Source organism: Sciurus carolinensis, chromosome 7 (genome assembly GCF_902686445.1).
Source record: "Sciurus carolinensis chromosome 7, mSciCar1.2, whole genome shotgun sequence".
In the NCBI taxonomy this organism is placed as follows: domain Eukaryota; kingdom Metazoa; phylum Chordata; class Mammalia; order Rodentia; family Sciuridae; genus Sciurus; species Sciurus carolinensis.
The window spans coordinates 59939676-60011764 of record NC_062219.1 but is presented as its reverse complement, the minus strand read 5'-3'; positions in this window follow the sequence as shown (position 1 = coordinate 60011764).

Genomic DNA, 72089 nt, shown 5'->3' with positions numbered 1-72089 from the left:
GAGCATGCTTGTGTTGATGCTTCCAATGTTTCATCATTAAAATATATTTGCTGCCAATTTTTGATAACTTATTTTTTTAGATAGAGGAAATTCCACTCTCATTTTGTTAAGAATATTCATCATTAAAGAGTACTGAGATTTACTTATTATTAGAATTTTATGGTTACACATGGTATTTCAGTTCATCCTGATAAAATCATACATGTATAGAATTTGATTTCATTCCATTTTCCCTTCCACCTTTCCCTCCTGTCCTCCCCAACCTCCTCCATTCTCTTTTCTCTACTCAGTTAGACTTACTTTCACTCATCTATTTATATGTATTTGATTGATTGTTCTCACACACAAAGGTGCAATTTCCCTGTAGTATATTTATTTATGCACACAAAATGATTTTTAAGAATACTTTCTACATTACCTGACCTTTTCTATCCCTCCTCTCTGCCTCTCAGTCTCCTCCTTCTACACTACCAATCTTCCCTGTATCTTTACAATATTCTTCCCTATCCTCCTTTCCTTTATTATATTCTAGCATCTACATATGAGAGAAACCATATCATCTTTAGTTGTTGAGTCTGACTTCTTTCACTTAGTATGATGGTTCCTGATTCCATCCATTTAACAGCAATACTGTAATTTCTTTCTTCTTTATCTGTGCAGAACTGCTTTGCTTATATATGCCACAATTTATTAATCCATTCATCTATTGAGGGGAAGTTGGGTTGATTCCATAATTTAACTATTGTGAATTGACATTGAGGTGGCTATATTGCTGTAGTATACAGGTTTTAGTGTTTTGGGAAAATAAAAGGACTGGGAAAGTTGGGTCATATGGTGGTTCCATCCCTAGATTTTGGAGAATCCCCATACTACTTTCCAGAGTGGTTGTACAAATGTACCTTCTTTCCCCTTTCTTCACCAGTATTAACTTGATCATGGCCTATTCTGATTGGAATGAGGTGTAACTCAGTGTAGTTTTGATTTGCATTTCAAACAATATTAAACATTTTTGTCATATATTTGCTTGCCATTTGTTTTTATTGTTTTGAGAAGTTTCTATTTAGTTTTTTTTTTGCCCATTTGCTGGTTGAGTTATTTGTTTTTTTGGTTTTTTTTGAGTTCTTTATATATTCCAGATATATAAAGAGGAGTACCGGACCAAGATTTTTTCTCATTCTGTAGGCTTTCTTTAAATTCACTCTTATAATTCCCTTTTCTGTGCAGAAGTATTTTAGTTTGATGGTATTCTCTGTATTGTTTATTGGTTTTATTTCTTGAGCTTTAGAGGTTTTGTTAAGGAAGTCAGTGTCAACACCAATATGATGGGGTGTTGACCCTTGTTTTCGTCTAGAACTCATAGAGTTTTGGGTCTAATTCCTAAGTTTTGAATCATTTCTAGTTGACTTGTGTGCAGAGCAAAAAGTAGAGACCTAGTTTCATTATTCTATGTACAGATATCCAGTTTTTCCAGCACCATTTTTTAAAAACAAAACCAAATAAACACAGTCTGTCTTTTCTCCAAAATATATCTTGCACCTTTATCAAGGATCAGATGACTGTAAGTATGTGCATTCATATTTGTGTCTTCAAATCTGTTTCTTTGGCCTTTATGTCCATTTTGATACCAGTACCATGCTGTTTTTGTTAGTATATCTCCGTACTATAATTATTTCAGATCAGATATTGTGATGCCTTTTGTTCTGCATTTCTTGCTCAGTTTTGCTTTGACTGTTCTGGATTTCTTATTCTTCCAAATTGTTTAAGAAAATTTTTCTAATTCTTTGAAGAATATCATTGATATTTTGGTGGGGATTGCATTAAATCTGTATATTACTTTTGGTAGTATGACCATTTTGACTGTATTGATTTTGCCTATCCAAAAATATTGGGTGTCTTTATATCTTCTAAATATTCTTCAATTTCATTCTTCAGTGTTCTACAGTTTTCAAAGTAGAGATGTTTTACCTTCTTGGTTAGATTAATTTCCAAGTTGTTTTTTTATTGTTGTTTTGTTTTGTTTTGACACTGTTGTAAATGGGATGATTTTCCTTCATTGGGGAGCTGATTCCATTTATAATAGCATGGATATATCCATGTGCTATTCAGTCATTTTGACTTTTTGTGATATTTAATACTGGGTTGATTCTTATTTAGTAAATTACCCTTCTATTGATCTTCCTCTATTTGGGAGATTTGGAATTTTTTTTTTTGGATTCTGCTGTGTGTGGATTATCTTTGAGTGCTGGTTTGGTGGTTATTCGTTTGACACTAAATGTGATCTGATGTTTCTTTCTTGAAACTTTTAATATTCTTTTCTTATTTTCTATGACAGGCATTTTTATTGTGATTTATTAAGAAGTCTTGGAGAACTTCTCTTCTTATTAGGTCTATTGGGTCCTCTATACATCCTGTATGTGGATGTCTATCTCCTTTCTGATTTGGGGAAAGGTTTCTATCACTATCTCATTGAAAATATTCAAAATTAGCTTGCATCTCCATGGTTTCTTCTATCCTAATGATTCTCAGGTTTGATATCTTGATGTCCCAGATTTCTTGTATATTCTGATAATATTCTATCATTTTTTCCATTTATTTCATTCTGTGTACCCAAGTTCATGCACCATCTTCAAGGTCTGAAGTACTATTTTCCATGTAATCTAATCTGTTGGTGATGTTTTCAAGAGAATTTTTAATTTTATCAACTGTGTTTTTCCAGGTTTCCTGTTGCTTTTTTTTTTATTTATTTTTTCTTGCTTATATCATCATAATTAATGTAATCTATATTTTTTAACTTTTTAATTTGTTCTGTTTAGTTATACATGACAGTAGAATGTATTTTGATATGTCATACATACATGGAGTATAACTTCCCATTCTTGTGGTTGTACAAGATGTGGAGTTTCACTGGTTGTGTATTCATATATGAACATATTAAAGTTAAGTCTCATTTATTCTACTGTCTTTCCCATTCCCCTCTCCCCTTCCTTTCTCCACTTCTGTCATGTCCCAATTGGATGAAAATTCATTCTCCCCTACCCACCTATTGTGAGTCAACATTTGCATATCAGAGAAAACATTTTGCCTTTGGTTTTATGGATTTGGTTTATTTCACTTAGCATGATAGATTTCAGTTCCATCCATTAACCAGGAAATGCCAGAATTTCATTATTCTTTATGACTGAGTAATATTCCATTATGTATATATACCACATTTTCTTTATCCATTCATCTATTGAAGGGCACCTAGTTTGGTTCCATAGCTTAGCTATTGGTAATTGAGCTGCTATGAACATTGATGTAGTTGCATCACTATAGTATGCTCATTTTAAGTCCTTTGACTATATATCAAGGAGTGGAATAACTGGGGCAAATGAAGGTTTCCTTCCAAGTTTTCTGAAGATTCTCCACACTGCTTTCCATAGTGGTTGTACCAATTTGCATTCCCACCAGCAATGTATGAATGTACCTTTTTCCTCACCTCCTCTCCAACACTGTTACTTGTATTTTTGATAATTGCCATTCTGATTGGAGTAGGTGAAATCTCAGTGTAGTTCCAATTTTCATTTCTCTTATTACTAGTGATGTTGAGCATTTTTCATACATTTTTTGACAATTCGTATTTCTTCTTTTGTGAATTATCCTTTCAGTTTCTTAGACCATTTATTGATTGATTTGCTTTTTTTAGTGTTGTTTTATTTTGGTTCTAAGTTATTTGAGTTCTGTTTGGCATCTTCTCAATGTTTCTATTTATTTAATAAAGTGGTCTTTCATCTTCTGAATTTGCCCTCTTAATTCATTCATTAGATCTTCTTTTAGTTAATTGAAATTTTTAATAGCGTTTTATCTTTCTCTGGAATTTTTGACTATTTAGGGATCAGTGAGATCTTTTGTTGAGGGATTTTGAATTTGAAGGGGAGATTTGTTTGACTCTTCTCAAGTTTGCAGAGGTTATGGACTGGTGCATCAACTGACATGGATTCCCCTTCCTCTTATGTATATATGTCCTTTTGTGTGTAATTATCTTATTTGTTCTGGAATTTCTTTCTGTTTTGAACATATGAGTCCTGGTTGTTGTATTGGATTCATTTCTTCCCAATTTTATGATTTGAAGAAATCTTAATGATCATTTGTATGTGGGTTGAAATTCTCTCTTTCTTGGTTGAAGTGGAAGTATTTCTTGGCAGCAGGATCTCTACTTTGTGATCTTGAAATGTCTTAATCACATTCCAGCCCCTCGTAGAGGGACAGTGGAGCCAGGAAAGGCACTAATGTCAGCAACATATGTAGAGTCTTATGATAAATATCTGGTGTCTACTTTGACATTTGTAACACTAATGTCCACCTTTAAAGGAATGATGGATTCAGCATTTAATATGAGTATCAATGATAAAAATTTGTGAACTAGATCAGGCATTTGAGAGTAGGCATTGCTATGTCTTTCATTGTATTCATAATCACAACAATTTGAATAGAGTAGAAATTACATAAATTATATAATTTCTGTTATTTACTGGAATAAAACTTTCTTTTTTTATTGTAAACAAATGGGATACATGTTGTTTCTCTGTTTGTACATGGAGTAAAGGCATACCATTTGTGTAATCATAAATTTATATAGGGTAATGTTGTTTCATTCATTCTGTTATTTTTCCCTTCCCCCACCCCTCTTTCCCCTCTATACAGTCCTTCCTTCCTCCATTCTTGCCACCCTCCTTAACCCTAACCCTAAACCTAACCCTAACCCTAACACTAATACCTCCCATCCCCCATTATGGGTCATCACCTGCTTATCAGCAAGATCATTCATCCTTTGGTTTTTTGAGATTGGCTTATCTCACTTAGCATGATATTCTCCAATTTCATCCATTTGCCTACAAATGCCATAATTTTATCATTCTTTATGGCTGAGTAATATTCCATTGTATATATATACTACAGTTTCTTTATCCATTCATCAATTGAAGGACATCTAGGTTGGTTCCACAATCTGGTTATGGTGAATTGAGCAGCTATGAACATTGATGTGGCTGTATCTCTGTAGTATGCTGATTTTAAGTCCTTTGGTTATAGGCCAAGGAGTGGGATAGCTGGGTCAAATGGTGGTTCCATTCCAAGCTTTCTGAGGAATCTCCATACTGCTTTCCAGAGTGGCTGCACTAAATTGCAACCCCACCAGCAATGTATGAGTGTACTTTTTCCCCACATCCTCGCCAACACCTATTGTTGCTTGTGTTCTTGATAATTGCCATTCTAATTGGGGTGAGATGGAATCTTAGGGTAGTTTTGATTCACATTTCTCTTATTACTGGAGATGTTGAACATTTTTTTCTTATATTTGTTGATTGCTTGTACATCTTCTTCTGTGAAGCGTCTGTTCATTTCCTTAGCCCACTTGTTGATTGGATTATTTGTATTCTTGGTGTAGAGTTTTTTGAGTTCTTTATATATTCTGGAAATTAGCATTCTATCTGAAGTGGCAAAGATTTTCTCCCACAGTTTCTTAATTAAGAGAAATTAAAATTGGATTGTGTTCATTGCTGCTCAATTCACCATAGCCAGATTGTGGAACCAACCTAGATGCCCTTCAGTTGATGAATGGATAAAGAAACTGTGGCATATATATACAAAGGAATATTACTCCGCAATGAAGAATGATAAAATTATGGCATTTGCAGGCAAATGGATGAAATTGGAGAATATCATGCTAAGTGAGATAAGCCAATCTCAAAAAACTGAAGGACGATTGATCTCGCTGATAAGCGGATGAGGACATATAATGGGGGGTGGGAGGGGTTAGCGTTAGGGTCAGTGTTAGGTTTAGGGTTAGGGATAAGGAGGGTGGTAAGAATGAAGGAAAGAAGGACTGTATAGAGGGAAAAGAGGGGTGGGAGGGGTGGGGGGAAGGGAAAAATAATGAATCAAACATCATTGCCCTAGGTAAATTTATGATTACACAAATGGTATGCCTTGACTCCATGTCCAAATAGAGAAACAATATGTATCCCATTTGTATCAAAAAAAAAAAAAAAAAAAAAAGAATTGGATTGTGAGAGAAGGTGAAACCTGTGGTGGGTTAGTCTTACACCCTAAAAATGGATTTCATTAGAGGTCCAAGAGATTCAGAAGTTGGCCAAAATTGGCAGCTCCCCAGCAATAAGGGGCATGGATTTCAAACGCCTACCAACCAAGTTCCAAAATTCACTCAAGAACCCTAGCAACTGGCAATTCCAACTTAGAACTCTGTATCATCCCCAACATAGGATTATACGATTTTAACACTTCTACCTTATATTGGGAGTTTGGAAACTTACAGCTACTATACCCAGCTGGTAGTTAGATGAGAAATACAAAGACATTGGACATCACATCCCCCAGCCCTTGACCCAAAGATTACAGAACTAAAAATAGGTGTAAAGAGTGAAAATCTATCCCTGCCAACAATTTTGACCACCACAGCAGAAACAAGTTCTCTCTCTCCCATTAAAACTTTTTTCTCTCTTTTTAAATTTCTTATTTCTTTTTTCCTCTGTATTTACATTTTTCACTTTTTTTTAATTTTAATTTTTTAAAAAATGTTTTAAGCATCATTTTTATTGCACTGTATTATTCTTTACTTTTTGTTATACATGATTTTGTGTGTAAGTATGTGTGGGTGTGTATTTTCTCATGGCATGGATAGATTTATATATATATATTCACATAATATATATATATATATATATATATATATTCATATAACTTTATTTTCATGTTAGTAGCTCTCTTCTTGAAACTTGTTTATTATTAAGCCTTGTTTTGACTTATGTGGGGTACAATTATTTGAGGGTTCAACTCATTTTGATCTTACATTTGCTGGTTTGTTCATACCCTGGTTTGTGTCTCTACTACCTCCTTCCTCACTCTTTCCCCCCAGTAACAGTCAAAATTTCCTGTTTCCCTTTCTTTCATTTCTTTCTTTGTTTTCAGTTAACATTTTATTCCTTGTTTTTTCCAGACAATGTGAACTACCTATCTCCTGTCTCTCCTCTGGTCACTTTTCTCAACACTTTAAATTTTCTCTCACAATCCAATTTTTTTTTTTTTTTTTTTTTGGATACAAATGGGATACATGTTGTTTCTCTATTTGGACATGGAGTCAAGGCATACCAAGAAAATAAAAAGGGCTAGGAATGTAGCTCAGTGGTAGTGGTAAACTGCCCCTGGTTTTAATCCTCAGTACAAAACAAAACAAAAAACAATAGGGAATCTGATCAACATTTTGAAAAGAAAATAGCGAATAATAAATAATTGAGTCTTATGAACATTTGAATGGATGCTAAGACTATAGGATGATGGCCAAAATAATAAGAAAATGAGATTGTTTTGATAATCATGCTTTTTAATCACTTTAGAAACACTACATTGACTTTCTCCCCCAACCATAGATATATTAATAAACCTCCCCTTGAAATAACTTAGGATGCCCTTTCCAATAATCTAATTTATAACAAAAAGTTAATATGTGAGAAAAACTATGTGATGTTTTGTCCCTGTCTTCTATATAAAATATATCAATAGTAAATTTTAAAATTATCACACATGACTTTTACTTGTTGTTTAATGTGATGACCATAACCTGATATCTGATATTTATTTATTTATTTATTTACTTATTTATTTGCGTAATCCCTCAATTTAATATTGAGGCAAGGTGCCAGAGAAAACCATTGTATATCAGGGACTAAAGCACATTTTTCAAGATTGCTGACCCAGTTTTCTAAAGCAGTTTTAAATATTTTTACATTTAAATACAGTATGTAACCACAGAATAATAATTGGTTTGACTATGTTATAATTTATTAATTATTTCTATTTTCTTTCTTTTAGAAAAGCAGTCCCTAGGTGACTTGACTTTCTTATATTCGCAAAGTCATTTGCAACACATATATTTAAAACCTACTTCATATAAAGTACTGTATTAAGTATTGGAGAATGAAATATGAAGATTTCATGTTACTGAAAAGTGACAAGTTTATTGTTTAATGTAGAAGATTTTTAAGTCATATATTATGAATGGAATATAATTAGTTACATGAGAGTTCTCTTTAAAAATTCATACAGTATAAAGAAGAAAGCTTGATTTGATAAAATGATCTGATTTATTAAGGCTAACATTGGTCTTTGAGATGTTTTTGAATGGTTACAGATGTTTTAACAGAATATGTTAAGCAGACATGAAGACAATCAGTATACACAGGAGTCTTGAGGACTTTTTTGTATATATAGAGAGATGCGAGAGAGAAGATGAATGAGTATAGATTGGGACCATATGGCAAAATATCTTTAATATCCTGCTAACAGAGGCAAGAAGGAAGTATCAGAAATTAATTATGGTCAAAGTGTATCTAAGTAATATGAAAAATGTTGTTCTACTACTCCACCAAAATTAACACACGGACATTACCTTTGGATTTTGCTTTCTTAAAAATTGTTTCTGCTCATTTATTATTATCTTAGGTGCTACAGAATAGATCAGGTATATTATGAATATACATTCTATTACAGTATTTGTGTGATAATGCTTTTTTACCACTTGGGCAGGTAGTGTCTTAAATTTACAAACACAACTTAATAACAAATATAGCTGACATAAATTATTCCTCAAGTAAGCACTTAAAAGATAGGCATTGGAGGGCTGCAAGTAATCCTCTCTCTCCTAGGAAATAAATGTTTCATGTATATGAGGTATTATTTGTCTTTAAGACTTCATGTCCAAGAGTTTTGTCCTAGAAACCTCATATTATTTTGCTGAGTACAGTTTCCTTTTTCTTACAAAGGCTATCCCAATTATAGTGACTAACCATCAACTCATATATTTATTTAGCTCATCAGTCATGCAGTCTTAAAGCAGTTACTCTGTGCCTGACCCTGTACAGAGCTACGGGGAAAAGAAAGAACATATGATTCATCTCTCTCTCTCTCTCTCCTCCTCTCTTTCCCTCAAAAGAAAGTTAAAGTTTGTCTTTCTAACAGTGGGAAAATTACCCAAAAGTTATCTTGAGACACTGGAAGGCTTTGAGCAGAACTAGCAGAACTAAAATTAGAAACTTGTTGTTTTGTAAATCATTTCTCCAATCACTAGTACATAAATACACACATAAAATGATTTCAGAAAACTTAATTTCATTCTCCAACTCTCAGAAGCATAGGTTTATATGACATAGATTTTGTTTTTAAAATCAGAGTTCTAGAAAACGCATATTTAAGAATTGACTGACTTTCTCAACTGAATGTACATTTGAATAAGTGAAGGTGCCTACCTGTGAGAATTCCCTAGCATCAAAAATTGAGGAAATAAAGAGAGAATCTATTTCACAGTATAAAAATGTAATCATATTGACTATGATTCAGAGTATTTAACAAAGAAAGATCTGATTGGCTCCCTTAATTGGGGAAATGCAATTGAGATTATAAATCTGCTTGCCTTCTACAAAGGGGGGTAATGGATCAATGATTTATATATGTAGCAGCCGCTAAAGGGATCTTGGACTTATGCAGAGCTTATATATCTCTCCCTCTCTGGTTGAGTAAGAATTTTTCAAATGCGTCAAGAGGAAATGCATTTTTAAGTTTACATCTCACGTTATAAATTTAATATAGAAACACAGATATAAATGTTCTCTAATCTCTCCTCCTGTACAAATAATGTTATGCCATGGTGAGGCTTAACAGCTAGAAATGAAGAAATTCTGCTGTTGAAATAATGCTGCCATATTGCCCTCTGTCCTTTGTTTCCCGACAGTGAACTAGATATAATATATCTAGCTGAGGCAGCCTTCTTACTTCTTTGATGTCTGCGAATACTTGTAAGAATTCTTGAAATATTTAGGGAGACTTTTATTGAGCAGAATTACTGGGGGGTGAGAATGGGGAAAGTTAAGCATCCCAGGGATTCTCATAATCAGAGTCAGCACTACTGCACATCAGGGAAAGAAAAAAAGCTCACACAACATGGTTTACTCAGAGTTCATTTACATATATATTAAATATATATTACTGCTTGGGAGATAATCAGAGTGTTCAATATTTATAGTTTAGAATCAATGGCAACATCACTTGCTATGTATGGTGCCAGGGCAAAAACTGCTAATTAGGTGGAGTATTCTCAAATTAGTTTTATTTCACTGACTCGCTGCAAGATAATTGGAATACGCACAATGGAATGAAAGCATTTATGCTATGTGAGACCTCTAACGTTGCAACACTGAGAAATGAGAAATAAGCAGAGACAAAGGAGTGATAGCACTGTAACCTACATCTTGGTAATGGCATGAGCCTATCATCCATACACAGATCATTGAACATTTACAGTAAAAAACATGATTTTATTTTGCCTCTAAGTTACAAACACTCTGGAAGTTAGAATTTTATGATAAAATCTGGTGCTTTATGTTTTGCATTTAAATATTACTTCCACAACTTACCAGATGTATGGTGTTAGGTAAATTACTTCCTTCTCAATACCTCAATTACTTCACTTATAAAATGGAGGTATCAATGATACCAACTTCATGAAGCTATTCTGAGTGTTAAATGAGCCAGCTGCTATAAAGAAATTATTATTGAATCTGGCAGATCGCACCCAATGTGACCTGCTCATGTTATACTCCAAAATACATTCAATTTTATCTAATGTCTGCCTTACCACTGATCATATTTATTTATTTACATATTTATTTGTTTATTTTTACTAGTTCTGTGAAACTATGGTGAACAGTAAATAGGAACAAGAAGAAAGAACTTAGCATCACATGTTATTTTACTAATAGAAAATATTCAGAAATTTCTTTCAAAATTATCTTGCTACTCTAAGCCTTGAAAATTTATTAAAATGGTCTTTTACAGTAATGTTTTCATTGTTATGAACAAAAAATGTGGATACCACATAAGAAATCCACACAGTATACTAGAGAATTGAATATGATCTTAGACAAGAATATTCTGTTATTTATGTTGGGAAGAATGTAAATATATTATAGTAATGAGCTTTAATCCAGATTTCAGTGAGAAATAATTCTTTCCAAGAGACTTTTTAAACAACTTTATTCAAATTTAGAAGAAAACATGAATTTTGTTAGAAGACAAATATTTTTATTAAAGAGTTGTAGAGAAGTGAAGTAATACTTAGGCAATTTTAACTTTGCAGGTAAGGTAAACAATATTGTTTCATGCAGATACTTCAAGGAGAAGAAACCAACTACATGGAGCCTCTAAGTTCTTTACTGCTGACCTGCAGGTGAGATGGGAGTATGAAGCTACAGCTGATTGGAAGAGAGCATTTAATTTACTGTGAAGACAAAGGACTATCCCAACCTCACCCCACAAATGCTGAACAATAATTAACAGATAACAATGAAACTTGAACAATTCACAGGGAATACACGAATTAATTCCTAACAGTATACTCTATACTTTTTGATTCAGTAAATGACATAGAAAATAGATGAAAAATTTCCGAAGGACTCTACTGAACAAATGTCCAGTGGTGGAGTAGCCATGAAGAAATAGAGCAGATTCCACATGGAATAACAGGAGTGTGTAGAAACTAGCTGGCAGGCTGCCATTTTCATTAAAATGTAACAGCTCCCTTATTATGGATGAAATGCCTAAAACAAGGCTTAGCAGTAAAACAATATATATCAATAAAAATATAATAGCCAGCATTATTAGTCAATATTGACAATGCTGAACAATGTGCTAAAAATAAAAACCCCTATGTCAATACAATGCTCATGTATAAATTTTAAATATATGTTATCTACAGTTTGTGAGAATTGTGTTATGAATCCTTCAAATGCAAGCCATCAAAATACCTGCAGATCTGGCAAGCACTAACCCATACTTGCCAATATATTCAGATGATAGCATTGGGGAGGTACTAGCCTTTGGTGTGTGTGTGTGTGTGTGTATGTGTATGTGCAGGTGAAAATTAGAAATAGTGAACACAATGAATAAATTGGTGAGTAGTATAATATAAAAGAAATACAGTCACATGATATTTGCTAAGAAAAGTATTAATAATTTTGCCAGTAAATTAGAATTCTTAAATCAAATAAATGCTATGATATTATACCATCACATAAGCAAATATTAATATTGATGTGAGAAAACCACATATCAAAAATAATGTGTAACCAATAAAAGTTTAATCAATTTAGAATAAACCTGTATTAAAATAACTAGAAAATGTAAGGTTATTTGAAAATACCAGTGGAATTATAAAGATCTATAAGAAGCTAAGGCAAATTTTTCAAGAAAAAAGATAGAAAAGAGGTATAGCCTATTACTTTTAAAGAAGTACAATAAAGCCACAGTAATAGAAAAACATGAACATGGAATTAAAAAATGTTGAAGGTTATAGAACTGATAGCTCAAAAATAATAGGTGTTGCAGAATTAATTTTAAATAAATAAAATAACATTTAGTGGCTAGTGTTGAGAACATTTCCACATAGAGAAAAAATAAAACTGGATGACCATCATCCTAATCTGCTTTGTGCTACCACAACAACACCTGACACTGGGTCTTGTATGAAGAAAAGGAATATTTGGCTCACAACTCCAGTTGCTGGAAAGTCCAAACAGCATGGCATCTGGCATGTGCCAAGAACCCTCTGGCTGCATTGCAATGTGGTAAAGCAGAGGGTGAAGAAGACACATGCAAAAGAGACCACACAGGTTGAGCACCTTTGTAATAATTCCCTGTGTCAGTAAGTAATCCAGTCTCAAGAGACTTAATTCCTTGAGATGCACATTAATCCCTTTTGAGGATCATGCTCTCATGACCCAAAATTTCTCTAACAGACTTCCACCTCAACATGGCTACATTGGGGAACAAGCCTCAACATGAACTTTGGTGGAAGCAAACCACATTTAGAACACAGAAACAATTTCAATATTTATAGCACATATTGATTAGTAGTAAGGACAGTAAAAGAGGCTAAATTTTATATGTGAAAAGTAAATTTATGAAATATTAGCACTTACTACATAACTATTTAGAATTTATGTGGCCTAGTGGAGTGCAAATTTTCAAACAGGGCTCCAGGAGAAGGCTAAATACATGAATACCTTAGTAAACACAAAAACATAATTTATTTGAATTCTTCAGGTTTGTGGATTTCTACAAAGAATGTCAAAGTAAACTTGACAGATACTTAACAATTTGTAAATTCTATTTATTATATATAAAGGAAACTAAAACCAAAACAAGATCATTGGAGATATGCTATGGTTTAGGTCTGAAATGTCCCACAAAAGCTCAAGTGTACAGTTCAAGAAAGTTTAAAGGTGAAATGATTTGGCTATGAAAGCCTTACCTAATCAGTGCATTTATTCCCTAATGCGATCAACTGGGTGGTAACGATGGCAGGTAGGGTGTGGCTGGAGGACGTAGGTCACTGGAGGTGGTAGGTCACTGGAAGTGTGGCTTTGGGGTCTATATTTTGTCCTTGTTGAGCAGAGCACTTTTTACTTCCTTGTTACCCCATCTGGAGCTGCTTTCCTCTGCCACACTCTTCTACCTTGATGTTCTGCCTCACCTCAGGCCCAGAACAATGGAATTGGCCATCTATGGACTGAGATTTATGAAACCATGAACTCCAAATAAACTTTTCTTCCTCCAAAATTGTTCTTGTCACTTCTTTTGGTCAAGGCAGCGAAAAAGTTGATTAAAATCAGAAACTATTGTAAATTGCCCAGAAACTCAACAGACACACAGTAAAGAGGGCTAGGCCACTCAAAATTGGAAAGCTGAATGATAGTAAATATATGAAGAAATTTTTGAATCCTTAGCAAAAGGAAAAATAAAGCAGTGATGAGATAGATACCAGCGTTCCCCAATTTACTTGTAGTTTTCAAACACTGAATAACAAAAGTCATATAAAACAGTGACATCCCATGCCTCTAACCATATTCTATCAGCTAGGAGCACGTCACAGCTCTTATGCACACTCATGGAAGTGGTTATACAAGCATATTGTTGTAGGACAGAATGGGAAATTAAGCAGTTTAAGAACTTACAGGTTGTAGTTTTTTGCATGATGACACACAACAGCTATGCTTACTCTCTTTTAACCATAGAGATTTGCTACAGTTAACAGGTACCAGATAACCACAGTAGCAGAAGAAGGAAACGGTGTAACAAACAGACCAATCCCCCTTTAGGTTTAGTGCAGTAAAAGTTCCTAAACTGTGTGAGCTAAAATTCTCTAGGTCATTTTCAAACTTGTGCCCGTAAAGGAATATAGACTGCCTCCTCCCATAGAATTGCACCAACTCCCTTGCCTTGATGTACCCCAAACTCCCTTATATATACAAGTAAAAGCCTTCTTGTGCTGAGGGCCCAGACTTTGGGGATTACTCTTCTGGGCCGTGGCATCACTAATAAAGTGTTGCTTCCAGATCTTGATGTCCTGAGCCTCATTTCCTGCTACAATATGATTACCAGAAGGGCAGAAGCATCAGAGATAACCTTAGCATTTGTCTATCACCTTCTTCCCCATAGCCCCCAATAATAAAAGTTACTTCCACATGCAAAAGGTATTAAGAACCTCTCAGGATTCACAAGTGTGATGGTCAGTTTTATGTCTCAAATTCGCCAAGGTATAGCCTGTAGTTATTCAATGAAATATTATTCTAGGCATTTTGTAGATGTGATTCATGTCTAAAATCAGACGACTTGAAATAAAACAGATTCGAATAGATAATCTGAATTGACAGACTTCAAAAATGGATTCGAGGATTCCCTGTGCCTGCCTGCACACTTCAGTTTCAGCTGGTGCCTCAGAGTTCCAGCCTTCCCTGTGGATTTTAGTTTTAGTTCTCTCTAGACAACTCACATAGTCACAAAAGTCAATTTCATAATAAGACACACACACACACACACACACACACACACACTACACCCACACCCTACTGGCTCCTTTTCTCTGATAAAGATTCATATCACACTGTAGAATTACCTTGAAGATCAAAACCTCAGTATTTAAATCACATTGAGTGTTGGTGAGCCTCCAGGTTTAAACCACTAAGTATAATTCCTAGGGCACAATTCTTTGTACTTTTTGGACCTGTCAAATGAAAGACAAGCTATCTGTCTGTGTGTGTGTCCAAGCACATTCAAACTTCCATGATTCCACTGACTTAGAATAATAACTGTAAGCATTGAGGCTGAAAGATGGAGTGAACTGAGGAGTACTTTCTCCTTGACCCTCTTTACCCACTAATTGCAGAAAGGATTTCTCTCTTCTCTCTCCCTCTCCCCTTCTCTCTCTTTCTATCTCTCTTCTCTCTCTCCTCTCTCCCTCTCTCTTTCTCTGATATACCTTCTATGTGGAGATTTTTTTTCTTCTTTGTAGTTCGACTTCTGACAGTTTCTTGTACTTTTTATTGATCTTTTTCCTCAGTAGGCATTTTTCCTATTTCAGGTTTGAGGTAACAGATATATCAGCTGTGTAAAATTAAATTATCTTTCTATTTTTCGTTCACCCTGACAATTTTAGTTTTCTGTGACAGAAAAATTTATCAATATATTTCTATTTTCCTGTAACAAAATCTTAAAACTCATGCCTAAATTCTAAAAAAAAAAAAAAATTTTTAAATCAGATAAATGTTAAAGGAAGACACAAGGGTCCTTTCAAAGTGACTTGTAGACCCAGAAGATGTTCTCCAAATACAATTAATAAACTAAAGACAGATAAAATTAATATAATACTACATAAAATGTCTTCATCTATAGCTTATAACTAAACAGGATATAATCAAGTTCAATATTCCTGAAATAGATGAAGTTCTATACTTTCAAAGACACAAGTTCCACTATAATTAATAAGGAATAAACATGCTGAGATTTGTGACTGAAATCTGAACGAAAAGTTTATAGAACCTCATTTTAGTGAGAGTGAACCATAGAATTTTTATGAGTCTTGTTTTATTTTTCTTTTATCTGGGGTTTTTAAGAGCACCAGTGAGTATCTGTGGTTAACTGTAAAGTGGATAAGCATCCTTGATTCAAGGACAGTATTTTAACTTTTGTGTGGGTGAGAAATCCAGAGATGGAGGAAATAAGCCTCTCATCCTTGTAGACTTTGAAACATTTGGAAGGAATCAAATTCCAGAAATGAAAGAATCAATTTTAATAATTCCATAACAAATTCTGCTAAAAGACTGTTTTCATTTTATTTAAAAATGTATCCATCTTATAAAACTTTCTCCAGGAAAGAGAGAGAGGGTTGGTGGACTCTCGGGGAGAATTTGCTTCCCTACCTGTTTAGCTTCTAGAAGCTGCTAACACTTCCTGACTAATGGTCTCCTTTTCTTCCAATCCAACATTAAGTTTTGTTTTTCTCACACTACACTCCTTCCTCTTTTCAAAAACTGGACGAAGACTTCCTAGAATTTTTCAAGAATTCAAATACTAGATTCCCCCCACAAAATAATCCAGAGTAGCCTTTCCATCTCAAATTCAGTTGATTAGTGGTTTTAATTGTATTTGAAACCTTAAGTACTTTTTGCTATGTAAGATAACATAGTCACAGATTACAGGCATTAAGGCAAGAACATCTCTGCGAACCATTATTCTACCTACCACACTAGATTTATGCAATCATTATTGGTTTCTGTCAGGAAAAAATCAGATCTGACTATATAGATTATACATGTTTTGTGTTCCTATGATAGAAGTGATTTTTGTGGGGTTTTTGATTATCATTACATGTGCTACGTCTATAGACAAATACAATTTCCATCTTGATCTTTTTTTTTTTTTTTCTTTTTGCGGTGCTGGGGATCAAACCCAGGACCTTGTGCATGCAAGGCAAGCACTCTACCGACTGAGCTATCTCCCCAGCACTACCATCTTGATCTTGATGATTGATACTTTACATTTGTCATTATAAGTAATGATGAAACATCAACCCTGTGTCTGTATATTTATATACATACTACAAAATGTGTAGAATATATTCATAATAACAGAATTTATGTGCTGCTAACCAAATTTCTATTTCTGTTAATATAATGGTCAAACTAATGATTCAGTAAGTCCTCATACCCCTAGATTTCACTAAAGTTATTAGGAATAATTTAATACTTACTAATTTGATGGTTTAAAACAGCAATTTTATTGTGTCATTTGCCTTTTTCTTAATTAGTAACGTAAGGCTATTTCTATTCCTGTGGTTTGACAGAATAAGAACATATCATATGTTTATTAGCCATCATATTCATTTTGAATTAAAATGCTCATTTTAAAATTGCTCATTTGAAAATTGAGTTAATTACACTGATCATTTATCACAATTAATTTCTTTGAGCCTATGCCTTGTGCTTTAGTTTCGATTACAGAACCTGTTGTCTCATGCAATGTTTTAATTTTGAGATTGTCAGTGCTTTCAGTCTTTCATGGTTTCTTTTTCTTATATTTCTTTCTTAAGAAGTGTGTGAGTGTGTGTGTGTGTGTGTGTGTGTGTGTTTAGTTTTTATTTGTTTTGTGTTCCCACTTCAAGGCTGAAAATGTTTCCTGATATTATCTGATTGTTTTGTTTTGCCTATATTTGGTTACTTCACATGTTTGTTTGTATTTCACATTTTAATTGTGGAGATTTTCCTCACATAGTGGTACCAATATGTAGCATTACTTAGAAGGCTTTTTAGACTTGATAACCAATTTCTCAAACCACATATAGTTTGTACTGCTACAATGTAATGTATATATGCCTAAAAATCTCTGTGCTGTGCAAAATGATTCCCCTCCAAACATATATCTTATTGAAAAAAAAATGGACAGAGGAAATATAGTAGAAAACTTCCCCAGTGACACACAGAAAACTAAACAAAACAAAACAAACAAAAAAAGAAATGAAATGAAGCTGGTGAAAAACAGTGACACAGTTTAATCTATGTTTTAAGGGCTCATATACATAAACACTACAGTAACTATGATTTTTAACCTATCAAAAAGTCTGGTGTTTTGTGAAGGTGAATATCTGAAGAGCTTGCAGCCTACGAATTATTATGTATTACTGCACAGAGGAGTTTCTGGAAGCATATGCAGAATCGTAACACCAAATGTAGAGGCATGTGTCTCATGCGTGATGGATGAAAGTAGCTGGACATTTCAGTGTGCATGTGAGTGTATTCTGTATATTTTTATGAGGCTCAATTCTACTAGATGCAGTTTTCTGCATTCATTTAAACGTTATCTGGAGTAGAATTACACATAAACAAATGGAATTCACATTATGAGAATTGTTCCAAAATATAAAAATTATGGAATTAAATAAGCCTTATAGAAGACTGGCTAATTAGAAATATAACCTTATGTCTTTATATATACATGAATCTTTTTCTGTATTTTGTTTTTATTTTCTTATTTGTTTCTTGGAAAAATAAATAGTCATTTTTCATGTTTCATTATACTAATTTTTTTTTTTTTTTTGGTGGGGCTGGGAATTTAAACCCAGGACCTTGTGCTTGTGAGGCAAGCACTCTATCAACTGAGCTATATCCCCAACCCCCTCATTATACTAATTTTATACTTTTCCTTTTGAACATATTCATGACCATATTTGCACATTTTTAAAATATGAGAGATACCTTTTAGAATATTTTTAAAAGTTCTACAAATTCCTGGTGAAATTTTATTAAAACATATAACATTGAATGTATAAAATGAAAATATGTATTTTTGTAATATGATGATCCAGTTTCCTTGACCCTTAAATTTTCCATAGTGGAATCTTCTGACTTCATTCAGACTCCTAACTGGAAGACTTCAGTGTGAGCTGAGAAAGTACTTTAATAGAATATAACGCCATCTAGCTTGGGAAAAATTTCCATTTTTTTTTCTAATATCAGCTTGCAAGGTAAAAGTAGGTCATTCTAACATATGCCTGGGAAAACAGTGTGGGTTGAGTTGAACTGAAGGGCAGTTCATTCTTGTTGCTTCCTTCTACAACTGGAAGCAGTGGATAAGGGTTCCTGAGGAGACTGGGTGAAGTTACAATTAAAGGTTTGTTTATTGGTTATGTTCTATTACTTTCATTCCATTTCTTCAAATTTACAAATACCAAATACATTTGCTTCATTATGAACTTAGAGATATAAAGACCAAATTGAGGTAAAAGTACAAAATCAAGTACTGTAATAAAAGCAACAGCAAAATATTGTTAGAACTGCAAAAGGGTCAACTAATTCTAACTATTTATTTAGAAATATAGAAATACATATAAACATACTAGAATAAACACCCCCTAGGATGATGTGTGTATTTATGTATGTGTGTGTGTTTATGTGTTTGTGCGTATGTACGTATATCATTTGTGCTAAGTTAAATGATAGTTTATATTTTAATAAGCAGAGATGTGAAACAGACATAGATTGAAAGAATGTTATAAATGAATGTTTTAAGTGGTAGTATTGATATTTGTCTATCACTTTTTAACACAGGATAACTAGAGTGTTGTATGCTTAGAGGAAAGTATTGAGATACATGTCTGAAGTGGTAAGAAGGACTTAGATTTTAAAATGTACCTGGATGGCTTTTGTTGAAAGAAACCAGTACAAAATATATAAAAGTCATTAGAGATGAATGTATGGCTATGTGACTTTCATAATGAGATATAAAGTATTTGTTCATAGATTAAAAACATTAAGACAAGAAAGTCTGCCCAGTAAGAAGCAGGGATATCTAATGAAGGAATCATATAGCCAACAAATGGAAACCGATGTACCAAGCAATTAGAGTGAGATTCTGGCACCAAACTTCCTGGGCTCAAAATCTTGCTCCATTATGTCCTAATAGTTCAGAACATAAGAAAATCAGTTAATATTCTATGGCTATGTTTCTTCATCTCTACAATGGGTGAAAAACAGCATTAGCTCATAAATTATTGTGAGATTTTCATTTTAAAAATAGGGGTTAATGATTGTAGAACAGGAAACATTCTAACAGTCAGTTCATAAATCTTACATAGTATTATATTTTGATTATCATCATCTGCCATTGTTTATGTAACATTATTTTGAGGGAGCAGGCAGCACATTACCTCCCTGTATTATTAATCCTTTGCCCTCCCTGAAGATCCCTTCTATCATATTGGAAGCTACTGCAATATGTTTTTACTGTTTTACCTCATTATTTTAGGTCACTTTCTAAGAATGCAAAAGACATTAATACAATAAAACCTATTTACTTAGTCTTAAAGTCATAATTTATAACAAAAATATTTTCATCTAGTTGCTTTAGCACAGAGTTCACTGTAACTTGACATCCCAAGACCTAAAGAAATCCTCTGGGGTCTCTTCTATGGAAAAGAAAGCCTTTGTTTACTTAATTCATAGTCAGTTTGTGTTTAGATATGCTTTCCTAATAGACTTATGTAATTTCTCTCTTAAATTTAATTCTCCTTTGTTTCCCTAGTATATTTAAATGAAACAAAACTTTTAGGCACTGGCTTAGATAAACAAACTTCCTCAAAGCTATTTATGGCAAATGTTTTGAACAAATAAAAATCTTTGCTCTTGCTGAAATGCACTGTAGTAATCAGGATAACTAAAAATATGACTGTCACAGTCACATTCAGATGCCCTATCTTTGTTTTCTCTTCCATACTCCCTCTCTTTCAGATTATCCACATGAAAGCTTTCTCTACATTCCACTAATCTTTTCTCCACCTGAATCCAAAATGCTATAGCTCCTATCACAATTGGTTTCTGAAAATAATAATAAAGTTACAAAGAAAGGATTAGGATAATAGGCTGAGAATAAGAAACAGACAGAAGAACCATCAAGAACTAAAACTGTTTATTTTTGTATGTTGGCAATAACAATTGGGAGAACAACAAAGAAGACAGATGAAAAGTGGTTTAAGCTAGGACATATTTAGCTATCTAAATAGAATGTTTTTCATATTATATCTCTATTAAATGCTTTTGTAAATTTTCTGCAGACTGATAACTTCTGTATAAAATAATTATTTTTTAATCTTTCCCTTTAGAATTTAATTATATTAAATTTATCTATCTTTTGGATAATACCTGGCACATTAATTTGTTCTTAAAGGTAATAAATAAAAGACATATATTCAATTCATTGCTTTATCTTTTTAAAATATAGTATTTATTTAATTTGTTATCCATAATATACAAATCTATAAAATTGCTAAACTAGAACTGTCTTCGTTACATTGTAATTAGTCAAATTCTATGACACGTTTCTCCATTTTTTATTATGAATATCACTTCTTCTCTAATGCAAAAGGGTAATAGCATGCATAAGTGTACTATTCATCAGTTGATTGTGATCTATAATAATTCTTTTTAATCTCCTTGCCTAATGTATAGAGAGAAATTCCAATGTTAATGTGTTTTTGCATTTTTTGGTTGATTTTGGAATTCTTTAATGTTTGGATGACAGGAAGAAATTGTCTATCCCTATTGGTGGACAATTGATTGATCCCTATTCCATCTGCATTGAAGGCTAATAATGACACCGCTGATGTATTCAAAACATCTCACAAATTTTCCTTGAAAAATCATATGCATATGCCATCATTTCTTAGCCCTTTCTTTACATTATCAGAAAATTCTCCTCAAATTTTTACAAACATATACACACAATGTTAGCACAGACAGTAAGTGACTTAGATGTCAGTAATTAACAGTAGTATTTATAAACACACTGCCTTATTGTAGAATATTTCACAGTGTTGTCCAATGGAATACAGAAAACTATAATCTTGATATTTATAAACTACTCGAGAAAGCTACAATCTACCTTTGGAATATTTATGTATAACATTTATCAAATGGTGCAGTTTGTATATTGGCAGTATATCATAGTCAATTATATCTCAATAAAGAGATATAATTAAAAAGACTAAAAAATTAAATTAAAAAGACTAAAAAATAATCTGCAAACATGAACCCTGCTTCACATATTTCCAGTTATCAGTTTATCAGTCTGGTGGGTAAGGTTTATTCATTTTGTACAAAGGAGTTGAAAAAGTGGCAGACGAGTATGATAAAGAACAAAACTTTAAGGAAACATTTCATTTATTGTTAACGTGATCAATAATCTGCTAATTGGTTATACTCTAAGCTGAGCAAATAGCTTATTTAGAAAATTAATTCACCCTTTTATTTCATTTATAGATTAATTTTATATCACTTAATTTAGAGCCTATTATATTCTAAGAACTGTGCTACCTGCTAAAACAAATTTCCTAAACTAGATGATAATACTTTTTCTGTAGATACTTACAAACTAATGAACTGTTACTAAAGATAGTTTCTCTGTATAGTGAACATAAATATTAAAATTAAGACAAGAAAGTGAAAATATTTTAACCATGCTCAACTTCAAAAGACTAAGAAATGGACAGCTTGAAACATAATAGTTAGGTGCCCAGAGAAGTAGTGAGAGATGTGAGACAGGACTAAATGAAAAGGAACATATTTTAGGATTTTATCTAAGTCAGCAATGACTCCTGCTGTGGATGAAGCCTACCTAATTTTATCCTAAAGGTCATGAGATTTATGCACATAATAATAATAGAAGAGTTTTGTCAAAGAATTATTCTATTTGCATGCATTGCTTTCTTTCTACCAGGTGGAGTGACAGCATGGTTTCAACACTGCATCCAGTCTGCCTGGGTTAGAAACCTGGATCATCACTTACTAACCACTTGACTTTGGTCAGTTCACTCAATATCTCTGATAAAAATACCAAGTTAAGCCTAGGATTACTGGAAAAGTAAATTAATTAATATTTGCAAAGGATTTAATACCAGAGACAAGCTAAGTGCCATGAAGAAATTACTATTAATTATCACCATGAAAGCTTGAGGCTCACTGAGATTGCATAATTAACTTGTTCTGCTGTGGAAAGAGATAGATAAAAGGAAAGAGATTTGACAAAGAACTTGAGACAAGTTTTATGACTTTGGAGTCATTCTGTGTTAGTTAGCTTTCTGTAAGGTGACCAAAATACCTGAAAACAACTTAGGGAAGGACTGGTTTATCTTGGCTCATGGTTTCAGAGGTCTCGATCCATTGTCAATTAACTGTTGCTCTGAGTCTCAGGTAAGGCAGAACCTCATGGCAGAAGAACATGGGAGAAAAATTGCTCTCCTTATGGTAACCAGGAGCAGAGAGAGAGCAGAGGAATGACCCAGCAGAATATGAGTCCCAAAGACAGATCCTCATTAACATACGTCCTTCAGCCACATACAGTATGTCTACAGTTACCACACAATAAAGTTGGCCTTTCAAATTATTAATTCATCAACCTTTAGTTCATTGCTTAAGTTATGGCTCTCATAATCTAATAATTTTAGTTTTTGAATTGACACAGGAGATTCTGGGGGGCACATCATATCCAAACTATTATACATAAATAAGTATATTATTGCAAGTTTTTCTTCTGTGGAAAAAAATTTGTCCTTAGCAAAATCATATCAAATCTACAATATTTCATAGAAGTATATTCAACAGACATGTCCTTTATTTTTAAGAGGAACATTTATACAAAGGTACATTTAATTTTATGAATATAAATAGATTTTTCAGAGGAATTTGGCAACATGAAGTTATTTTCCTCAAGTAAAGTACAATATAGGTACAATAGGAATATCTTATTTTGATTTAAGGCAATCAGCAATAGCCGCTGTTGAGAGCAGGGTGGTATCTGTGCTGCTAACTGTCTCAAGGACAAACAGGACTGCTGGGCCCCTGTGCTTACCAAGGTTGTTAAGAGATATTTGTCCGAGGAATGTGCGGTTGCCTGGAGACCTTATCCGTCAAGGATGGGAGCGGGGCTTAGCCCCGACTCATCTCCTACATAGTTCACCCCTTCCCTCCTCCCTTCTTCCACTAGGACCGTTCAGTTCTGACAGGACCCAATGAAAATCAAATAGATTGGCTGGACCCAACCAGAGGAGGTTTAGCTGTTCAAATGTTAACCAATTAAAAGAACACTGTAAAACTGCTTGCCTTTGATTATAAAAACCCTGCTGACAAGGGCTCGGGGCCTCTCTTAGCGTCACTGGTTAAGGACGCAGAGGACCGGGTTCGAACTTGCTAATAAATGACTCTTTGCTGCTTGCATTGATCGTGGTCTCTGGTGGTCCTTGTGGGGTCTTGAGCCTTTGGGCACACATATGGGGGCTCGTCCGGGATCCCCAAGCCCACCCAGACACCTGATCATAGAGTCATAAATGACACCTTCAGCTGGTGAGTAAGGCATTGCCGTGTGTTTTCTGGTCTGAATTGCCTGCAGGTTCTGGTTCTGGGCTGGCATAGTCCTGGTGGACGCACTATAGGACCCCAGCAGGGTCTCGGGAGACGTCCCCTCGACCCGTCGGGCGACTTGTCGCATCTGGTGACTTTTGTCACATCTGAGCAGTTTGTGCTGCATTCTGGCGATTCGTCGCATCTGATGACTTTTGTCACATCTGAGAAGTTTGTGCTGCATTCTGGCGATTCATCGCATCTGGTTACTTTGTCACATCTGAGCAGATTTTGCGCTGCATCTGAGCAGATTTTGCACTGCATCTGGGCAATTCTGTTGCATTTGGGTGGCTCTCACATCTGGGCAGCTTTTGTGCAGCATCTGGGCAGCTTCTGTGCTGCATTCGGGTGACTTGTCACATCTGGTTAACTCTTTGTCCCATTTGGGCATTGTGTTGCGCCTGGGCAACTCCTTGATATAATTGGAAATTGTTTGTTTTTGTTGACAAAGTACCAGCTAGCCAATTTTTGATTTAGCATGCTATGTGTCTGTCTGTTTGTGTATTGTACTATATGGTCTTTACTCTTGCCTTCTATTAAATTCTTCATTGTGTTAATCCAATCTTAGGCTTAGGGATACTCATTGCAGGGTACTTTGCAGTCCTTCTCCTTGTTCCTGAGAGATTTATTTACTCCAATACCCCTAGGCAGAGAGCTCAGCAGCTCCATTCCTCAAAAATAGTAAGAAATAATGTTTTGTGATTTTCTGCATTCAAACCTAACCTGATTTCTCAACCAGGAAGAAAAAGGGTTAAAAGAGTCCTGGGTGATCCTCCCTCCCCCCTGCCTGGCCTTGCTGAAGCCTGCATTGGAATGTAGGCTGCAGCAGCCTCAGCGGGAAAGGGGAGTAACCTGAAGATAAAAAAAAAAAAAAAAAAAGGTGTTCGTTTTAAACTCCTGGGCCGCTACACAGAACTAATTCATTCTCTAGGATTCTTGTTTTGTTTTGTTTTTTCTCTAATGCTGTATTTTTGAGCTCATAATTTTGATCCTGCATACCTAGGTTAATGATTTTTTTTTGATCAGTTCTATTTTTATTCAACTAGAGTTTTTGAACATCTGTTACATTGCAATGGAGATTCACCTATAAAGTTACAAGGCCTTTGATTTTGTATTATTTCTATGTCGTGCTGTCTGGTGTCATGTCTTGTCTGCATCAAAACTGAGCGCTCCTAAAATTAAAATTTAAAAATGGATCCAAATACTTTTATTCACGTGATTTAAAAAGGTTCAATTTAAATTGGGTAAACTAATAAAAGTAAAATATCTTTAGAAATAACTTGCAAGTCTCCAGGTGGTCAAACTAATGAAATGTTGATGTTAAACAATGTCTAATATCAATTGTTTCTAGGACTTTTCTTCAACAGGAAAGAGACAGCAAATACTGTTCAGGACACTTGTCTGATATCTTGGTTTTTACAGAATAAGTGAATTAGAGTTAACATGTATGGGATTACTCAAATGTGTTTGTTGGTGACATCTGATTAATTTGCAAAGTTAAAATGTTCATTGTTAAATAACATCAAGTACTTTTAACTCCTTAAATTACATGGGGTAACATACTTAAACATTATTGGTGTTTTCATAAGTTGGTAAATTAAAAAGAGTTTAAAATTGCTTTGTGTCATTACTAAAAACAAGGTTATTAAAAGTTATGTTCTAACAGATAAAACCTCAACTCGGAGTGTGAGTGTTCCATCTGCTCCCTTACCACTTCCCCCTGCTCCCCCTCCAGTTCTGCTAAGCTTCAAGGAGCTCTTAGATTTGGATTTAGAGCTACCATCTCCCCTTTCACTGTGTTTCAATTAGAGTACTATAAACCACAAAGTATTTTATCTTGTTAAATCGGAGTAATTTGTCTAAATTCAAAAATTTCATAAGAGTTGTTTCAGAATGTGGACAAAAAGGGGTCAACAGATAGGAAAGAGAAAAATAAAAGGTTCTGGGTTTAAAAATATATTTAATAAAAAGAAAAAAAAATGTTTCTGGGTAAGAAAGTGCCTGTGTGATGGAACACATGAGGGTCTAAGTAAGTGCTAAGAAAGTCTGTGTGTAAGTAAAGGGCAAGTTTCAACAAGTCTGTGTGTAACTAAGTTGGTTGTGTGTATGTGAGACAGCTAAAGCTATTTAAGGTGTTTCCTAAGGTGAAATACTAATGTTCTGATATAAGCCAAAGTTTAATCTATATGGTAAAATGACATGGTAAAATAACAAGGATTTCTTAGAAACACTAATTTACTCTTAACTTTGTGTCTATTAAGTTTTATTCTTTAAAACAATTAGTCTTAAAAATTGGGGTTTATACAATTATGGTTAAACAACTGTTAAGAGTATTGTACTATGTTACAGAGTCTAAATTTTTCTTTAAAAACTAAATTTAGTAAGATTAAAGTGTCAAGGTAATCGTAAAATGGTCACTCCTTGTATATTAAATGTATTCATATTTTCCAGGTATACAAGTTTTTTTAAGCAGGAAATTTGTCAAGCTGCTATTCTCCAGAATAAACTTGTCTGTACTGGTAATATTAAACTTAAAGAGTACATTTTATTGGGGATTTATTTCTATCATTTAATGTTCTATTATGGGACATATTATCAGTAAGGTATATGTAAAATTGGTTACTTATTTCACTGAGATAAAAATTTAAATGTAAATGTATATCTAAGAGTTAGTGACAGCCTGATTTGTTTAAAGGTTCACATTGTAGAAGGTAAAAACATATTGCTACACAAAAAAAAAGTTAAAAGCTCTCTCAGCCTTTCTTTGATTGATTCCTGTTCTGGATATAATGTTAGACTGTGTTAACTAATATTCATAGGGACTCAGAAATCAAGATATGTAAACTTCTTAAAATGACATTTAAGAAAAAGTATAATGTACAATAGCAAAAATGGGACAACAATGACTGAGATTGGGGTCCCTGACTTCATGACTGTAGCATGTCTGGTACCTGGGAGTGTTCCTGTGTAGGAGCACAAGATGCCTAACTGCTGTGGCAGTAGCTCCCTGGGGAGGCTCTGTACAGGAGTCCTATCAGCTCTTACATTGATCTCAGGCACACAGTTCTTGGGCAGAAAGAAATTGTTTTGCTAGATAACCAGTGTTTCATCAGTTCCCTTCTCTAGTTCCTGCCCACCTTACAGTAACTTTGGACAGTGGACTTCTTTGAGAGCTACACGGGGTTCCTAACATTGCACTTTGCAGTTTTGGGAAAAAGTTATGTAGATGTTCTAGTCTCTGTAACTCTCCTGAAAACAAAGAATAATGCTTACATAGCCTTTAACCTAATAATAAGACATGTATAAATGTTGCTAACATAACTCTTTAGATCTGCATTTCCATCAGAGAACAGAGCTCCATCTGATCTCAGTTTAATCTTCAAAATCGGTGTTTATAAACCTTTATTTTCTAATACTCCTTTGACCCTCACTGAACTTAAAAATTTGGTCATGCTGGTCATGGCAAAAGGGACAAAAATTAGTTTTAGGATTAGAACATTTTACTTAAGACTTGTGAAGAGCCCTGCCTTACCTGAGATAAGGCTCTGCCTCACCCTGCTACATGTTAGAATGACTCCAAAGTAAGGCAGGCTTTAACTCATTTAAAGTTGTGCTCAAAAGTTTGATGTTTGTTGTAAAGATTACTGTGATCTCAAACAGGGTATATGTAGAACTCAGCCAAAATTCAAGATAACTATTATACAAGCTAAATATGTTTTTACTCTTGCTAATTTCACTGTGTAAAACTGTGCCTGTTACTATTTTGCAGAAGTAGCTGCTTCCAGAACATACAACCTAGGTAACTTGTGATAATAGGCCATCACCTCAAAACAGATAGTATGTGGTAGTACTTTAATACAAGGGTAAATGACTGTAAAGTTATGGACATTAAAGTTAAAGCCCACAGCTCCCCACCCTATTCTCCCGGAGGAAGATCCAGACCCCCTTCTTGTTAACCTCCCTCCTTATATGCAAGCCCCTATTCCTCCTCAGGACCCAGGACTGCAGGCTGCAGAACAGAGAGAAGCGGCTGCAGCCGGAAATGAGGAAGAAAGAACTGGCTCGGGAGGGCTGGCAAGGTGAACGCGGAGCTGAGCCCAGCGGGCAGCCGGCCCCTCCCGACCAGAAACTCCAGATTCCACAATTGCTCTGCCACTCCGAGAAACTGGGCCGCCAGACAATGCTGGCAATCCCCAGCTTCAATATTGGCCCTTCTCTACAAGTGATTTATATAATCGAAAAAATCAAAATGCTAAGTTTTCCGACAACCCTAAAGACTTGATTTCCCTTTTAGATAGTGTCATGTTCACTCATCAACCTACTTGGGATGACTGTCAGCAGCTACTCCGGATTCTGTTCACAACCGAGGAGCGTGAAAGAATCCAGATAGAGGCCAGAAAGTTGGTCCCCGGAGACGATGGACAACCTACTGTAAACCCTGACTTAATTAATGCTTCTTTCCCCTTGTCCAGGCCTCCGTGAGATTATGGGACTACAATACGGCTGAAGGTAGGGAGAGACACCGGGTTTATCGCCAGACTCTAATGGGGGGTCTCCGGGCAGCAGCTCGTAAACCCACTAATTTGGCCAAAGTGTATTCAGTCATGCAAGAAAAACGGGAATCACCCTCAGCTTATTTAGAAAGATTAATGGAGGCATTTAGACGGTATACTCCTATGAATCCAGAGTCCCCAGAGAATCAGGCAGCAGTAGTAACGAGCTTTGTTAACCAGGCAGCACCGGACATAAGGTGTAAGTTACAAAAAATAGAGGATTTAGAAGGGAAAAGTATTCAAGACTTAATGAGAATAGCCCAGCGGGTATTCAATAACAGAGATGCACCAGAGGAAAAGCAGCTTAGGGCTACTAGGGAAATAACCAAAGCATTAGCAGTAGCAGTGCAGGGAGGGAGAGCAGAAAAAGAAGGAAACAGACTCCCGAGTAATCGACCACAACTTGGGAACTCCAGAGTGCATGATCTGGGTCGGAATCAGTGCACTTCCTCCTTACAGACAATGGTATACGGTGCTGGATTTAAAAGATGCCTTTTTCAGCTTGCCTCTAGCTCCAAAGAGCCAAGAGCTATTTGCCTTTGAATGGACAGACATTGATGAGGGTATCAATGGACAACTTACCTGGACAAGATTGCCGCAGGGATTCAAAATTCTCCCACCTTGTTGGACGAAGCTCTACATGAGGACTTAGGCACCCTCAGTCCTCAACCCTGCTGCACTGCTTCCTGACCCTAACCTGGACACACCCATACATGACTGCTCGGAAATCCTAGCCCAGGTTCATGGGCTTAAAGAAGACCTGCAAGATCATCTGCTGCTTGATGTAGATGCAGTATGGTTCACAGATGGGAGCAGCTTTCTACATCAGGGTCAAAGGTATGCGGGTGCAGCAGTAGTGACTGAGACAGAGGTAATTTGGGCTGAGCCTCTACCAATAGGCACCTCTGCCCAGAAGGCAGAACTGATAGCCATGACTAAGGCTCTAACGATGGGAAAAGACAAAAAAAAAAAAAAATTTGACTGTATACATGGACAGTCGTTATGCCTTTGCAACTGCCCATATTCATGGGGCTATTTACAGGGAAAGGGGAATGCTAACCGCAGAGGGGAAATCTATTAAAAACAAGGAAGAAATTGTGTCCCTGATAGACGCCCTCTGGTTACCCAAGAAATTGGCTATCGTACATTGCCCTGGGCATCAAAAACCATCTGATCCAGTATCCAGGGGCAACTGCACTGCTTAGCAGACAAGGTGGCACGTGAAGTAGCCCTCCAGAGAGACTTGATCACGGTTGCTCAACTCCCAGACTCTGGCTCACAAACCCTCCCAAAAGACCCAACCTACACGGAAGAGGACTTATCATGGATTCGCCAGCAACCACTAGCCCAATGCTTAGATGGATTGGGGAAAGACTCTGAAAACTGGATGATACTTCCAGAACTGATGGGGCAGAAAGTGTTGCGCAGGCTCCACCAGTCCACCCACATGGGGACAAGAAAATTACAGGACTTGATGCTGCAAGCAGGAATTAGAATTAAAGGTGTGCAAAATAAGATAGAACAGATTGTCAAAAGTTGCAGAGTTTGTAAGTTAACAAATGCAGGATATAGCAAGTGGGAATCAGGAAATAGATTAAGGGGGGATAGGCCAAGGGCATATTGGGAAGTTGATTTCACTGAAGTAAAACCTGGAAGGTATGGGTATAAATATCTATTAGTTTTTGTAGATACTTTTTCAGGATGGGTTGAAGCATTCCCCACCAAGCGGGAAACAGCGCAGATAGTGGCTAAAAAGATTTTAGAGGACCTCCTGCCAAGGTAAGGATTTCCTGTGATGATAGGGTCTGACAACGGGCCAGCGTTTACTTCACAGGTAAGTCAGGGGCTGGCTTCAGTACTTGGGGCAAATTGGAAACTGCATTGTGCTTATCGACCCCAAAGCTCAGGACAGGTAGAGAGAATGAACAGAACTTTAAAAGAGACCTTAACCAAATTAACCCTGGAGACTGGCGGTAACTGGGTGACTCTCCTTCCCTATGCCCTATATCGGGTGCATAATTCTCCCTATAAGATGGGACTCACCCCTTATAAAATCATGTTTGGGACCCCGCCTCCAATACTCCCTGATCTGACTGAAAGAAAAAAATGTAGATGATTTTGAACTTTTATCTTCCCTCCAGGCCCTGCAGAGGGCCCACAGAGAAGTCTGGCCTAAGCTCAAAAGTCTGTACGAGTCAGGCCCGCCTCCTGTTCCTCACAACTTCCACCCGGGTGATTGGGTCCTAGTGAAGCGACATCGACAGAGCAACTTGGAACCACGGTGGAAGGGCCCCTACATGGTCATTTTGACTACACCCACCGCTCTCAAAGTCGACGGCGTCGCCTCCTGGATTCATCACACCCATGCCAAGTTGACTGAACCCCTTTCCAACATCGTGCTTCCTGCCCTAGACGACTCTGCCTGGAGAGTGGACAGGTCTAAGGACAACCCGCTAAAGATCAAGCCTTGCCGCCATAGACTGTGACTATGTTCTTGCTTTTGATTTGTTCTTTTGTTCTGGCCATAACCATAGCTGTAGCTCCAGTTTTTGGAGCCACCATATTCAGCCAATATCAGCCCATTGAGCAGCAAGAATTAGAACAATAGAGACCCAAGATTGGCTCTCTAAATGTTCTTGGAAAGGGGGGATGTTGAGAGCAGGGTGGTATCTGTGCTGCTAACTGTCTCAAGGACAAACAGGACTGCTGGGCCCCTGTGCTTACCAAGGTTGTTAAGAGATATTTGTCCGAGGAATGTGCGGTTGCCTGGAGACCTTATCCGTCAAGGATGGGAGCGGGGCTTAGCCCCGACTCATCTCCTACATAGTTCACCCCTTCCCTCCTCCCTTCTTCCACTAGGACCGTTCAGTTCTGACAGGACCCAATGAAAATCAAGTAGATTGGCTGGACCCAACCAGAGGAGGTTTAGCTGTTCAAATGTTAACCAATTAAAAGAACACTGTAAAACTGCTTGCCTTTCATTATAAAAACCCTGCTGACAAGGGCTCGGGGCCTCTCTTAGCGTCACTGGTTAAGGACGGACGCAGAGGACCGGGTTCGAACTTGCTAATAAATGACTCTTTGCTGCTTGCATTGATCGTGGTCTCTGGTGGTCCTTGTGGGGTCTCGAGCCTTTGGGCACAACACCGCAATTTGCTAATCACATTTATTCCCCATGTTATGAGGCAATCATAAATTATTAGATTTGACCATTATCAAACTTGATTGATCAAGGCTTAGGTAGACTCCTGATATCTTGATATTCTAGTCGAAAAGGCAGCTTTACTTTCTGCAGTCTTCCATGAAATTCTACATGGCAAAAATTAATACATTTCATATTTTGGACTTTATATATGAATAATGAATAATACATCAGTATCTGTAGTCTACAGAACTGATGATTTTTTTTAACCAAAGCATCTTTCTCTCAGAAGACAGTTAAATTTTCTAAGATTGTCTCCATTTCTCTTTGTTTTTTAGTATTTATTTATTCTTATTCAAATTATATCCATAGAATATCAATATTGCCATTTTCTGAAGTACTCACATTTCCAATAATGAAATATACTTCATGGAAAACAATTTTTTGTCTAATTTGAATTAGTACATGTATTCTGGTGAAGAATAAAATTAAAAGGAAAGTAATAATTTTACTATCATTCCAAAAAAATGTCTAAACTACAGGTGAAAGAAACTCAAAGCTCTATAGTTCAACATTTTGCCATTCATATAAATTGCAATTTACTAGTCTTGTTTAAAGAAGATATCATTAATTAAAATATATTTAACAATGCAACATTTTTTTGCATTTTTAGAGTAGAATCACACTACCAGAAATATCTCAGAAATATGCTTAATATAGAAAGCATTTCAACATATAAAAACATATTTCACAACGCATGTAAAATTACTTGAAAGTAACATCGCAAAAGTTTTTATTTTCCATTTTTAATTAGGTTATAATTTATATAACATAAAATGCATAAAACATTGATTTTCAACCACATACACCCATGTCTCAACCAAATCACATGGAAATAAAATATTCCATAACCCAATATATTCCCTCTTTCTTTGCCACCAATCTGACCTCCTTCTGTACTGCAATACAAAGACACGTTCTTTTCCCAAAATATTTTAAATACATTTCTATCTGTTTGCCTTTATCAATAGTCATTTCATTGCTGTGCAATATTCCATTGTGTGAATGTACCATGATTTTCTTTATTCATCTATTAATGTACATTTGAGTTGTATAATTTCCTAAAACATTTTGATGATATATTTTATTTGTAATTTTTCTTTTTAAATGTCTAAATCCTACTGTAAGCATACAGCTAATATTTGAGGTAATAAGTAAAAGTGGAACTATTTTAAAATTCTACCAATATATCGAAATTCCAGTTTCACATTCTTGCCAACAAACGTTGTTGATTTTTAAAAATTTATTAGCATGATTGATTTTATCACAAAATAAAATAATCTAAAACCTCAAAATCCAACAGTGTTTTGTAGAATTATTAGCATACACAGCTTTAAAATAAATTTTCATATTCATTATTATGATTAAACTTAAAATATTTTAATATTGTCTTGTTTAGTATTTATTGAACACTACACTTCCTTCCTCCTCAAAGCTTTATTCACTAGAGGCTAATATGCACGTTGAATTAAATTTTGGCAATTTTCGCAATTTTTTTTTCTATCAAAAACTGTGTTTAAATTTTAATGTCTATTACATCTATTAAGATACAATACATAAATGAGTAATAAATGTAATAATTAGTAACAGAGTTAATGTAAATTAGTTACAGAGATTCATGATAGGATTTTATAAGTGGTTCATAACAAATTCAAATGCAGTCAATCTCAATTACATTGAATAATGATATTATTTCAGAAATAATGCAAGTGTTTTTTAGAGGTCAAATTATATATCTAGATGTTTAGGATCCTTCCTATGCCTGTACTCTTAAATATATTCTTCAGCATTATTTGAAGTTCCAATTTTATTAAATGATACTTAAAATATATGTAATATCTTCTTGAACTGATTCCAAATATTTCATTATTCTAATTCATGCAGTAGAAAAAACAAATATCTTGTGGTGTGCTCTGTAAGTAGAGAATATGGGAAAAATTTGAAACCCTATGAAAGACCCACAGAATTCTCACCTTATTTAGAAACCAAGGCTTCCTGTTAGGATATGGTGATTAGTCAGTTTAGAGCTGCCCAAAAATTGAATGAGGGAAGAAAATGTTTTTGATTTCAAAAATAACACATTAATTTGAAATAACATCTCTTCTCTTTCAGCATTTCTAAGTTTTAAAGATTAAATTAGTCCTTGATCTATCTTTTATCCCAAAACATTGTCTCTCTCATGGGCATACTGTCAAATTATATATCTTACTACATTTAGACCTTGTAATATTATAAACTTACTCATATTCATCTTTCCCTGCATAATTATTTGTTACTCTCTTTTCATTCTTTATAGTATTTAACATGTGGGTGAAAAACTACTCATATTGTTAAGAGAATATGAAACATATTAACCTACTTTTGCTGTGAAAAGTTAAGATGGATAGAAAAATTTCTAGAGGGAAATACATTAAGACCAGTTTCTATTCAAGGGATGGATTTAAAATTTATATGACAATATGGAAGATGTTTCGAAGACTGTCATAGTGAAACTTGAAAAGTTGACAATTTCTAACAGGTTTTCATTCAAATAAGAGTTCTTTGCCAAGAGACAGTATTCAAATATGGAATAAGTTAACTCATTTTAGGATACAATTTGTATCCTTAAACCAGTGGCAACTTTTTGTTAGCAATACTAAAAAGGAAATTCACAAATTAAGTTACAATTTCTACTTTAAGATTTTCAGTTTAGTATTATTTTGCTTCCTGTATTTCCTAATTCTCATCAAGAAAGAAAGAAAAAGTCTTCAGTTGTTTTGTGTCTCTTACCATTCTGAGTACTTTTATTGATAGTTAGAATAGGTATATGAAGTACCTGTTCTTCAGTTACCTCAAAGATTCAGCACATAAACATTTTATGTTAGAGTGCTAAGGATAGTTATGTGTCACTTAACTATAAGGATACAATATAAGAGATGCATCATTACATGATTTCATCTTAACATGGACATGATAGTGTATACTAACACAAACTAAGACAGTTACAATGTCCATAGACAGCTGTTGTATCTGAATTCTATCTGAACAAATCATCATTTTGTGGTGCATGACTACATATAAAGATGAATAAAACCCACACTAACAATAAAATAATAATTTTTCCCCTGCTTTAGGCTATTTACTACAGCAAAATGTTTGGCATAAAAGTATTTTCAGATGTAGTATAGCTATGGGAATTTAGAAATGAAAACTTTCTTTTTATTTTTTTATATTTTTTATTAGTTCTAGTTATATATAACAGTAGAATGTATTTATGCATTTTGACAAATCATACATAAATGGAGCATAATTTCTCATTTTTCTGTTTATACATATTGTAGGATCACATTGGTCATACAAACATATATGTACATAAGGTAATAATGTCTGTTTCACTCTACTATCATTCCTACCCTGAGAACTCTTCCCCTCCCTTCACTCCCCTGTACCTAATCTAAAGTAACCATTCTTCCCTAGCATCCTGCCCTGCTGCCTTATTGTGAATTAGCATCCACACATCAGAGAAAACATTTGGACTTTGTTTATTGGGGGTTTGGCTTATTTCGCTTAGCATGATATTCTCCAACTCTCTCCATTTATGAGTGAATGCCATAATTTCATTCTTTAAAGCTGAATAATATTTCTTCATATATATATATATATATATATATACATGTGTGTATACATACACACACACACACACACATATATATATCTCACATTTTCTTTATCCATTAATCTATTAAAGGACACCTTAGTTTGGTTCCATAGTTAAGCTACTTTGAGTTCAGTTACTGTAAACATTGATGTGGCTATGTCATTGTGCTATGCTGATTTTAAGTCCTTTGAGTATAAATCAAGGAGTGGGATAGCTGGGTCAAATGGTAGTTCCATTCCAAGATTTTTGGGGAATCTGCATACTGCTTTACATAATGGTTGCACCAGTTTGTATTTCCACCAGTAATGTATGAGTGTACCTTTTTCCCCAAATAAGAGAACCAAAATAACCAAAGCAATCCTTAGCAAGAATAATGAAGCAGGAAGCATCACAATACCAGATCTCAAACTAAATTACATAGCTATAGTAATAAAAACAACATGGTATTGGCACCAAAACAGGCATGTAGATGACTGGTACAGAATAGGAGACACAGAGATAAACCCACATAAATACAGTTATATCATACTAGACAAAGGCACCAAAAACATTCAATGGAGAAAAGATAGTCTATTCAACAAATGGTACTAGGAAATATGGACAGTCACATGTAACGAGATGAAATTAAACCTCTGTCTCTCACCCTGCACGAAACTCAACTCAAAGTGGGTCAAAGACTTAGGCACTAGAACAGAGACCCTGCACCTAATAGAAGAAAACTAGGCCCAAATTTTTACCATGTTGGCCTAGGATCTTACTTCCTTAACCAGACCCTAAAGCACAAGAATTTAAATCAAGAATCAATACATGGGATGAATTCAAACTAAAAAATTTCTTCTCAGGAAAAGAAACAATCAATAATGGGAAGAGAGAACCTAAGGAACAGGAGAAAATCTTTACCACATGCGCCTCAGATAAAAGTTTTTCTTAGAACAATTTCACATAATACAGCCTGCTCTTAGTACTGTAGGGAAGGTTTAGTTTTTAAAATTTAAAAAAATTCCCTTCCTCTTAATATATTTTCACAGACATATTTAATTATTTATATTATGAATATATAGAAACATTTATTTTCATGTTCATGTTAGTCAGACTTCAACAAAATAGAAGTAATAGGAAAAATATCCTCATGGAGTCTAAATCCCATGATCTGCCTGCCCTCTGCACCTGGAGGAAAAGCCAGAGGGGTGGTTTGAAAATTGAGAGTTGTAGAGGTAGTGGTAGGTTCCAGTTTCCAGGTCTTAAGGTTTGAGAACCAAGAGTGATGAGGACAAAAGACATGTCCCAGCTGGAACTGTCAGACAGAATGGGAATCTTTTTCTCTGCAGTTTTCTGTTTTCTTTTGTTTTATTACACTATTTAGACTCTCAATGTATAGGATGATGCTCACTCACATTGGGGAAGCCTATCTGCTTTACTCAATCCAATTCACATGGTAGTGTCTTTTTGAAACACCTTCATGGATGCACAGAGAAATAGTATTTAACCAGCTTTGTGAGAATCCATTGGCCTAGCTAAATTGATTCAACAAATAACCGACTTCTGGTCTCAAAGGGGATATCAACCATAGTTAACATAGGGACATTATATTTTGTCTTCCTTAGGCATTAGCCTTAAGGCTTTCGTTTTCTTATAAGAATTTCTTTTGCGATGGCTAATTAACTGAGCCAAAGTGATCCATAAGGCATTCATGTTGACTTCAGAATTATAGGAATAGAGTTAGTTAATGATCCTGAATCAATATTTTAGCTATTTGTATTTGTCCCACCCCATTTCCACCCTTCAAATAGTTAATGAAAAACATCATTCCAATAAATGAAAAAAAAAAACAGATTAGTACAATGGATATATGATGAATGTGTTACATCCAAATTAAGATAATCTTTTTATGAATTCTATATTAATTATTGCTTACTACAGTATTTGACATCATAAAGTGTGTATGTTTATGTATGTGTGCACAACTAGAATACCTCTATCATTATATAATTAAATTTTATAGATGAAGTTAGCTATGTACACCCACACAGGCAGGCACATGCACACATGAATACAGGCACACAAAAGAAATTAAAGTTAAATTACACCTTTAATACATATGTATATTAAAAACACACATAAGTATAAATATAAGCTCTGTTTTGACTACAAGTACCTACAGATGTTGTTCATAGATAGAGGAGTTTTAATTCCATAGTCATTTTTTTGTATTTTCTCTTTATGTTTTTATTAGTGTATTACAGTTATGCAAAATAGTGGGATTCATTTTGACATAATCATCAATACATAAACATAGTTTACTCATGGTCAATCTCCAGCACTTCCCCTTTCCTTCCTTCTCATCTCCTTCCTCTGCTCTACTAGTCTCTCTTGTATTTATTTATTGTTTATAAACTGGTGCATTATACATAAAAGTGGGATCCATTGTTTTGTATGTAATATAATTTTGTCAGTCTTACTCTGCAGTTGCTCACCTTGCTCGCCCTTCCTCTTTTCCCCTCATCCTCTTCCTCTTCTTCACTGTTCTCTTTTTCATTTTTATGATTACCCCTTTTTTTTCTTATTTCTATCATGCTTCCACAAATGAGAGAAAATATTCAGTCTTTAACCTTCTGTTTTATTTCATTTCCATAATGTTCTTAAAGTTATATTTAAAAGAAAATGACAAAATTTCATTCTTCTTTATGTCTGAATAAAATTCCATTATGCATAAATACCATATTTTCTTTATCCATTCATCTATTGACGGACACCTAAGCTGGCCCCATAACTAGTAATTGTGAATTCCACTGCTATAAATACTGATACGCATGTATCCCTACAGTATGCTGATTTTACATTTTCAGACAAATGCCAAGGGTTATGTGGTGTTTCCATGCCTAGCTTTCTGAGGAATCTCCATACTGCTTTCCAAAGTAGTTGTACTAATTTGTAATCTCACTAACAGTGTACATTTCCTCCACATTCTTAACAGCAATTATTGTTCTTTGTATTCTTTATCATTGCTTTTCTAACTGGAATGAGATGAAATCTTTGTTCACTTTTGATTTACATTTCCCTATTTGGTAAGAATGTTGAATACTTTTTAATGTATTTTTGGTCATTTATATTTCTTGTTTTCAGAAGTATTGCTACAAGCACTTATTTACTTAATAACAATCCTAAAGCTCAAGAAATAAAACCAATAATAAATATGTGGACAGCATCAAATTAAAAACCTTGTGCACAGCAAAGAAGAGTGTGAAGAAAAAGCCTACTGAATGGAGTGGGAGAAAGTCTTTGCCTGTTACTCTTCTGATGAGACTAATATCCAGAATATATAAAGAACTCAAAAATTTACCACCTAAAACCAAATGACCCAATTGATAATTGGGCAAATGATTTAAACAAACATTTATTATAACTTTATTTAATTACCCATTGTTTCCCTATACTTTTATCATTATAAAATTTTATTTTGCGTACAATTTTACTATGCATGTTATTTGAATTCTCAATTGTTCTCTAATTTCTTATCATCACTAGTAATCAGGAAATGCAAATCAAAACCACAATGAGATATCCCCTCACTCCAGTTGAGTGACTACTATCAAAAAGACACAATATCAAGTACTGGTGAGATTATTGCAGAAAAGAACACTTGCATGCTAATGGTGAGAATCTAACTTATTACAGTCATTACAAAATATAAAATGTAATTTCCTCAAAAAATTAAAAGGTTTATCTTTCTATGTATTTGCCTATTGCTATGTACCTCAGAAATTTTAGTTTTTCTCTAAAATAATGCCTTGATAAAAACATGTCTAGTGGATCATTCATGCCCTTTCTGTAAAATTTTACAATAACTCGTTTTCCTGAACTCTATTTTGTGAGATTTTATAACAGATTCTAAAATTTCAGGCTCTTAAGCCTTAATTTATGTGGTGAAACATTTGATCTATCCAAGTACTAGCTCTGCCACTAAATAAAAACAAAAACAAACAAACAACTCCCTCCCCACCCAAAAAAAAGTGGGAGAAAATAGATGAGAGATAGATTGAAGTAATTTTAAAAGGTATTAACATGCATGAAATTGAGATAAGGTCACATGATTTTTGAGGAAAATGAGTTTGCAGTAGTTTTTCACATACTTGTTTCTATTCTGTTGTAGTGATTACAAAATTACTGAGAGGAACGGTTAGTGTTTCTGCCTCAATCTGAATTTTTAAAAGAAACTGTTCTTTCTCAAATAGAAACAATGCTGATCCATCTAAATTAAAATTCTCAGCCTAAAATTCTAAAATATAAATGTTTTGAAATTGATTCTAAAATATAGTTATCTGACATTAATTTCTGAACTGTAGATTGAATCTTTTGTTTTTTATCTTGAACATGAAGTTCTGTAGGACTGTTGTTAATTTAGGTGGGTTACCTTGGAAACAAGAGCTCTTTCTCTCTCTCTCTCTAACCCATCAATAATGTCATCTATTTCTTTAAAACCACAAAAAAATTGTAAATGGAATTTAAAAAAATAAACTATAATGTTTTTTCTTTTTCTTTATTAAAGTATAGATACAACACAATATATTTAGCAGCAAAATAGCATGGATTAATAATAGATATAACCAAGTTCTTTTAAAATCTACCTTGAGGTTGCCAATGATGCAATCTTCACAATATACCCCACTTACTCTTCAAATATCTGAAAAGCAATAGCTATTTTGGTAAAAGATACATGCTTGCTGTACTGATTCATTCACTGTAAAATCTAATACATATTAATATGTACCAACACTTTTGAAGAAAATATGTACTTTATGTACTCTGCTAAATGGAACTGAACTTTGCTGGACGACATTCTTATGATTGATAAATACTAAGTAGTGGTGCAGTTCTACATTAACCATTAGCCACTAAAGATCTTTAAATAGAAGCAGAGCAATTACATAGTAGGAAAAGAGTCCATTTATTATCACAGATTTCTAGCTGCCATTTAAATAGGAAAGGATAGTTGCACAGTGTCAGTTAATTCAAATATGTTACAATAAAATCCTTGGAGTTATTATACCCAAGAATAACATATAGATTAAATTAAAAGACATTGTTATCACCTACCCCATTATTTTTGAAAAGTAATTTTGTCAAAGATAAAAGCAGAATCAGAGATTACTAAAAATTTATGCTTGTTTTACATGTTATTTAATTTACCTGTGTAGTGCACTTATTTACACACCACTATGTACAATCATTTAAAATGGCAAAACTTTATAGGTAGTAAATGGAAGCAAAATAATGGTAATCCATGTTAGAAACAGTGGATTTAGGTCTAGATCTTCCATTTTGCAACAACTTTTATACTTGCTAGACTTAAATTTTGGTGCTTTTTTCTTTTTTGATATATGGAGGTAAGTCCTACCTTCTAAAATTATATTACATGGAATTTGGTGATACAGATAAAAATATTATATGAAATGTATGTCTACATTCAAACCTGCACATGGATGTTTATAACAATATTATTCATAAATGCCAAAATTTATACATAATCAATATTCCCTTTAGTAGGTGAATGGATAAAAGGCACTTCATTTAGACAATGGAATATTTTTTAGCATTGAAACGTAAATGTGATATCAAGTCATGAAAAAGTCATTCAAGGAACTTAAATGCATGTTACTAAGTGGATCAAACCAATCTTAAAATCTCAATACTGCATGATTCCATCTCATTGGAATTCTGGGAAAGGCAAAACTATGGAAAGAATAAAGAATTGTGGTATCCAGTTGCTATAGAAGAGAAGGGGCAAATAGGTGGATCACAGAATTTTTAGGTTACTGGAACCACTCTGTATGACAATGTAAAGAGAGATGCATGCATAAACCTTATGGAAAATAGGCCTGCTAGATTGGCTGACTTCTTGGTTACCAGACATGTCTTGATTAAAGCAACTTTTTGTAACTGCACTCATACTTTTATTTGATGTACTCTTATGCATATGTGGGTTTCATTGTATTTTCAATCTTCTTTCTGAACGACTAGCTTACCATGCCAAATCACAACAAATGTTTGCCAAGACCCTACTTGCTTCAATTAGTAAAGAAGGGGGAAATGTAGGGAAACTTCCTCAAGCTTATCTGACAGCAGTCGCTGACACCATGGTCTAAGTAAGCCAAACAGTCTAAACAGAGAAACTGAGGTAATGATAAAGACTCGCCATGGAACAAAGGTCTTTGCAGTTGCTGAGGCTGAGTTTGAGCTGAGGGGAGGCCTCCTTCTATCATGCATCACAGAAAGCTGTGATGTGAGTTGGTCTACATTGCCTTGCCTCATGCTGTGTGCTGGAGCTTGCCATCCCCCAGTCCTTTGTCTCAGACCTGTTTCTGGGCAGAATTGCTTAGGCGTGCTTGTTTTGTTTAACTACCTGGACCCTCGACATATAGTTTACCTATAGGCTGACTCTGTTATACTTTAACAAGCGTGTTAACCTGATTGGATAATGTGCCTATATATGTCCTGTGCAACCCTAAATAAAATTAGATCCCTGCCTTCAGAATTCGATCTCCGGAGCCTGAGTAAGTGCGCTGCATAAGGCTAGGTAGGGGGGTAGGCATCAGCAAACCCGTCTCTGAACATCTACAATGGAAGACTTTGGTGATGATGTGACAATAAAGGATTGTCAATTCTAATAAGTGCACCACTTTGGTGGAGCATGTTGAGAGAAGAAAAAGCTATAAATATGTGGGGAAGGAAACTACGTGGGAAATTGATATGCCTTCCTCTCAATTTTGCTGTGCAACCCAACCTGCTCTCAAAGTAAAGTCTAATTTAAAAAGATACTGTATAAGAAATATGCACATACGAATAAAGTAAAATTACACACATACTGCTGTCACAGGTCACTAGTTTATATTAAATTAATTTCAGTTTCTTAACTCACTGAAACATTAATTACTATTTTCATTGATTAATTAAAACTAATCATTTAGTCATGAAATTACTGCACATGCTTTGTAAAATCCCTAGGTACATTTAAATACTGAAAGTTATTTATGTATTCAGTAAATACTAAATTTGAGTGGAAATAGGGCTCTAATTAGGTTTGTATATATTTAATGTATATGGACTGCACTTTATTGTAGTTTACTAACAATACTTACAACAGTAATTGTGGAGACAAAATGGTAAATCTAATACTATGTAACACTGTATTTTACTAGCAAAACATTAAGTGTACATTTTTATTCCTTATCTAACAAAAATATTAAATAGAAGCAAAACTAAAACTACTAACATTATTTACACATTGCTAAATTAAAATCTGGATTATAAATTATAAATTATAGGACTTTAAAAATAAAGTGTATTTGCAATTGTTCAACAAACTTTAGTTACAAATGCACTTATTGTGTTTTTAAAAGTAAAATTTATTATTTAAAAAGTATTGTGGCTCAAAGATGACTTCACAAATTGTGGTTTATTTCTGATGACTGCCTATAAAGTTAATATAAATATTCTATAATTTACTTAGTTATGCTATTGAGCTAATAGTCACTTAAAAACTCATTTCTATTACAAAACATATTCTGAGTTGCAACTCCAACTATAGAAAATTGATTTCACTGTGCCTCAGCAAAAATGGAGTCAAGGAAGAGAGTTATTTTACTGAGAGTTATAATACTGAGAGTTTTCCAAACCAGGTAAAAGTCATTGAGAAATGTGCACCATTCACAAATCAAGTAATATAATTTATAATTTTCTTAGTCTGAAAAAAGCTATGAACTAAATTGAAGCTAAGTTAAACCTATAACATAACATATGTACATATATTTATAAAAAATATTATTATTTGTTTTTTAAACAAAAATAGATAAACATAAAAATTCCATAAACACAGGGAAACGTGAACCACATGAAAGAGCAGTTAGGATTTCTATAGTGTGATGAAGTAGTTATTTTCTAGATCCCCTCTGTAAACAAATAAATGCACAAAGAATTGGGAAGGAACAAATATGTAAGTAAATAATCTCCAAGATTGTGATTAAAATCTCCAGTGTTAAGGGCAAAGGCTGGTGAGATAAACTCAAATCTGTGTTGGTCCTTGAGTGAGAATTGAAATCTAGCATTTCCCTGTGACACAGGAAACATGAAACAAGTCAATGCTAGTGATCTAAAAGAAATGAAAAACACATATAGATCCCTAAGAAGTTCAAATTTTTAGGTGTGAATAGGAAGGAACCATTTATTAAGGTTTAAAGAAATAAAACAGATGAAGAGTTTAACAAAAAGGTGACAGTATCAAAGTGTGTGGCAAACTTAAGAAATATAAACAATATATGAAATTACTTAAATCTACTTTTCAGTGAATGAATTCACTGATTGATGAAACACTTCTGTAGAGAGTCAGAAATAAATGTGCGACAGAAAGGAAAATCTGAAGGTTCTACCATGAAGTCAGCAGACATAGAATGTTAGACTATAATAAATAGAAATGGGGAAATAAAGATAATACAATGAAGACTTAAAGAAAGAGACATTTATTTTCTCATTGTTCTGGCAGAACGATGCTAAGCTCACTGATACTAATAGTGCTAAGCTCCCCTGGTAGTCTTTAGGGAAGAAACTTTTGCATCTTCTAGCTCCTAATGGTTCTTGATATTCCTTGGTTTGTGGAAATATAACTCCAGTTTATACCTCTGTCTTCATGAGTCTTCTTCCTTCCTGCCTCTACTTTCCTCTCCTCTTATTATAAAGCCACAATTAATCAGATTTAGTGTCTACTCTATGTCTGCAATAAGTTGATTTCAAGACCCTTAAATGAAGGAGAAAATTAAAGGATGTTTGATATGCTCCATTTGCTCTTATTTTAAACCATGCATATTTGAAAATACAATTGTATTTTGAGATTATCAGAAAAATATGTGTATAAAGTATTGTATAACCATACTACTTTTAAAAACTGAAAATGAAAATGAAAAATACTAAACCAGGTGCCCCAAATTTAAATGGAAAATTTGGCATTCACAATTTATTAATATATAAAGAAAATGTGGTACATACACAAAATAGAATACTGTTCTGCCATAAAAAAATTATGAAATCTTGTCATTTGCAGCAACATAGATAGAAAGGAAGATCATTACATTAAGTGAAATAATACAGGCACAGAAAAATACTGAATAATTTCCCTCATGTGTGGAATAAAAAGAGTTGACTATGGAAGATGAGAATAAAGTAGAGGTTACCAGAGGCTGGGAAGGTAGGAGAGAGGAAAGACACGGAAAAGGTGGCTCTCTGGGTTTGAAGGTACAGCTCCATAAATCCGAGAAGTTCTTGTGTGCTTCTGCATACCAGTAGTCATCTTGAAACATTAAGAACACATCTCAAAATGTTTGGATAAGTGTTTGGAGCCATTTAGTAAGCCAAGTGCTGTTTCACTATATTTAATTATACTATGAATTTATAAAATTGCATTTAACTATCATTAATATTTTGAGATTTCTATGACTTATCAGATTCTTTATTAAGAATTGGTTTTAAGGGGACTTTTAAGTGAAAATTGAAAGCCAGAATTCTTGGTGTTCTACTATGTATATTCATGACAACCTTTATTTTTTTCAGTTCTCCAGGCATCATTTGACAGCTCAAAGAATACTTATCTATCATTTTTTTTCCTTTTTGATTAATTTTAAATTAGTTTGGAATCTTTCTGCCTCCAATTGTTTCAAAGTTGTAGCTTACATTTGATAAGCTCTCTGACCAATCATATATTATTTTCTCTCATTAAATATACCTGATTAAAGCTGGATCAAATATTCCTCATACAGTCAGTACATTGTGTGCTCCAGATATTGGCATATTGAATATATTTTATTTTCTCCTCCATTTAAGAAGTTTTTCTTGTTTTATTTCATTTCGTGACCTTACTTCATGAAAACAGCATTTGATCTTGCTGTACCCATAAATTCAAATGCTAACATTAAAGAAATAAATAAATGAAATCTATAAATGAAGCATTTTTGAAGGATCGGACTTCATATACAAATTAGAGAAGTAAATTTAGAAGCTAATTCACTACTTTTCCCTGATTCTGGACATATTGACTTTATCTGCAACATTATTTTTGTGAAATTAAGATGACCTTTCATCTATAATATTTACTCTTCCCACTTGTGTTAGAAAGGGTAATAATAGTATACTCATAAGATTCTACAGAAAGCAGACAGTAAGAGACTAGAGAATATTGCTTCCCCTGAGATAAAACATCACATTTATCTCATTTGCCTGATTTGCAAATGAGAAATTGTTTTCTACTTATAAACTATGTTTATAGTAAACAGATATCAACATCTCAGGGAACAAGCTGATATTTCTGAACACTTTAGTTTGAATTAACTGAACTCAGTAAATCTTGACTTTTTATTTACATTTATATTCCTTTTCCTTAGAGTTGTACCATGCAAAGCTATTTTGCCTTTTTATGAAGGGTCATTGAGGGTCTAATGCAGCATAAATAAAAGTACTGGGCAAACTTACAGGAACTGGGATCACAGGATCTCAGGAACTGGGATCACAATTCTCATATGTTTCTCTATGAAGTTCTTCAAAGATATTGATGATGTTGACAGGACTACTGTAAAGAGGAAATTAAGTGTTTTACACTATTATAAAACCCTGACTTATCACAACAATGTAAGTTGTTTTAACATTAATGCACACTTTCTTCAAAAAAGATCTATGTTTTAGATTAGCAGTGCTTCAAAATTGCTTATATTTCATGTAACTAGACACGGTTTTCTTCCTATTACCAGTTTCTAGATTAATGAAGGATGATCATTTGACCATTTTTGAATGTATGTTTTCCTTACACAACAACCATCTTTTGATTTGATTTCTCATTCTAAAGTAGGAAGTGCCAAGCTCTCTTAACCTGAATCTCTTTATCTGTGAAAATTATTCTCTTAACTCTTTCCTTTTAAGTGAAGTTAATTTTAGAAGTAAAAACCTTACTGATAATTATCTAGCATCTTTTGTTCATAATGTACTTAAATATTTATACTTCTACTCCTACATTAAACTAACCAAATGAGAAATGCTGCTACAGGAATTGCCTTATAAATAAAGGCTGCCCCGAAAGATGATAATCTACTTTTCTATGCCTCTGTAATTTTCTACCCAAATAGGTTTCATTGTACTGCAAAATACTAGCAGATTACCAGTGACATGAAAAATGTGTCAGCACATATAAATGCAGGCTAATACTAATGACTGTTATTCATTATGTTATTGACTCCCCAGTGATTCTATTTACAGAATAAAATGTTTGAACTAAAGATAAACAGAATGTTTGAAAAACATGAAACCTTTCTTCACTCTTTCATTAATTCTAGTGTTTTCATTTACAAAATCAAATTGCATTTAGAAGGTATAATTGGCTTGAATTTGCATAGGTACAAGTAAAGAAGTTTGAAAACTAGTTGCTTTAGTAAAACATTCAATTACTCTTTCTTAAATTTTATATGGCCATAAAAAGTAATGTTATGCAGAGTCTCATTTTAGAATTCAGTTCATCCAAGAAAATTTAGAGGACTGAATACAGACTTGATTTAAAAATGTATGTTACTATGCACAATATACATATATAAAACACAATACATGTATTTACACACTTATTATGTCATGTATTTACACAACATTTAAATGTGAGATTTTAGATTATCTACCAAAACTTTTTTTGAAGTCAGAGATACATAAAACCTGCAATAGAGCAGATCCTCCAAGAATCTTAAACTTACATTGTTAAATATGTGAGGTGTGAACAGTACTTGATTTCTGTATCTCAAAAATACCTGGAATAAAATGAAAAGAAAGTCTTGACTGTTTCAAAGTAGCAAAGGAAGTATTTATTCTAAAGTAGTTAAAGATTCTACCAAAGAATACGTACTCCCCTGAATTTGACAATACTTTGATCTTGTCACATGGATACTTGAGAGAGAAAATCCTTAGTCACCTCAGGCTCCGTGACATTCCTTCATGTCTCAACCAGAGGAGACCATCACCTACACCCCTTAGCAAATACCAGAGAGGAGTAAGGACCTGAAGACATTTTAACACTGCGATTTACTCAACTGTCTTTTAGTACTCAGTGTTGGGAGTTCCTCCTCCAAAATTGAACTATAATTCTGAAAAAATGAAATTGCCAAAATTATGAAGCTAGGTTGTGATAGGATAGATTGCTCATTGACAGTAGAGTGAAACAGACATTATTACCTCATGTAGTCGTATGTATACATGACTGATGTGATCCTATAATATGTATAATCAGAAAAATGAGAGATTACACTCCATTTATGTATTACCTATCAAAATGTATAAATGCAATCTACTGTCATGTACAACTAATTAGAACAAATAAAAAAAATAAAAAGAATGCATTATAGTGTTTATTACTATATGTCACCGATGTATGTGACTCTACCTTGATACAATTTTTATATAAGAAAAAAATTATAAAATTGATCACATAACAAAATTTATGGAATATTTTTAGATAATTACGATTAATACTTCATCTTATTTTTATGAGTAAATTGAAAAAATCTTCCTTCAATATATTGGTTATGAATGCTACTTGTAATATTCAATTTTATTTAAATAGTACAGTGTTATCTTTTACTTAAAAGAGGCTTTTTAGCCCCTGTACAAAATAATTGTTTTTCAAATTAATCTTTCCATAATTAAAAACTGTATTACTCTACTAAAATTTTTATCCAGTAAATATGCATCCTTGCTGACAATTTAGCAAATGTCTATTCCTTTTTTTCTATATGACCTTCTTTTCCTATGCATTATTGTGATCTTTGGCTTATTAAACCCTTAGATGTTGCAACAGGTTTGGGAAGAAAAAATATTTAATATCCAAGCTTTCTTCTCTGCATAGGTGACATGCCAGTTAAAATTACTTCTATTATTAAGATATAAAGGAATATACATTGTTACTAACCAGTGGGGAAAAATGTATTATAAAGTAGTAAGGTATTATAACAACCTTATCAATTAAATTAAAACAATCCTAAATTTCTTATGCTTATCCCAACAAAAACTTACAAACTATTTAAAAGCATCATGGTAATCACTATAAAAGGAATGTCAAGAGATTATTAATGGTACCTTCTGAAAACCTGACATTATTATTAAATTTCTTTTAGTTAAGATACAAATGCTTCAAGTTAAAAATGGAAATAAATATGATCCTATGCACATTTCATTAAATTGCATGCTAGTGCATTAATTTCTAGTGTAGTTCATTTCTAATGTAATTTAATGAAAACCTGCATATGGTCGCTGTCATTCAGAATAAAGTGCAATATGTATATTTGATTTCAAACAAATTCTTTTTAACTTATATCCAAAATAATTAAGGTGGAAATATAAGCAGTTGTGCTTTGTGCACTGTCTAGTTTTATGTTAATAAAAATTGAAGTAACACTTCAGAAATTCTTACCCATCTGTACTACACTTAGACTTCACAAAATTAGTACCTGTCAGCAGAAAATGGATCGTGCTTTCTAAAAATAAGTGAAGGAATTATAATATTATAAAGGAAATAATCATTGTGACATTAGTTCTGATAAGTCAAGAAATACATAAATTACTCAAGCTAAGTAATGGTTCCTGAGACTAATAAACTGAATTAGAATGACCATCCTGAAATTTAGAAATCAAATTGAAAAATTTAAGAGCATTGTTAAAAATTGAAATATTATTGTGCTCACTAATTATGTATGCAGGAAGTAATATGATTACAAATTTTATGTCTGGATGTGATGGACTGAATTGTGCCCCTCCCTTTCCCACCTGAAAGTATTAACCCCACTTTCCCACATAGAAGTATTAACCCCACTGTGACAGTGTTCGGAGATAGTATCTTTATAGATGTAATTTGGTATAAATGAGGTCAAAAGGATTGAGCACTCATCCAATATGACAACAAAAAGAAGAGAAAAAGAGATACCACGATTAGCACACAGAAGCAATTTCCACCTGAGAACACAGTGAAAACAAAGATATCTGCAATCCAAGGAGAGAGACTTCAGGAGAAACCAGACCTACTTGTACCTTGATTTTTGACCTTCAGAGTCTACATTTGTGATAAAATAAATTTCTGTTATTTAAGCCACTCAGAATTTACTATTTTGTTCTGGTAGCCCTAGCTAACAAATACAGTGAGTGAAGTATTTTCTGCAATTGTAGAAATTAAAAACTGGCATTAAAATTGTCTGCCAATTAACATGGACTAGTTTTCCACTGATATAACAAGATATATCATAAATCAACCCCATAGTTAAACAAAGTGGAGTAGCCAGCTGTCCAGGACTCTCAAAAACGGATATTGATGAAGATTAGGGCACAAAATTACCTAATCTCAAATGTAATTTTTACCTTTAAGAGTCTTCAGAATATTACAAAAATTAAATTTGCTCTACTCTCTACATGAAAATATCAAAACACAATCACAAGGAAAAGATAACTAGATACAGAAATATGAATCCAACATAAAAGAGTTCAGAGTTATGGGGGAGAGTGGAGACAGACTATAAAACCAAGTAAAGAAGTGTGATTAAACTACAAATAACTTCTCAATGAAAAGCTGTGGGGACACAGAGGAAATGGGAATGAACTTTGCTTAGAATAAAGTTGTTCAAACTGGGTTCCTGGAGTAGGATCTGGGGAAATTTTAAACTTCCTTGAAGGTGTGTAGCATTTTGTGTCTATATGGAAAGTAGCAAAAAATTGAGGGAAGTTACAGAATCCCAATTCAAATAAAATATTATGTGAAGGGTATTTATCCGGGACATACCAGAGCTGCTTGTATAATAGAAAATAAGATATGTGAAAGAGCAAGTAGGCAGCTAAAAACAGAAACCACTGAAACAAGGGCTCAAGTGCCTCCACGATTCTCTTTCAATCATTCATTGCTCTACATGTCAATTTATTTTCCTCTGTTGCAGAATGTTGCCAAAAAATGATGAAAAACTAACGGCTCAATAGTTTTTAATCTTGAAGGATAAGAAGAGACACTTTCTTGCTCTCTTTAGAACTGACTTCAAATATTCCAGAGAAGACTTTGAATAGTGCAGCCTGTAGTATTGAACTGTGATTTTGATCAATCCATTAAAATAGCCACATGGAAGGAATAATGGGACAGAGAGGGTTGAACATAGAACAGCCTTTGGTACATATCCTAGAGTAAAGCTTTCAATTAATTTTAATTAATTCTCATAAGAGTAAACCAGGAAGACCAGGAGGAAAAGCACTTCATGCTAATAAAACCACAAATGAAACTAAAAATAAATGTTATATACCATATGTAGTGCAGAGTAGGCATAAAATAAACTAATTCTGAACCACAAATAGTAATAAATGCTATCAAATTAATACAATATGTAATATTGTATTGTTAGCACTCATAATTATTACTTTTTATAAATTTAATATCAAAGAGCCAAAAGGATTCCAAGAGGTTCATTGATGATGGTGAAAGATAACAAGGTCAGAGAAAAAGTTTCTATATTCCCATCAGTAAGTCAATATGTTTGTTTTGTGCATTTTATTTATATGTCTACATAATATATAAATTCAAGCAAAAGTTTTAAAATTAACTTGGAAGTCATGGAAATAATGTAAACAAGAAAGAAATCATCTAGCTGTAATTGTAAAATTATCTCTGGATCAAGGAGAAATTGAGGAAGATAATGGAACTTGAAATATTAATTTAGCATGGAGGTAAATACAGTATTCAAAATAACAAATAAAACCCTACACAAAATAATGGTGATCATAATCATGAAAAGGACATAAGATGTATTGACCAAATGGAAATGACATGTATTTGTGAATTGTTGAATAAGGAAAATGGAATAAAGAAATAATCCAAATTGTAGGCTTAAATTATTGTACTAGTATAGGGAAAACAGTAGGTGTGATAAAGATCAGTTGTCTCAGGGCATAAAGGATATCTTTCAGGTGGTAAGGAATTCTAATCTGAAACTAATAGAAAACTTACAGAAAAACAGCAAAAACAGCAAAGAGTATTTAGGGAAAGGTTAAAGACCTAGACCTGGTCAAGTGCATAGAAGCAAAGTCTAATGAGAGAAAGGCAAAGTATGAAACGCTGAGAAATAGTAGTATTTAGAAAATTGTCAGCAGAAAAAAAAAATCATTGGGGAATTGAGTCAAAGGGCTTTGATGATTATCCAAAAGTAAATTTTGCCCTGGAAATCAAAGAAGGGGGATATCAAAGGTGAAGAATCAAATACTGGAGAAAGTATGAATAAGATGAAATTTGATAAATTTGATTATAGGTGTCAGGAAGAAGATCATTAGGTGAATTCATTTGAGAAGTTTCATTTTAGAGGAGTGTGAACTAGATTGACTCTAAGAAGAAAAAGGAAGGTAAGAAAGAATGAAAAAATAACTATAAAAACTTAATAATGAGGAGAGAGGAAATATAATAAAGATAGGACTTTACTATTTGAACACTCAATTCATCAAATCAAAACATTCCAAGAGAGTTTTATAGATAGTAAAAATGAATTGAATTTGGAACTAGACAGCAGTCATACAGTATCTACAAATATCAATGGCTTAAAGAACACGAGTAGACATTATTCACAGTAGGTAAACATTGCAGAAAAATAGAATTATAAACATTTCATGCTAACAGAAACTTACATGATTGTTAATGCAGGAAAAGGAATATGGGTGCATAACATAGCCTCTTCAATTTCTGTCTCACACTGACATTTCATTGAGCAAATTAAGTGTCATGGCCTTGCATAACTTTTAAAGAAAATACATGGATAAAGGGGAGTGCTATATATACTTGCTGAGTGATGTCTAAAATCTATAAGCATGTTTTCTGTTTTACTCTACGTCATCTTTCCAGAGACCACTATATATTTCTATGCTGGTCCTCAACCTTGCTTGCAAACCAAAAAAAAGATACAAAAATCATCCCCTCTAAGATGGACTGAGAAGATTATACGTGAGTCTAAAACTGTCACCTAAAAGCAGAAGGACCATGGCACTGTGCAGTTTTGAGTGTGCTGAAGAGAAGGATTAATTCTCCTGACACAGACAAGTCCATACTACAGCAGATTTGTTGTGAGTCTAACAGTGAAGGTCAAAGTTATACTGTTGAGCTATACTATGTTTCCCACCTTCACTTGATTTCTATATTTCAAGATTTAAATAGGTTGATAGATTACTACTGGTATGCTACTAACACCCTAAATACATATCATTCTGGTATAAGTAAATCTTTCTAAGGTTGTTTTGAAAGGCTAAAAGGAGGATCCCTTATATAAAATCCATGGACATCCTTAAAGTTTGTTCCATAATATCATCAAATAATTTGTTAGTAACAGAATCTTCAGTGAAATTGAACATTATAACAACCCTTAATATAGGGTTTCAATGGGTGTGAATGGAGTTTTAATGACTTGGATTGGGTCTCAAAAATAGGTTGACACAGGGTCAAGAGGAAGCAAGTCTTTAGAAATCAACACATGAATGAACTACAGTTTCATAGGTACATAAATCCCACCACTATATGACCATGATTCCAGAGGAAATTCCTTCTGAATTCCTTCTATATAATGTAATTTTTCTAGTAAAGGGTTACCAATTATAGTGTAATTGGAAATAAAATATCTAATATTTGTATAATAATTTATACTTTTTCCTACCTTTCAAATTCAAAGTCTCATGTATGCACATTAAAATACATTATAGAAACTAAACAATGTGTGATTATATATGACTATAAAGAATAAAACTGAAGCCAGTGATTAAAAGCACAGTATTAAGATAATACTTTGGAAGAATTTACAAAGAAACTGTGATAAACTATTCAGCTCTATTAAATTTTACTTAATTCAAGAACTACATTCAAGGAGAGATTTATTGTCATAGACACACTTGTTTTAAGAAACTACAGAGAAGTAAAACTAGAGAGCTAAGCAAAGGTCAAATACAACACATTGGTTGAAAATAGATGGAGAAAATACATGGAGAAATGCGGTAAGATTTGGCACCAGATCAATAGCCTTAGGGACTGGGTGATTCTAGGAGAAATATTCTCAGTCATCACAAGTTCTGCACATGAATGCAATCTGGTCAATATGAGAATAATTGTTCAATGTACAAGAATGGATTTAGATTTCACCTGAATGCGGTATGAATTGAAATGGGTATGAATTTAATGGGAGCTCTTGACCAGCGGATTGTATAAAATCATATAAAATCATTCAGCAAGTAATAAGAAAGAACAAATTTCAATTAAATTATTCAATTATTTTCATGTCAATATTTTATCTTTAAAATTGAGTGACTGGATTAACTGACCCTAACATTTCAGTTAAGAGCTGGGGAAAATAGGCTGACTGACTCCTCTACAGACTTTCAAATAGGCAATTCCTGCTTTTATTCCTTAGGCATTGAGAACCAATCCTCAGCTCTACTTGTCCTGAATCACCTTATCATCCCACAAATAATTTCATAAAAAGTTTACTGTTTAAATGATTGCATAGAATATATTGATTTATACTGATATATTAAATATCAAGCAATTCTATAAGTTATAAGTATTACCTAAAAATCTGTCCTTTATTTTTTTTCCAGCACTGGGGGATTGGACCTAGGACCTTGTACATGCTGGGCTAAAGCTCCAACTCTGAAATACAACTCAAATCTTTTTTAAAAATTTGAGGCAGGGTCTTGTCAAGTTGGCAAAGATGTTGAGGCTGACCTCCAACTTGAAACTTCCTATCTCAGCCTCATTAGCATCTGAGATTACATATGTGTGTCCCCATGCTCATTTAAAAAATCTGTTCTTTTAACTGTAAGCAAGACTACATGAAAAAAAATTAAGACAAGTCAAAATATTACTAGAACAAAAGTTTAGAAGTTTAAACTTATTCATTGGTCTCTGAGCTTCTCTGGTCACTCTCATTTAGGGTAATATTCAGTTGATGCTAGTCTCAAGTAGCATTACTTGCACTAACAGATTGCAGTCATGAATTTCATACTTAAAAATAATTTGTATATGTAATTTAAATAGAATAATATAGCATTAGGGCCAATTAATCATTTTATTCACCGCATTTTTCTACCCATTCTATTTAAAATATCCAAAAATTACATGCATTTTAAATTGCACTATTTAAGTGAATTTCTTCTTGTTAAAACTCTAATAAAACACTTAAAATTCTCCCTCTCAGAAGAATTCATGAGTAGAATTAGAAATGGTTCTTTGTGCTGGGTATAGACCTTACAAACACAGATGAATTAGTCTCTCTGTTGTCTGGTCCCTGAGCTCCATTTAAAATGATCAAATGTACTTATGATCACAGAAAATCTCCAACGAAGTTTTGTAGACCATCAGTGCACAAAATCAGCATTTTTTCAATTAGTATAAAAGACCAAGTGGCTGCACAAATTTATCCAGTAAGAAGAAGATGACTGAATTAGTCAGAAGGCTGGTCTCCAGGGGGGCAGCCAGATCAGTGATGATATTAACTTTTTTTCTCTTTCATACCACTGCATAGTGAATTGAATATTAAGTGAACCGAGATATTGAATCAAAACTGTACTAAATGTATTTGCATTGCAAAGTTTAAAACTGGAGTGTATCTGAATGGTGTTTACATTCTTTTACTACGAATAATATGCTATAATATAGGACTCGCCTTCATGCCCTACATTAAGAAATATAATTCAGCAGGAAAAGTACCACAGTAATTGTAGTGAGGTACTTTTGACTCACTCTTTCTCATGGCCAGATCAGCATAGTTATACTATGTGCATACAATCTGGGTAGGCTTACAAGGACATTTTAATGATTCCATCTTAAATACGTTATCCAGAAGGATTTATAAGTGGTACTAAAACTATGGCCTCTATAATGTCTATAACTTACATTCATATATGAGATTAGAAAACAACTGTCCTGAATAGTTTCCTTTCAGAAACTATTTGTCAGTCTTCCTTTTTGCACAAGTAAAAAAAATTTACAAGTAGCAGTTTTCCTACTGTGATTAACAACATTCATATTGAATACTCAATTTTATCCTACTTTGCTCTCATAGTACCCAGAAATTTTTCTTTCAAATTATTCTCATCACTTCTTTTTCTATGCCCCTTCAATTTTAGTCTCACTGAAAAAAAAAAATTTAAATGTAATACATTTTCTTTTTACCTCTTGTTTTGCTCTAGATTGGATCAAGAATACTCACAAATACTAAAGTGATTCAGCAGGTGTTACGGTTTAGATGTGAGCAGTCCCCCAAAAGCTCATGTGTGAAACAATGCAAGAAAGTTTAGAGGTGAAATCATTGCATTATGTTAGTCTTAATCTAATCAGCACATTAATCTCCTGATAGGGATTAACTGGGTGGTAATTTTAGACAGATGGAGTGTGACTGATAGAGGTGGGTCCCTGGGGGACTGCCTTTGGGGTATATATTTTGTCCTGGTTGAGAAGAGCTAGTTCTCTCTCTCTCTCTCTCTCTCTCTCTCTCTCTCTCTCTCTCTCTCTCTCTCTCTCTCTGTCTCCCTCACTCTGTCTCTCTCACTCTGTTTGCTTCCTGGTGCCATGTCCTGAGCTACTTTCCTCTGCCACATTGACACATTCTTCCATCAAGGAGTTGTCAATTATAGACTAAAAATCTCTGAAACTGTGAACCTCCAAATAAATTTTTCCTCCTTAGAATTGTTCTTGACAATTATTTAGGTCATAGCAGTGAAAAATCTGACTGAAACAACAGGGGACACAGGAAATTCTTAGCAGTTAACAATAGGCACTTGTCTTCTGGTGAGAAGACCTGAGAAGACCATCAGGTAAGTCTGGTAGTAGATTCTTTGCTTATTGGGGATGGGAATCATCAATGAGAAGATAAAGTATGTGAAGTGCTACCGTTTGGATCTGGAATGTCTATCAGAGATCCATTTTTTAAAGGCATATTCCCCATCTTGGAGCTTTGCAAGGTGGTAGAATTTTTAAGAGGTGGGCCTATAGGAAGGTCTTCAAGTCACTTGGGACCCAGCTTTGAAGAGTGTTGTAGGACTCTAGTCACTTTCATTTTTGCTCATTTTTCCTGGTCATTAAGTGAGTTCCTTTGTTCTGCCCCATGCTGCTGCCATGATGTGTTCCCTCACTATGGGTCAAAAAAGCAATGGAATCAACCAACTATGGACTGGAATTCCCAAAATTGTGAGCCAAAATTTCTTTATGTTGTCATAAGTTAATCATCTAAGTTCTTTGCTACAGTGATAGAAAACTAACAAAAAAGGAAACTGGAAATTTTGGCGAACACATGGGTCATGATAATCCTGAAGGAGCTCCCTTGAATGGGTGGGATTAAGCAATGAAAAGCTCTTCCTAAAAAAGTTTTAGGAAGAGTTTAGGAAGAGTTATCCTGACTCAATTGCAGTTCCTGGATATGAAACCAATGCTGTATTGGGGTGAGATACATTATTTTATTATCAACAGAAGGAGAAGATCAGTTATTTGTGGTAGATATGACAAGAACATTAGTTTTAAATAATATGATAATGTAAAATCTAAACCAAAGGAATAAAATATCGGGGGGAGGATTAGGAGGAATTGGAGTCCAATTTCAGAGCAATATGATGATAAAATCTAACTAGATGCTGAATTTATAAGTTTCTTAAAAGGCCTGTGTAAACAAATTGGTCGCCCAATATCATTTTATATATAATTATTTTAACCCAGTGTTTCTCTATCCCTTTTTATCATCATAATTTCAAAACACATATCTGATGAGTTATAGTCATCCCTGAAAAGCTTCATCTGATGTCTCCCATGTGGAGTTATATAACCTTTCTGAAGTTACAATAACAATTTTTATAGTACTTCATACACATTCTCTTTTAATAGGATTCCCAACTAGAAAATTGACAAAGGAAGAAAGTTAGAATGTGCATGTAGTCTATTGTTGGCACTGTGTTGTCCAGCTTGCGGATGAAGAATAATTCCTGGAAAGTCAGAAACACTTCTGCATGCACTTCTAAAATACTTTATTGTTATTAATACAAAGGAAAAAAAGTAGACACGACAAATGGAAGGGATTGCATTTATTTTATTGGATATTATCTCTCAGGTCTTGATGTCAATCACTTTTTTCCATTATTTTCTCTTGAACAAGTTCTGTGTGAGACTAAGCTTAGTTTCCAGATGAAGGAACTAATCAAATTCTTCTCTACAAGAGGGGATTTTATGTGTGAACTGGGTTATTTCAGAGTATTAAAAGTATTGAAGAAAGCTGAGTTATCACCAATGTCTCAGAATTCCACCTTGTATTTTTCCTCAAATAATCAATGAGGGAATTAGGAATGAAGGAGGATAGGTAAAATGTTTCAATGCTAGTTTATTTAAAGAAAATAGACATTATATTAGATCTTTTAACAGAGAATATAAGAAAATGATGAAACATTAAAGAACTTAAATGGCCAAAAAGAAAAGAACTGAAGTAAGATGAATTTAATAAATAAATTTACAAGTACTGCTTTTAAAATTAGGGAGAAATTTAAAAAATAAAAGGTTTTGAATTTTCCGAATTTAAAAGGCCAAGGATAGGATCTCACAGAGATTTGGAAATCAGATGATTGCAGAGGGAGCCTTGGCCACCTAGTCTGTAAAGCCAGGAGTGGGAAGTAGTGTCTTGTGTACTACGACTCAGACCTCAATGTGAGGCATGTGGCCTACTACTTCAGGAGCTAGAAAAAAGTAGGTGTCCCGTAGAGTCAGCACTGAGTCCTTCATGAAGGGGTACCATCTGCAGGTATCACTTTTGTTCAGTGGAGGGGTCTGAGCCATTCATGAAGCTAAAAGCCAAACTACTTCTCCTGGTAACCCCCCAGGGAGAAGAGGGTGAGGAGGATGGTTCCATAAAATTCAAAATAATCTAGAAACTGGAAAGCTCTGCTGCAGACAGGGCATAGCAACACTGACAATATGGCACTGACAGAAACAGGGAAACAGTTCTCTTCTTTCTACTCCTGCCTTTCAGGTACCCCCCAGTGTCCGTACTGGAAAAGCATGAAGTAATCCACATGACAAAGAACGATAGATTGCAGAATCTCCACACCAGCTTCAAAAAGCAAAAAGTATAGAAGAGTTAAAGCTAAGTCCCAAATAGCTTCCTAAAAGCACTAATAAGACACATGATTTCAAACTCTAATTAGTACTACTAACTCTCAGAAATACCTTTGCTTTATGACTATGTGTGTGGAAGAGATAAAGGAACATTTGGCTTTATAACTAGAGAGAATAATCTATGCAATGATAATTAAGAACTAAATAACCTATTATAATAATTGACTCACAGAGCTTTGCTGAGTGCTATTTTGTAAACCCACTTTTATAACCTGTTCTCGCTGACTGGGGTGTGTATCAAAGGAGGTGGCAAAATAGTGTTTATGAAGGAAGGCCACACGTTGTTTGCCTATTCCTCCCATTGAAAAGTAAACTCCAGTTCCTCTCCCTAGAATGTGGATTGGCTTTATTGATTTGAGTAATGGAACACAAGGAAAATGACATTCTGTGACATCTGAAGGGTGAACATAATAATCTCTCCGGTTTCCACCCAGGCCTTTGAGAACATGCCCTCAGTGATCTCTGAACTGTCATGTAGAAGTGTTACTACAACACTGTAGACGCTTTTAGATACGCTGATGAATTGCCTCAGCATTCCAAGTGCCCCTGACTCTGCATGAAACCTGTAAGCCAGACTATCTTGAATCTTCCAGACCAGTTTATTTGCCAAATAAAAAATACTGTGTAGAGTCTATTGACAGCATGTGGAATGGAAGAGTCAGCCTGCCTAAATTCATGGTGTACAAACTAGTTAGAAAGGATAAAATGACTCTTGACAAAGGACCCTCAGTTTGGGGGTAGATTGTTATGCTGCAATAGTTGAATGCATATCCCTAGGGGAGAGAGATATAGAGAGTTCCTATGGGAGTTTTTGAGAAAATGAATGAAATGTAGAGTACCAGATTTTTTTATATTATTGATCTTTAGCACATTATTCTTAAAGGAGAGTAGACTCTAAAATGAGAGGAAAGAACAGAAAACAAGTAACAATAATTAAACAAACTTAAAGAAAAAGTACATAAACACAATGAAAGAAAATACTTCTCCATGTTTTTGGAGAAAAAATGAGCTCCAAATAGAAAGAGAAATATGAGATAATAAAATGACAGAAAGAACAGGAAAAGTGGTGTGAAATACACATTTTTGGACAAAGAATTAAGGACTTCTTACTGCAGAAAAAAATGTGTGGAAGATAAATATTTGTGGAAGAAATAACTTCAACTATGAGATATTTCCTTAAAAAATAAAAGTCTTATAGTGGCATTAGAAATCTAGAGCCAACAAGAATAAAAGCCAAACATTACAAGGAGTGAATAGCTTAGGGGAGAAAAAAAACTAATGACCTGCAATCTTTTCACCTGTAAACAATTAGTGATACACAAGGTTTGTAGGATGCAAGGTTTTATGTATAAGACCAAAAACTCTAAAAAAATGGAAGAGGGATTTTTCTTCACTCACATAATTGCAGGAGCGATTAAAATATAGAAATCTCCCAGGGAGGATCCCTGGTGAATATCAAGTTCCTAATTGAAAGTCTTGTACTATGTTCTCAGAAAGGAGCAAACCAGATGTAAAATGAACCTTACATTAACTGTGATCTAGACTTAACCCATCTCAATCTCTGACTGGATTAAACAATCAATTCTTCTACTCTCTCTGGCTAGAAGTAAAAAAGAATGAGATTTTTCCATGGAAGGATGACATCATAGTATGCAAAGTCACAAAAATAAATATAATTTAGTTCATCTACTAAAACATTTTGGTGGGAATTTATCTGTTTGTTTTAGCTCCAAAATACTTTAGTTATCTGTGGAGGGCACCATAAGCTGATACCTATGTTCCCTGTATCATGGTAATTGTACCTTTACAAAGTCCTCCCCCTGGCTGGGTAAATGTCTTCAACCTTAGATTATTGAAAAAGTAATGGGATGTTGCTTCCTTAATTATGCTGTGTTAGATAAGTCTGTGCGGGAAGTCATCCTTATCTAGCAGAATCAGACGGTTCTGATTCTGATGGGAGAGGATGGCTCCCCTAAGTCCACCCTATTCTGTCAATCACAGAAGCAGCTCCTCCCGGTCTTGGCCCCCTTTACCTGTGTGTCTACAAATAAAGGAGAGTTCTGCATGTTGTTTTTAGAGGCCAGAGCTGGTATGGCCAGACCCATCATGCCCCCTCTCACTTAAAAAGAGTATTGTCTCTTGTGTGTTTTTTGAGTAGATAAGCTTTGGGGTAATTGATTGATAAACAGTCAACATAATCCTCTGGCAGTTAATCCTTTTCTCATTCATGTTGGACGTGGCTGAGAGAGCCCCACAAGACTGTCTAGCAGATTCACTCTAGTGATACTCCTTTCTGGTTGGTAAAGTAAGCTCTCAGGTAGCAAGGAATACAAGAGTCACTAGAAACTGGTAGCAATAAGCTGAGGAACTCAGTTCTGCAGACAGACACACAGGCACGCACATACACACACACACACACACACACACACACATTTTGTCAATAATCTGTCTATCTGCACTGGGAAGTGACTATGTCCACAGTTGAGCTTCCAGATGAGAATGGAACTCTGGAAAACACCTTACTTTCATCAGCGCAGAGAACCCGTGGCGTGATGGCTACCTCCTGATACACAGAAACTTTGAGATGTTAAATGTGTGCATGTTTATTCTGTTTGTTTTATGGTAATTTGTTATTCAGAAATCTATAACAATATATAATTGTGAGTATTCTAGATATTTACATTTATTCTCTCACGGAGAATGCCAGAGGCATTCTGATGCCAGTGACCCTAAAGAATCAAATTTATGTTTTTATTCTGACTGTTAGTCCTGTTAGGTGATTGCTTTCTTTTTTCAGTAGAGTGAACTCAATTCTAGAAGGTGAAGCTGTCTTCTATAGGATGGCAGGTTTGAACCCAGGCCACCTGCCATCTGCTACTACACTTTCAGAAAGACCCCTTCCTTCCAAATCACCTCCAAATTTTATGGAGAGAAAATTCCCGTAAGAAATTACAAATATTTAGTGGTTCAAAGGAGGTAGGATGTTTTATTCCCTTTAAGGGGCCATTTTTTACCTTCCTCAAGTCTCAAGGATTTTTAGAACTCTTTCGTAGTATCTGGGATCTTGATCAGTTCAATATAAATTCGTGAAAATATTCTTTCCTTCAAAATTATATAAATATAAAATAAATATTAACCTCAGTAGCAGTTATTTTTGAAGTTTCACTGCTCTTCTACATAACACACCAAGTGCAAGTCATACTCTTATTCATTATTTGCAACAGGTCTTCTCTTTCACCACCTAAGTGCTACAGTGCACCAGTTCAGTTTAACACTTTATACTACTCTTCGTTTACATTAACTTCTCGATGATGATGTTAGGAAGAAAGTTTAGCCATAAGCAGGTGGGTAGAGAAAGGACAACGCAGGATAGTGACTTACATGAGGGACATCAGACAGACACATAAAAATCATAGATAAGATAGAAGATAAAATATAATAGAAAACCTTCATCAATATAGGCTTGTATGTGGAAAATTCCCCCAGTCAGAGGTAATGGTGACCTCTCACAGGAATTACTGTGTCAAGACCTTGTCTCTTGAGATCAGGTCCTCCAAACTCTCCCGAGACTGTCATCACAATCCTCACAAAGGAAGTTTACTGAGGGATATACAAAAGATGCCCTTCTCTTTTCTCTCTGGAAATGAACCATATAGTACCCAATACTGTGATTATTTCACTTACTCTCCAATAGAAATTCCTGCCTATTACTCTGAATTACTTGCTTAAAATTCTTCCTGTGATGACACAAGCACTTGTGAATTCCCATGGTTGTTTTGGATCTACAGGTCTCCTCCTCTGCAACAGACTGAGGAAAACCCAAACTAAAATAAGACATATCTCAACAATTATTTGTGCAGTATCAGTGGAAGAATAACCCAATTTTTTAGGAGATACAGAAAATTAATCTGGGACAGAAGTCACATGTGTTAAGGAATGAAATAGCAAAGAAAATGGCCATTCAATGGTGAGAATAGAAATAAGGAATTCCAAACAGAACAGTGTTGGGAGGGTTGGAGGGGGAAGTTTGGACAATAGCCATAGGTACATAATTTTGTCCGTCGACTGCCGATCGACCACCGATAATGGTTGGGGTAAAGTAAAGTAAAGTTGGGGTAAAGTTGGGGTAAAGTTTTATTAAACCAAGCCAAATTCAGTAGTTTTTAAATGCCTTAATTTTTTTTTCATTTTAACAACATGTTTTTAGTATTCCATTAAGGAAGTTTGTAGGAATTCAATATACCTATTGAATGGAAGCTTAATTAATTTAGTAGCAAATCATTACAGAAGCAGGTGGATGAAGAAGATCAAAGCACACATCTGGTTCACCCTTTCCATCAATTAGCTCAGCAGGCTATAACAAAAGTCCATAGATTGGCAGATTTACAACAGAAATTTATTTTCTCACAGTTCTGGAGGCTGCAATATGGAGATCAGAGAGCCAATATGGTCAAGTTTTGGTGAGGGCTCTCTACTGATTTGCAGGCTTTTTCTCAATGTGTTCTCACAGAATAAAGAATGAAAGAGACAGGTGGTGGTGGTGGTGGGGGGGGTATCTTCTATTATAGGGACATTAATCCAATTGACCAAGGTTATATCCTTATGACTTTATTTACTTTCACAGTGGCCCTATCTCCACATACAGTTATATTGAGTGTTGGGATGGCAATATATGAATTTTAGAGGGTCACAAATATTTAGTCCATATCACATTCTGCCAAATTATAACAGAAAAGAAGGAAAAAGCAACTAAACACAATCTGGTACCTCAAGTACTTCACACATTTTTCACATAAAAATAATGTATTCCTAGTAGCCTTCTTAAAGCCACTTCAATGATCAGTTACTCCCTAGAAGAGATGGTTCAATACAGTTCACATTATTCCTTACTCTTGTGGCTGCTTGATCTCTTCTATTTTGAATGAATGTTCAAATCAATTGTTAAAATATTATATCATCAATATATAATATATAATGTTATAGTCTTCTACTCATATGATCAAAAAGGAATTCTGACATGGGAGACAGAAAGAGGAGGAAAAGAGAAAAATAAAAATGGTTAATACAGTATTGAAGTACAATGTTCCATCTACTCAGTTTCACCCTGCCTGGAATGTTAACCTATACTCTTTCTTCTTTGTTGCTTCCTCTGACTCAAAGTAATGTAACAATCCATGTGATCTTTGCATTTTAATTTGACTTGTGAACTCTGGGATAATCTGCTTGGCAATATACTTGGATGCTGCTACAACATCAACATAACTTTCCAAATGACATTTTGGTTGTCCACAGTAGAAGAAGCTATAATAAGAATGACATTATCATTTTCTAGACTTTTGAAACGACCTCTTCCTTCAAATATTCAATATCTATTTACCATGGAAAATTGAAAATGGAATTGTCATTTGGGTAGTGAACTTTTATAGACATACTGATATATTTACAGTTGATTGGACAAAGTTTCTAAAATGCCACAGGAAATAAGAAGTGTCACATGTAGAAATATTTTGGGAAACTATTATTAGTATATTCTGCAAGGTCATGGTGGAAGCACTGAATAATTTGTTTTATTGGAATAACTTTGCCTTTCTGAATATTGAACATATTGCATGTCAGTCACCATGGCATATTATAATTTGACTTCTTTTTAAAAAAATGAATTAATAGAAAGCATTTTTGTAAAAATGTTTATAAATAGTAGATTTACTTAAAAGTTATTTAATGTTACCTATGAATCTAACTTTTTATTTACCTCAAAACAAATTTAAGCAAACTGAGACATACTGGATTTTGATAGGAACTTATATTTGAATAATTTAATTAGTTTAACTTTCTTAAATAATAATCATCATTGTCTTCTACAAGATATAGAAATAAACTCTGACTTCAGAAAATTGTTTTTAAATGATTTAAGTTAATGAGCTACAGAAAGAAAGGTGTAATTAACCTACTGCAGAGAATTTTGGGGAAATCTGGGTTAATTTTTAGAATGTGATAAAAAAATGGACCATGTGATTTTCACAGTGCATATGGGAAATGTAAAGATATTTTATATATTTCCATTGTAAGAAAACGAAATAAAACAAAGTTTTATCATATCCAAAAATAGTTTAGTGATTTGTCTCAGGGCAAAATAGTTTCTCTTAATATAGAAAAACTCAAACTGAATTTAGATATATGTATTACATCTATATACATATGTGCAGATGTTACACTACTCTGCCTAATGCAGAGGACTGATTATTCACCATAAGATCATTTGCCATTCCAAATGGTTAGCAAATGTTTCCTGTATCACTTATGGTTAATGTGGCTAAAAGATACCTGATATTGCTTGTATCATGTCCTTGAAAATGAATAAAATTCTTGTCAAAATTACTAGGTCTATTAGGACCTGTTGTTGCTAGGTTATATAGAGCAACAAAAAGTATTTTCAGAAGTGAATTGAACTGCTTTCTCCTAAAAATTGTAGCCAAATGAAGAAAGATTGTGAAGAAATCCAGAATCTTCTGTGCTAAATCTTAATTCCATGCTGCATCATAATGCAGTGATACATTTTGAGGCTACAGGATGATATAACTATGCACTAAGCTTCTGTCATGGACAAAAGACAGGCTAAGAACTGTGGAGACCAGCTTTATTTTCTCAGCAGATATTTCAGTGTTTTAGGAATGAGTCACTATCTCCTTCTTCACTCTCCCAGGAAGGTCAGATCTAAAGTGCAACAGGTGAGAATAGCTCTTTTCATCCATCAACTGCTATAGGGGTGAAAGCTGATACTTCTTTGGGGAAAAAAAAAATCTTAAAATTATATTTGGTATAAAAATGTTTTACTTCAAAAGCATTATTCCAATATAATACTTTTTTTTATTGTAAACAAATGGGATACATGTTGTTTCTCTGTTTGTACATGGAGTAAAGGCATACCATTTGTGTAATCATAAATTTACATAGGGTAATGTTGGTTGATTCATTCTGTTATTTTTTCCCTTCCCCCCACCCCTCCCATCCCTCTTTTCCCTCTATACAGTCCTTCCTTCCCCCATTCTTGCCCCCCTCCCTAACCCTAACTCTAACCCTAAAACTAACCCCTCCCACGGCCCATTATGTATTATCATCCACTTATCAGCAAGATCATTCTTCCTTTGGTTTTTTGAGATTGGCTTATCTCACTTAGCATGATATTCTCCAATTTCATCCACTTGCCTGCAAATGCCATAATTTTATCATTCTTTATGGCTGAGTAATATTCCATTGTATATATATTTGCCACAGTTTCTTTATCCATTCATCAACTGTAGGGCATCTAGGTTGGTTCCACAATCTGGTTATGGTGAATTGAGCAGCAATGAACATTGATGTGGCTGTATCTCTGTAGTATGCTGATTTTAAGTCCTTTGGGTATAGGCCAAGGAGTGGGATAGCTGGGTCAAATGGTAGTTCCATTCCAAGTTTTCTAAGGAATCTCCATACTGCTTTCCAGAGTGACTGCACTAATTTGCAATCCCACCAGGAATGTATGAGTGTACCTTTTTCCCCACATCCTCGCCAACACCTGTTGTTGCTTGTATTCTTGATAATCGCCATTCTAATTGGGGTGAGATGGAATCTTTGGGTGGTTTTGATTTGCATTTCTCTTATTACTAGAGATGTTGAACATTTTTCCATATGTTTGTTGATTGCTTGTAGGTCTTCTTCTGTGAAGTGTCTATTCATTTCCTTAGACCATTTGTCGATTGGGTTATTTGTAGTCTTGGTGTTGAGTTTTTTGAGTTCTTTATAGATTCTGGAGATTAGTGCTCTATCTGAAGTATGATTGGCAAAGATTTTCTCCCACTCTGTAGGCTCTTTCTTCGCATTGCTGATAGTTTCCTTTGCTGAGAGAAAGCTTTTTAGTTTGAATCTATCCCAGTTGTTGATTCTTGCTTTTATTTCTTGTGCTATGGGAGTCCTGTTGACAAAGTCTGGTCCTAAGCCGACATGTTGAAGATCTGGACCTACTTTTTCTTCTATAAGATGCAGGGTCTCTGGTCTGATTCCGAGGTCCTTAATCCATTTTGAGTTTAGTTTCGTGCATGGTGAGAGATATGGGTTTAGTTTCATTCTGTTGCATATGGATTTCCAATTTTCCCAGCACCATTTGTTGAAGAGGCTATCTTTTCTCCATTGCATATTTTTGGCCCCTTTGTCTAGTATGAGAAAATTGTATTTATTTGGGTTTGTGTCCGTGTCCTCTATTCTGTACCATTGATCTACCTGTCTATTTTAACAAATTAGTCGTTTAAGTTTATGAGACACTTATTTCCCAGGCCACAGGACATGAGCTGCTTTCCTATGTGCTGGGCCATAAGCAGTAACATGTGCTAAACAAGAATAACTATCTTTCTCCCTCAGGTATTCAGATCATATCCAGAGATGAAGGAGTTAAACCAATGAGAGGAAAACCAGCAACCACCACCACCAGGAGGCAAGAAAGGCTTTTGTGGTTGTACTCTTCATCTAGGATAAGAAGTATGCTTGTTCTATTTTATTATTTAGTTAATATATAAGAGTAATGCTTGAAATGATTTATCATAACCCCCCCAATTACTCCACAAACAAGAAAACCAATGTGGAAGAACCCAGGAACACCTTTATAAGACTATGGAAGAATATAATCAAGGCAGTATATGTAAATAATTTGAATTTCTTCTAAAATACTTTGTTTCCCCTATATCTGTATTAAATGTGAAACAAAGAAATTCTACCTAGAAAAGTTAGATATGCATTTGAAGTGTAAACTGGAAATCATGGAGCATTTCTTTCACTAAAACAAAAGAAATATGTACATATATGCTCACATACATACAAATTCACATTTTAAAAACAAAATATTTCTTATGATATTAAATTTATATGTAGACCATTGATTATGTTGTTATACATATTTAATAGATTTTGGAAATAAACATTTTTATCTCATGTAGAATCATTTAAAATATCAATGTAATCTTATTTGATTAATCAAAATAAAATTATTGATAAAAATTATGGCAATATTGCATTTTTATTTTGCTATCAAGAAGAGAAACAAGTCGAATGTTTTCTCTGAGAAGTGGATGGTGATATATAATGGGGGTTGGAGGTGGCAGGTAAGAGAAGGATAGAGGAATTTAGGATTATGTAGAGGGAAATGAGAGGCGGGAGGGAGTAGGGGATGGACAGAGAGTGGACTGAGAGACATCATTATGTCCATGTATGATTATACAAATGGTGTGAAGCTACATCGTGCACAACCACAGAAACAAAAAGTTGTACCCCGTTTGTGTACGATGAATCAAAATGCAGTCTGTAAAAATTTTAAAAATAAAAAAGAAGAGAAACAGAAATGAAAACCTGAATTCAAATGAGTTATGTAAAGGGAGGATTCTCATTAATAAGAAAAATTTTGAGATTATTTGTCTTAGTTGAAAAGTTTGTTTGTTTGTTTGTTTGTTTGTTTGTTTGTTTTGTGGTGCTGGGGATTGAACCCACGAGCACTCAGCCACTAAGCGACATCCCCAATCCTTTTTTTTTTTTATTTTATTTTGAGACAGGAATTCAATAAGAGATCCCAAAGTTGGTTTCCAATTTGTGATCTTCCTGCCTCAACCTCCTGAGTAGCTAGTATTACAGGTATGTGCTACCAAGCCCAGCTAAAGTTAAATAGTTTTTAATACAACTTTAAGGCACTCTAATTAAAAGTATATAATGTAAAAAATACAAATTCTTTACAAAGATGAAATTTTATTTAAAACCAGAAGACGTCATGACAATGACTATTCCAAAATATATAACCATATAATCACACATGGAGAACTTTTAGGCAAGTATGTCATCTGTAAGCTTAGATATTTTGTCAGTCACTCTCCAGCTGCCAGGAATAAGGTAATGGGGGCTTCAGCCCTGCAACCAAAGGAAAGTGAATTCTGCCAAAAACCCAAATGACCAGGAAAAATATATTTTCCCCTGGAGTCTCCGGATGAAATATAGGCCTAGCTGAAACTTAAATTTTAGTTTGGTAAGACTACTACAACCATGTAAGATAATAATTGTTGTTTTAAATTGTTTACATTTGTGGTACTTTGTTACAGCAGTCTCTTAAGTCTGTTTTGTGCTGTAAGAGATGACCCAAGGCTGCATGGTGTATAATGATCAGAAATATATTTCTTACACTTCTGAGCCCCCACCCTGTAATACTGTTGTATTGGGGACAGCTGAATTTTGGAAGGACACTTTCAAACTATTAGAGGCAGAAAGGGAAAATTTCCAATGCCCACAAAACCGCATAGGACAAATGAAATTTTGATCGGAGTTGTTGGGCCAACATAATTCTAATGTTATTTGCAATAAAACATGAAAGAACACAACAAATTATTCAACACAATTAAGATGAATATAGTCATGAAAATATGCATCCTAAGAATCTTTTTAAATAAATTATTTAAAATATTGCATTGTTTTCAGGCATTTGTTAAACATTTTGTTCTCCTCAGTATTAATTGATCATTGACAGAATAGAGTGTTCTTGCCATGATTGAAGGAATGAAAATCTCCTTTTACATTAACTCTTGTACGAAATTACATTAACCCATGACACAGAACTTCAAAAGGTAGTTTGTTTCAAAAAGACTTAGATTTATTACGCACATAATTGTTCAAGTTTGTATATTAGCATGATTACTGGTAGTCCTAAAAGTTATACTTTCCTCCTTAAAAATGAAAAGAAAAGAACACAAATAAGTGCAAACAAGTAAAATATTAAATTTCATTTTTTCTGCTTAGGCAAAAAAGGAAAGAGAATGGAAAATTGCTAGCACGTTTTAAGCCCCAATGTATTCTGGCTCCTTTATTAGAGTTGTAACAAATTCCACCTAATTTGACATACAGTATGTTCAAGTATGCAATTTTCTTTCTCAATCTGCCTTTATTTTTTCTTTATTCATTTAAAAAACAATTCTGATCTTTGATTAAGAAGCATTGCCATTTGTTTTAGACATTTTAAATCCTCACCTGCATATCACAATCTAAAGCGTTCCCTTCCTTCTCATCATGAACTTGGCACTTTAATTCTTTGTAAATACTACTATTCATTGTCCGATCTCTCCCCAACTTTATTTTGCTAAATAGTAGTGGTTTGGGGAAATCTAAATATTTGCTATTATTAAAGATATGAATGGGACAAACTGGTATTTATGTGTACACACATGCATACAACTCAACTTTTTGTCATTAAAACTTATTTAGTAAAGATCAATATAGAACTAAAGCTTTTCCTGTCTGTATATTTTCAAAGCCTGTTCTTGATGGGGTAGCTTCAGTTACTACAGTCAGTGCTTTGGGTCATTTGTGATTACTTTTCTCTCATTATGCCCTAATCCATCCTTTCTGCTAGACTTATTAGTTTTCCCAGATCTAAAGCTTATCCATTAAATGACAATATGCTATAACATAAACAATATTTAACTGGAAAAAATATACTTGTCAAAGCAGAGACATTTCATATTTGCATCAAAACATACTTCCTTGGACCAATTTACTAGGAGATTTAAATAAACCATTTTTCTTTATTAACATTATTTTTCATATTTATTCCGTGGAGGCCATTGTCAAAGTTGCAATAAATGTATAATATTATGATGACAAATGATAGGAGATATTGTAGTTGATCCTTATATGAGGGTTCATCATGAGAAAAAAATTACACTAATGTAATGACAACCTCCACATATACTCCCATCCAAGTTATCCTGACATCACAAAACAGGAAGAATCATTGAGTGAATTAGGATGAATGAGACTCTGTTTACTGAATAAACTTAAAAGATGTAGCAAAAATGCTGAGGGTCAGAGAAAGGATAAGTGGGCAGGGTGCACACGTGGGAGAAGTGTCTGCTGCCTGGAGCTTTCCTTCACCAGCTAGGTTCACATGCCTTGCCTCTCTCTGACATGACATCTGTCTCTCTGATGGTGAGTTGATATTGAAAAGGGATTCAGCAGACATATGGTGTTGGGACTCAATACATACTATCTATCTAAGTGAGACAAAAAATTCCTGCTGACCAGCTATGTGCACTATAGGTTAGAGAGTGCCTAGGGTCAGGATTAATATGATAGAATGGGGGTCACAAATGGGTGATATAAACATTTAGTATCTTGTTTGACTGACATGTTTTAATGAGTTATCCTGTGCTATTTGCTCCTTCTTTGTTCTATCCTTTCTTTTTTAATTTTTTTTTTCGGTGGGGAGGTATTGGGGATTTCATTCAGGGGCACTTGACCACTGAGCCACTTCCCAGCCCTATTTTGTATTTTATTAAAGACAGGGTCTCACTGAGTTGCTTAGTGTCTCACTTTTGCTAAGACTGGCTTTGAACTCATGATCCTCCTGTCTCAGCCTCCCGAATTGCTGGATTTACAGGCATGCCACCACCATGCCCGACTATTCTATCCTTTCTATTAATACTATTACACATAAACTCTACTCATGATATTCATGTCTAGCACATTTCCCAAGCTTCTCACTTCTATACTTAGTTTTATCTATTATTCTTGTGTTTGTTTTTTAATTTTTATAGAATAGAATATTATTAACAATTCTGTTTATATTTGGAAGAATAATAAAAATGCTGAATGAAAATTCACACACATACACACACACACATACTCATGTGTGTATATATATAAGGGAAGTTCAGGAATATTTGAAGCATGAGTAAGTTTAACCAAAACTTATGAAAAGTTAAAGAAACAAACACACACAAAAAAACTAGTTGTTTTAGTCAGCTTTTTCACTGCTGTGACTAAAAGGATCTGACCAGCACAATTATAGAGGAGGAAAAGTTTATTTGAGGGCTCATTGTTTCAGAGGTCTTAATCCATAGAAAGCCAGCTCCATTCCTCAGGATTTGAGGTGAGGCTGAACATTATGGAGTGAGTATGGCAGAAGGAAGCAGCTCACATCATGATCAGAAAAACAGAGAGAGAGAGACTCCATTTGCCATATACATACCCCAAAGCCACACTCCAATCCCATCTCCTCTATCCACACCCTACAACTTCAGTTACCACTCATTAATCCCTATCAGGGGATTAATTCACTCTTTGGGTTAAGACTCTCACAATCCAATCATTT